The sequence below is a fragment of the Camellia sinensis genome, chromosome 14 (assembly GCF_055761805.1).
Source record: "Camellia sinensis isolate YWXY chromosome 14, ASM5576180v1, whole genome shotgun sequence".
Taxonomy (NCBI): domain Eukaryota; kingdom Viridiplantae; phylum Streptophyta; class Magnoliopsida; order Ericales; family Theaceae; genus Camellia; species Camellia sinensis.
This window is the reverse complement of record NC_138974.1, coordinates 78,999,961-79,072,049: the sequence shown is the minus strand read 5'-3', so window position 1 is coordinate 79,072,049 and position 72,089 is coordinate 78,999,961. Positions and strand designations below refer to the sequence as shown.

The 72,089-nt window shown below is 38.2% G+C and overlaps 2 protein-coding genes across 5 annotated transcripts; both read right to left on the bottom strand.

Annotated features, from left to right (window-relative positions):
* Positions 1-47,248: 47,248 nt before the first annotated feature.
* On the bottom strand, positions 47,249-48,803 carry LOC114307567 (uncharacterized). 2 transcript variants are annotated; one of them, XM_028252964.2, is made up of 2 exons: positions 47,843-48,803; positions 47,249-47,720 (listed from the first exon to the last, which is right to left on the bottom strand). In XM_028252964.2, exons 1-2 carry the CDS (start codon positions 48,558-48,560, stop codon positions 47,617-47,619), a joined length of 822 nt encoding a protein of 273 aa, XP_028108765.2. In that variant the 5' UTR covers positions 48,561-48,803; the 3' UTR covers positions 47,249-47,616. The 2 variants fall into 2 exon arrangements, with proteins under 2 accessions (XP_028108765.2, XP_082761520.1); XM_082905394.1 differs by having other exon boundaries at positions 47,249-47,742; positions 47,843-48,701.
* Positions 48,804-60,826: 12,023 nt separating this feature from the next.
* LOC114307566 (Stress responsive A/B Barrel Domain-containing protein) lies at positions 60,827-62,771 on the bottom strand. 3 transcript variants are annotated; one of them, XM_028252962.2, is made up of 3 exons: positions 62,653-62,771; positions 62,275-62,435; positions 60,827-61,247 (listed from the first exon to the last, which is right to left on the bottom strand). In XM_028252962.2, the coding sequence occupies exons 2-3, from the start codon at positions 62,391-62,393 to the stop codon at positions 61,046-61,048; spliced, it is 321 nt and encodes a 106-aa protein (XP_028108763.1). In that variant the 5' UTR covers positions 62,394-62,435; positions 62,653-62,771; the 3' UTR covers positions 60,827-61,045. The 3 variants fall into 3 exon arrangements, with proteins under 3 accessions (XP_028108763.1, XP_028108764.1, XP_028108762.1); XM_028252963.2 differs by having other exon boundaries at positions 62,512-62,750; XM_028252961.2 differs by lacking the exon at positions 62,653-62,771 and adding an exon at positions 62,562-62,650.
* Positions 62,772-72,089: the final 9,318 nt, after the last annotated feature.

The following is a 72,089-nucleotide window of genomic DNA, read 5'->3' as shown; positions in this document are numbered from 1 at the left end:
TTGTATTGTCTTTTGCGTTGGGTTTGAAGATGAGCAGAGGTCCAAGGCAAGTCTTGCTGCGATGGTTTTTGGTCCAAGCGAGTTTGCTGGAGTGAGGTCATCTCTTTGTGTGGTCTTGTCAGTGGCTATCGGAGGATCTTCAGTCACGCCTGCCATGGATGTATTTGAGTATTCCCACAGACGGCGCCAATTGTGGAGAAGTGGTTTGGAAATACTCTTCAGATCCTAGGAGACGCTAGTGATCCTCAGCTAGTCACCTGAAAAGATACAAACACTCCGGTCCTGGGTGCCAAAATTAGCACTCCGACGGACAAGTCAGTTCAGACACTCAGGATAGCTTGTTTACTAAGTTAAATGAAGTGATTCTTATATACCTTTCTAAATCTGTAGTTCTTGTATTTATACTTGCTTTTTGGGCCTTGGGGCCTGAGCCTGCTTTTATCCCATTCCCCTTTTATTTATTTGGAGCTACTGATCTCCGGTTATTCGGCCTTCCTAACGTATTCGGCATCCTAGTCACACAATATGGAGCTGAATAATATCTGATTTCTAGGGTACTCACCTTCCGACTCTTCTATTTATTCGGCTCCCACAATTAGAAATGCATGTTGAGATGTATATTAAGACTTGTTCATCCTATGATGGAATTGAGTGACCAATAGATAAGTCATGGTGTTGGAAATTAATTGGTAAGCATCGTGGAAATTTGTTTAACACATGATTTAGAAATGTGATTTGTAATTTTGGGGATGAAATTCTTTAAAGGGAGGAGGTTATAGTGACTCCGGTTTTGACCAGACATTTTATTATATTCCGAACTTGGGTTTCATGATTCAATGTTGTTGTTTATCTTTTTCCCCTTGTTGTTCCTTGGTTTGGTCATTTGGATGGTAATTGTGCGTTTAGAACAAGTTGGTTGCTTGTTTTTCCAAACCTGTGTTGTCCAGGTCTTTGCTCCTCCGCTCGAGCGACCATTCTTGTGCTCTAGCGGGATTTGTAAATTTTGGCCCTCCACTCGAACGTCACTTTTTACGCTCGAGCGGGCTTTGCAAACACTCAGTACTTTTACAGGTCTGCAAAATTACTAGGAGAGTGATTTCTACGCTCGAGCGGGTGGGTGCTCGAGCGGCCTTTCTTGTGCTCGAGCGTTGGCCTGTTGTCTGCAAAACTACTGGTTATGTGTTTTCCATGCTCGAGCGTCACTTTTTGCGCTCGAGCGGTGAGCATCTTGTCATTTGTGTCTTGGGGCTCGAGCGGCCTTTTCTTACGCTCGAGCGGAACAACTTATTGTGTCTGACGCTCGAGCATTAACTCTTTCTCTCGAGCGGACTGTGCATATATCAGATTGCGAAAATGACTTTTTACATCACTTTTTCAGATCTCTTCTCCCCAAAACCTAAAGTTGAGACTCTCTCTCTCTAAAAGACTCTCTCTCTCTACATTTTCACCTAGTTCTAGTGGTTTCTCCACCCATTCGCCTTTGTTAAAATGATAGAGCACCTCAAGATCTTCACTTTGATCCGAATAGAGTTGAGTTTGGACATCTTTGAAGTTTCACCCTTGCTTAGCTCATCTTCTCTCTTTGAGGTAGGAACTTTCTACACTTTGTTATGGTTTTTAACTTAGTTATTTGTGGTTATGTAACAATGGTGGATTTTGGGAGTATTATGAACAAACCTAGGGTTTGGGATATAAAATCAAAATAGGGGTTTTGAGTAAATGTGAAATAGATGGTCATGGGGTTTAATGTAAGGTTGTATTGTGACCAAATGCTTGATTTGGGCCACTTGGGTTGCTATTTAAAAAGTGAGAAAGTTTTGCCCTAAATGGTTCGAATATTTATTTTGCATAACTAAATGAAATTGGTGTTGCAAATATGAAATTAGATGGATATTGGTAGAAATTGTGGAATTGGATATGTATTATCTCATATCTATAGAAATTTGAATATATTATCTGTTTAGCGATTGAATATCTGTTTAGAAAAATCTGTATTGGACTATCGATGGAGGATAGTCATGATTGTTGTAGAAATTGCATGAGGATTAGATGAATTGAAACTAATCTCTTGTTGACTGTCATTGAATATGACTATGTTTAAATACATTGTATATGTATCATTGATTAAGAGGAGAAATGGGATGTACTCTATTATTTGGGAGGAAATAGGGGATGGACTCCATTGAAATTAAGTTGGTCAGAGTGTCCAAGGTAAAAGTCCCGAAATCTTGTATATATATGGGTGCCAGTTCCCGCAGACAAATTTTTCATAAAATGTTTATGTGTTGGTTGCATTGATTGGAGAACAATTGAGTTGTAATCTTTGTTGGGTTATTGAAATATAAATGAAATTAGCTCTTGAATTGAGATGATACAAATCGACTGTAAATAAATTTGAAGGAAAATGGATTGAAATATAAATTTGGGTACCTTATGGTCATATAAATGAGGATGTTTTGTTTCAAGCAATGCATGTGCACATCGTACTTATACCTTTTTTAAGTCTCATATATTGTGTTAAATTGTTTCTACTGAGTTTTGGCTCACCCTAGTTGGGAAAACCATTTTCAGGCGTTGGTGGCATGCCTCCGCTAAGGCAATAGCTTGAAGGAGTTTTTGGGAGCAAGAGCTTCTTTTTTTTTTTTTTGTTGTATAGTTTTGTATAGCCAAGGGCTTTAAACTAGAATGATCTAGGCTCACTTTTGTGTAACCAAGTAATGACTTGGAAAGATGTAAGCCTATAGGGCATATGACTATTTGTTCAGTTTCAATTCTCTTGTCATTGCAACACATGTTGTAGATTCAAGATAAGCGTTTGTGAATGTATATCGCATGTGTTAACTTTTGTAAACGAACTCTGATGAATGAAAGTGTTTTACTTCTATTATTCTTCCGCTTATGAGTTGGTTGTATTGTATTATTTTGGGGGCGTTACACTGGCAAATTGAGTCAACAACACCAAGTCTTGAGATAAAGTTTCACAACCATAAAGCATGATTTGTAGCCTCAAAGCATGCCACAAATTCAGCTTCCATTGTAGATAAAGCAATAGTGGACGATTTCACTCTCTTTCATGAAATTATTCCACTAGCTAATAGAAGAAAAAAAAAAAAAACTGATGTAGAATTTCTACTATCAAGGCAACCAGCAAAATATGAGTATGAGTTTCTGGTTACTTCCAACTGTTTTGATCTCCTATAGGTAAGCATGTAGTCCTCTGTTCCCCGAAGATATCTCATAACCTTCTTCACTGCTTTCCAATGTTCCATTCCAGGATTATTTTGGAATCTTCACAACATTCCAACTATAAAACTAATATCTGGTCTGGTACATGTATGGGCATACATCAAGCTTCCTACTATTGATGTATATGGAATGCCCTTCATTTGTTTTCTTTCCAAGTCATTCCTTGGACACTGTTTTTCACTTAATTTATCATCCTTCATGATGGGTGCATCACCGGCTAAACAAAACTGCATATTGAATCTCTCCAAAACACGATCAATATATCCTTTCTGAGATAGTCCTAGCAATCCTCGAGATCGATTTCTAAAGATCTCTATGCCAATGACATAGTTTGCCTCACCCATATCGACCGTTTTAAAATTCTTGGAGAGATATTCCTTGGTTTCATGCAATAAGCCAAGGTCATTACTAGCTAACAAAATGTCATCCACATATAGCACCAAAATAATGAACTTACTCCCACTAACCTTCAAATATATGCACTAATCAACTGCATTTTCCTTAAATCTGAAAGAGGTAATGGTATCATTAAATCTGAAATACCATTGGCTGGAAGCTTGTTTAAGGCCATAAATGGATTTCTTTAATTTGCAAGCTAAATGTTTTTTAACTTTCTTTGCAAATCTTTCTGGCTGCTCCATATAAATTTCTTCATCCAAATTCCTATTTACAAAAGCAGTTTTCATATCCATTTGATGCAAGTCTAAGTCATAATGAGCTACTAATGCTAGGATGATTCTAAGCGAGTCCTTCTTAGATACCAAAGAGATGGTCTCTTTATAATCTATGCCTTCTTTTTGAGTAAAACCCTTGGCAACAAGTCTGGCTTTAAATCGTTTAATCTTGCCTTTTGCGTTGCGCTTGGTCTTGAAGACCCATTTACACTCGACCTTTTTACAATTATTAGGTAATTCGACGAGATCCCAAACGCCATTCTGTTCCATGGATTTTAACTCTTCATTTATAGCATTAACCCATTTAGTAGAATCATCACTATTCATGGCTTATGAAAATAAGACTGGATATTCGTTAATCCCAATATCAAAATTAGATTCCTGTAGATACACCATGTAATCATCTGGAATGGCAGGCTTTCTTTCCATCTAAGATCTTCTTGGAACTGTCGGTTGTGGTGGTTCTACAATATTTTCAATGGTGGTATCTTCATGAAATGGTGAAACATGAGGTGGTGCAGGATTTTCATTATGTTGTTTGTTTCCCTCAGCCTGTGGAATAGTCCGAGGAACAACAATTTTTCGTTAAGGGTCAAATGTTGACACATCCACCCTAATTTCCTCAAAATTCACCATTCGTGTTTTCTCACTCCCACTAATTTCACCATTCTCTAGGAATCTAGCATTACCAGTCTCCATTATCCTCGTACTATGATTATCACAATAAAATTTGTACCCTTTAGACTTGTCAGGATAACTAATGAAATATCCAGATATTGTTCTTGACTCCAACTTTTTCTCTTGTGGGTTGAAGATTCTTGCCTCTGCTGGACAATCTCAAATATGTAAGTGTCTCAAACTAGGTTTCCTACTAGTCCACAACTCAAAAGGAGTTGTTGGGACTGCCTTACTAGGAACCCTATTTAAGATATACATTGCAGTCTTTAAAGCTTCACCCCACAGTGAAATGGGTACAATTGAGTAACTTAACATATTTCTAACCATATCTTTAAGTGTACGATTACGCTTTTCAGCAACTCTATTCTGCTGTGGCGTACCAGGCATTGTATATTGAGCATGAATGCCTTTCTTTCTAAGAATTTGGCAAATGGGCTAGGATTTTCACCTAACTCATCATATTTATCATAATACTCACCACCCCTATCTGATCTCACTATTTTAACCTTTCTATCTAATTGTCTCTCGACTTTAGTTATGTACACCTCAAAGATGTCAACAGCTTGAAATTTTTCATAAATAAGATACATATATCCATAACGTAAGAAATCATCTATAAATGTGACGAAATATTTTTCACCACTAAGACATGGGATGTTGAATGGCTTGCAAATATCTGTATGAATTATCTCAAGAAGCTCATTACTTCTTGTGGCACATTTCTTGGTGTCTTTGGTTTGCTTTCGTTTAATGTAATCAACTGTGGATAAGTGGTTCGGAAATACTCTTCAAGTCCCGGAGGGCGCTTGTGTTCCACAGCTAGTCACCTGAAAAAGAATGAACACTCCGGTCGGGGTGCCGGAATTAGCACTCCGACGGTTAAGTTAGTCCCTGCTCTCTTGGTTGCTTCTTTCTTAAGTTAAGTTTTTTAGTTCTCACATACCTTTCTTTGGTTGATGTTTTTTTATTTATATCTTTTCTTAGACCTCAGGGTTGTGCCCACCTTTAATCCATCATGTAATTATTTACTCAGCCCTATTTGTTGCAAACTTCTCTTCATTCGGCTCCTTGCTCAACTGGCTATACGGCCGATTAGGATACTTCTGGGTTTGTATAAGACGAGGTCGAACAAAAATGTATATATCTCAACTCCCCAAGTTCACTTATTCGGCCTTTTTGCATCCCCTGATACTCGACCCCCACAATTGCCCCCCAAACACTCCACTAACAACAGTTAGCTGGTGTGTTTGGTTTCGAACTCGAAAAGTCCGAGCCGAAATTCGGCGGCTAACCTCATTCCAATGCAAATGTCAGAGCTCACACGTCTTTCGGTCATCATTATAACTTCCCGCCCCTTTGTACGCTTCTTCCATTTATTGTGATTTAAAATTTTGTTGTCTTTTTGAATGCACACTCATTTCTGAATACTTGAAGCTCTTGGTGTGCCTTCTGATTCGCCTCTGCAACCTCCATTTATCTCTCATTGTTTCCTTCACTTTTTGTAGGTTCTCTTCCTCTCTATTTTGAATCCCTTTTCTTGGTTTGTTTTTAATTTAACGTACTCCGTAAACTGAGGAAAATGGCGAAGCATTTGAAAGACCTCCTTTCTGCAGATCGAGTCTCTGGGTTTCAACGTCATTTTTCCATCACCGATGACGTCCGTCTGTCACTTGTGACATACAACACCCTTGATATGGAGAGGGCTGATGAAAGCACAGTCGCCTTCCCTCTCTTATCAATTACAGAAGGTGGAGTCCGTTTCCCCCTTCACCCATTCCTTAGAGTCGTCCTTCGCTATTGGGGTCTAATCCCTTCCCAACCTAATGTAAGCTTTTTCCAAATCATAATGGGAATTATGGAGTTAAACCGTCACCTTAGGATTAATCTCGGCATACCTGCTATTCGGCACTGTTATGCCTTGGCCAAGTCCTCTGGCCGGCATGGGCGCTATTTCCTTAGGGCCAAGGACACCGACCATCAATTAGTGACTATGCTTTCCAGCTCTGGCAAGTGAGTCGATGACGTCATGGTCGTTGTCCGAGGTAACTGGGAATTTGGCAAATACGAAAGCTGCCTAGATCCTATACCTACACGGAGAGGTGAACCAGGTGGCCACAGCCCCTTGCGTTTATTTTTCTTATATTTACTCGGCTTTATCTTTGCGGTCTCATGGTTTTACTTGTGCAGGAAGCGACTTGAAAAAAGTTTTGGTTTCAACCAACGACACCGTTCTTGCAGAAATTAAAGTCGTGCTCAAATACTTTGGCCGCTCGAGCCTTTAGAAACAGAGGAGGGTGGCCCACATTCTTCTTTGATACGAGCCGACGTACACGACGTTTTCGACAGCAGAAAACATCCCAGTTCTGAGGGGTGAGGAGTTTCTTACGGCCCTCATCTCAACTAACTTCAAAAACTTGAGGCAAGTTGGTTTGGACGGATTCGACTTGGAGCAGGTGGAGGTAACTGAGGTCGCTGAGTCGCCAAACCCGTCGGAAGCCGAAGTAGACGAGGCTTTGAAGTTGGCCTTTGAGGAAGCCGGCCTCAATTCATCTAACCCGCCGTCCACCTCAGGTCGAGGGGACGTTTCCTTTGGCGACATCTTTACAGGTTTAGAAGACCTTCCCGGCTCGTACCCTGAGGACATGGCTGGATTGTCACTCACACAACTTGCCAAGAAGAAAAACGCCGAAAGAATGGCCGCCCGGCGGAGAGCGGAGGCAATTCGATCTGAAATTCTACCCACTACCGATGCCGAGCCCTCCCAGCCTATTGTCGAGGGGGAGACGACTGAAACCCAAACGGCCGAGTTGGAGCAGGTAGAGCAGGCGAATCAGGAGCAAAAGGGGGAGAAACGCCCCGCCAAGGATGAAGCCAAGTTCACAGAAGAGCAAGTCAACAAACGGCCGCGCGTTGAGGAATCGGATTTGGTTGTTCCATTCACTGTTCAACCAAAGATAAGGAACATGCTAATTTCTTGTGACGCGTCGGCTTTAAAAGACTTGGCTGTGGCCTTGAGCATGGCCTCTTCGATCTCCTTGCCAGCTGACAGAGCCGTATTTCGGGCCGAGCCAGACTTGCTGTCGATCGCGTTAGCAGCTCAGTCAACTTTATTGGTACGTGCTTTTTTATGCAGTCTTCCGCCTAAATACATATATATTTTTAATATTATTTAACTCCATTCCCTTATTTTGCAGACGGTGGGTAGGATAGCTGAAATAGGTCGCCGTCAACATGACGCTATAGAACAAATCGCCTTGCTCAAAACCGAAGCTGAAAATGAAAAGAGCAAGGCTTTGGAAGCCTCTCAGAGAGCCAATTCCGAAGCCGCGAAAATGGTGGAGGAACGTGCGAGGGCAGATTCTGAGGTCGAGAGCATAAGGAACTCCAACTAGTTAAGGCTGGTCGCCAAGGATAGGGCAAAAGCGAGTGAGGACGCGCTCCAGCTAGCCAAGGAGGTGATTGCCAAGTTGGAAGCCACCTTGGAAGAATTGAAGAAGGCGAAGGAAAAAGCTGACTTTGAGGTTTCCAAAGCGTTCCAGGCTGGACAAGAAGCTGCCTTGGAGAGCTATGCGAACGAAGTGCCCAAATTCGAGAACCGGTGCTTCAAACCCGGCAAGCTCAAAGCCCTTACTGCCGCGAATGTGACATTGGCCCAGCCGATTCCACAAGCAAGTGGACGTTGAGCCGCTGGCGTCTGACCCTGAGGACTGACTAGGGTGACCTTTTTAATTTTTGTTAGGCATCTTCCATGCAAGGTTGTAGGCTTTTTGTTTAATAGATTTATGTTAGTTTAAGGTAGTTTTCATGTGTAAAATGGCTACTGTCTGTACTCAATTTACTTAATGAAAACCCCCTCTACTTGAGAACTTACTTTGTTTTTTGCTATTGTTTGTGCTTAATTTTTTTTGATAGTTTAAATAAGATAACCATTGTCTGTTGTGCTTGCTAGTTATCGATCCAATTGGATGTAGAATTACGAAGTGAGTGAATTAAACATCCGCAACCACTTGCCGATTAGATAACTATCTTGGCAATTTAGTAATTTATCTAAACAAGTGAAAGGGCTCAGGGCCTCGTCGTATGGCTGATTAGCTTCATAAATCTGCACTTGCATCAGCCAATGAACTAGAAAGGCCGAATACTATTAGTTCATGGAGTGGCTGAGGCACGCGTGGATCGGCACCGGGCTTAGATATTTGGCGGATCAGATTAATAAATCTGCTCTTGCCCCAGCCAATGTATGAACTGGAAAGGCCGAATACTATTAGTTCATGAAGTGGCTGAGGCACGCGTAGATCGGCACCGGGCTTAGATATTTGGCCGATTAGATAAATAAATCTGCCCTTGCCCCAACCAATGTATGAACTGGAAAAGCCGAATACTATTAGTTCATGGAGTGGCTGAGGCACGCGTAGATCGGCACTGGGCTTAGATATTTGGCCGATTAGATTAATAAATCTGCCCTTGCCCCAGCCAATATATGAACTGAAAGGGCCGAATACTATTAGTTCATGGAGTGGTTGAGGCACGCGTAAAGCGGCACCGGGCTTTTGAAGTTTAGCATTAATGAAATCGCCTCGGGAGCGCTGTACCCGTTAGGAATAAATGGGGTGAATTTTTTGCACCCGTAAATCCCATTATTGTGTTCAGACTCGATTTAAACCAGTCTATTGAGGAAGGTTATATATTGCGAATGTTAAGAAGACTATTCTTCAACAGCAGAGGAGTGTGGACGCGCCCTGAACGTCCCGGGAAAATCCCGTTTCGTTCATTTGGGCTTACCACAGTTCGAACTCAAATGTCACGGTTCTGAATCTAATCTCACAATGTGCGATGTGAGACCGATAAATCACCAAAGAGTCCAAATCCAGCAAATCGTTTTGGAAAACTGATTTTTAATAAAGAAGTGCCAAACATGGACTGCTTTGCCAGATATAGAGTCGCCACCTAAATATTTTTTTTTGGGGAATTTAGGAAACCCTGACTCGTGCCTAAGGCCACGTGTCCGTCATCACCAAAGTTGCCTCGGCTCGGGAACTTGGGTACGATTGGGAAAGGTCATTTAACGAGCACCCCCGCTTGCCCGATTAAAGATCGACCTGTACTAAACATGATATCTTGTTTTTGAAAACACATGTGCTCTTATTCTGATTAATTAGCTAGTCTTACTACATGATGCGCACAACAATCAAGTATAGACTAGATTGCCTAATTTGGAACGAAGCATCGCATATCCGTTTGTTTGGAAAATGGTTTGAAGTTTGCTACTCGCAAGTAGGCTAAAATGCGGATTTCAATGAATTGTTCCAATTCAGGTAATCCAACCTTCACCCATAGGCATTCAGGCAGTTAATCACATAAGCAATTAGCCTCATGGCAAACATGCTAACATGGCAACATTAACACACATGCAGTATGCTAAAGCGTAAACACTCACAGTGTACTCCGAGCCAAAACAAAGAACTAGCTAGAAATCATGCATGATCCTAGTTCATGTTAAGATGGCTAATGTAACACATGCGAAGATGCAGCTAAGATAGGCTCGGCTATTCTAGTCATGTCATATGAAATGTAACATGATACATGTATTCAAATAAATGTATTAAAATACAATGCAGTTAGTATGATGCGTCGAGCCCGGTGCATGCAATACAGATGAATGATGCAAACATGCGAGCATAAGGTATGCTAAATGAAATATGCCCTAAAACAAACCATCGTAAACGGTTAAGTAAAAGGGAGAAAGAAATAGGGGTTGGAAGACATGCATCACACACACGCACGCTTATTACAACACTTGGCTCTCTTGAGGGAGAGACCGAATAAAAAGCTAACTAGCTAATTTAAGCTAATTAAACTAATTATTACAAAACGAATTGAATAGCTAACACATTAACTATTAAGAGTACAAACCAAAGCGTAAACTAGCTATCTAAGCATGGCAGCTAAGGAAAGCAATAAAACAAGAGGTTCTCGGAAGGAGAAGACTGGATGCATGCTCGGTCGCCTTGTTCGGAAATCCAATGCGATACCCCTATTTGCCTCTGTTTTCATCTGTCCTCAGAAACTTACACCAAGCTCCAGAAAGCTAAAACTCCACCTAGGGAAACCTGTGGGAGGGTGGCCGACCACTTTTGGTTGTTGAAAAACCAGAAAAGTGGTCGGCCAACTAGTTTTTCTAGCTGGCCGGCCAGTTGTTGCTGCTGAACTGCAATTTGCTGCAACAGAGAGCAAAAAAGGGCATGGCAATGTATTTGCAAGATATGTGTGCACAACCACCCTCCCTATCATGTCATGAACTCAAGGGGGTATGGTTCTCGACCCTCGGGCCACCAATCGTGCATTTCAATGCATGATAGCCAAGAGGCGAAGTTGCACAATTCAATGTAAAATGAATGCACAAGTAAACACATAAGACCTAGAACTTTATCATGTATGATCAAGTGCGTCGACGACCGGGAATTAAGGCACGATTCATCACTTTAAGTATGAAACGTCCCTCTTTTCCCGTATTTGGACTAACACCTATTCCAAACACGATGCAAGCAAGAAACATGGCATGCACAATGCTATGTAATGCAGCCTTAGCATGCGAACATGCAACTACATGGCACACTCAATGCAACTAGCAACCTAGCATACACAATGCAAGGCATAACATGGCATACACAATGCTAAATGCTAAGAACTAGATGGCATACTCAATGCAAGGCAATCATGAGGGTTCTTAACACAATGTAATGCATGCATGCACGATGCAATGTAACAAGGGCAACAATGTGCAATGCACCAAACATGCAACAACATGCAAACCATATACTCAATGGACTTAAACCAAAATGGACAGACCTCAGTCATGCCAAAACAGTGGCCATAATGCTAAAATGAAGGCACAGAAAACACATACAAACATGCATGCCAATTGGCTCACCAACTAAGGCACTAAGGTGCAACTCTCAAGAACACTTAAAGAGTGAAAAGCATGGAAGTGTAGCAACACTAAGTGCACTGAAATTAGACAAGAAATGATGCCAAAACACTTAATCAACACAAGCATGGCATGCAATGGTCCTTAAAGCTTAAGACAAGCAAAGAGGACTACACATGAGGCATGCAATACATGGCACAAATGCATGAACTAAGCATGGATAGAGCTCAAGTAGGTCAGAATAAGGACCTAAACATGCTGAGATGAGGGCTCAAAGGCCTAAGCATGCAAGCATACGAGCCAAGGCATAAACTAGGCAACAATGCATAACACTCAAAGGCACTTAAAGCATGATTGAGGTAGGAACATGGCAATGCTAAATGCTCTGAAATGTCATGTTAAGTGATGCCAAATCATGTACGCAACACAAGTGAAGCATGCAATGGTGCTCAAAGCTTGAGGCAATCAAGAGCATTTGTACTACAAGTATACAAAACATGAAGCATGTGACCAAGGCAACCCAAAATAGTCCTAGAACATGTTAAAATGAGTCTAAAACATGCATGGAAAGAAGCCCAAATAGGCTAGTATGGAGGGTATAAGACATGATGCATACAAGGCAAATAAGGCCGATTACACTACACCTATTGAGACCAAGCATGGAATGACTTAACCAATAAAAATTAGAGTTATATCATGGCAATAATAACCCCAAATAAGCACTAAAATGATGGCTCGCAAGCTATGGCATGAAAGCATACGCAATGGTTCATGTTAAGGCATAAAGGGGCCATCCCTCCAACGCATTGAATGAGTGATAAATGTGGATGCATGGCCATGAAACATGGACTGAAATCACATAATAAATGGTGCCAAATCATTAAAATAGTCCAAGTAATGCATGCTAGTGGACTTAATACACAAAGCTAACATGCTAGATTGAACCAAGGCTATACAAAACAAGTCATGAATGACCGAAACAACACAAATCAGACCTTAAACATGCTAAAATATGAACAAAGTCTTCTCAGAGCTAAGCCAAAAGCATGCTAAAATGACATGTTACCACATGATGCATGTTAGGCTATTTCATGGAACTACGCTACAAGTGTATGGAGCATGCAAGGAGTGACCAAACCAAGAAAAAATAGTGGTATGCCTCAGCAAAATAACCACAAATACAAGCTAAGATATGGCCAACAAAAGCTTAACAAAGATGCTCAAACATGAGGCATATGAAGCAAGTAAACACACTACAAGGAGAGGGGATGACCCTCTCCTATTTAGGACACCAAAACCACCTTTCCACCACTGAAAATCCTTTGGATTTCAGTGGTAGAAAGGTCATGCAAAGGCTTCAACAAGAGCCTAAAGGGATGGCTCAAAATAAGGCCTAACAAGGCCTAAGATGGGGGAAATCACCCCAAACGAAAAAGTGACCTGAAACAACTATTTTAAGCATGCAAAAACAGAACTTTTTCTAGTTAAGAGTTAAGCTTAAAAACGTATGAAAGAAGTGCTAAAAGCTCAAGAAAAAATGGGGGTTTTAAAGGTCAAAGACTCACCCTTGAAGACCTTCTTTAAAGCTGTAACTCCAGCAACTTTTTCAAGCTCAAAGCAACCCAAGAACACCAAAACTAGCTCTTAAGCACCTCAGTAGCAAAAGGATGGTGTTTGAGTGTGTGTTTGTGTGACGAAGCAAGACAAAACTACACTTTTGAACACAAAACAAGAGCAAAATGAAGAAGTATAGATATAGGCTATATGTATAACTCAAGGGAGTTTTTCTGAACCTAGAGGAGGGAGGAGGAGCCTCCCTTTTATAGAAGAGGAAAGGCAAAGCTTCTAGGAGAAGCTAACCACCAAGGCAATCCCTCCATACACGTGTATGGAGAATAGCCCTAATATCTCCAAAAAGGTGTCAAAAAGCAGCCGACCACTTGAAATGGTCGGCCTGCTACTTCAAGTGGTCGGTCGACCACTTCAAGTGGCCTCTGAGAGTAAAAACTGGTCGGCCATGGTGGGAGAGAGTCCAGGGCATGAAAACAATGCAGTGGTGTGGTGGCCGACTAGAAAAGATGCCCTAAAGACGAAGAAAGCCAGTTGTCCGACCAGAAAACTGGCTGGTAGAGGAAGAAGTGGTCGGCCAGGAGAAATACTGGTCTCCCACCCTTGTACCACCTTCCAAACAAGGTTTGTACCAAAAACAAGCCAAAACGGATGCAAGACGAGAGATCAGGAGGCAAAGCACATGGCCGAAAGCCCCGAAAACTACCTGACGAGCACCAAAAGTGGTATGCAACCACAAAAGTGATCTCCCAGACCACAGTGTTCCTCTAGGCAAAGGCAACAAGGTGTGGCTCAAAAACCACGCCAAATGGAGAACGTTAAGCGGTCCCAAGACAAAGCGCGCGGCCAAAGGCTCCAAAAATCGAAAACTAGTATCCAAACGGGAAAAGTGGTCTATGACCACAAAGAGATGGTCTACAAGACCTCTCCCTCCCTCCGAGAAGAGAAAACAAGATTCGGTCCACAAACCAAGCCGAAGCATAAAAAATTTTAGAGGCCCGGAGGCAAGGCCCTCAGCCAAAACTCCGAAACCTCTAAATGAGCACAACATACACCATCACCGAGCGCTCAATCGATGACGTCTGAGTGTTAAGGTCGATCAAAAATGGGTTGTCTATAGTTGTCCCTCTTTGACAGAACTCAAAAGTCATAAGTGACGGGAGTGAATGTCAAAGCCCAGAGACGACCCATTTTTGACAAGGCCGAAGACTTAGACCGACAGGCAATATAATAAAGAGATGTGTCCGCAGGCTGGGGCAAGATGCAAATGACATGCACAAAGCCGAACATAACTTATGATCATGCAAAGAAAGCTGTAATAAAGCAATTATACACAATAAATGCAACAGTTTAAGCAAGCAAAAATGAACCAAACTACATTATATGCAGAAAGGATGTAAGAGAATTATACAATTCGCGCTATGTCTCATGCGGAGAATATAATACCGTGGGGTTCGTCTGGTCATGCCAGCTTCGAATGAACCGTACATACAATATCGTACCTGCAAAAGAAAGAAACTCAACAGGTACAATATCGTTAGAAACATGCATAGCAATGCAACTGAAAAGTGTGTAACAACGCAAGTGGAGGGGTGCATGACAATGCAACCTAAGTGTGACACATAAGAATGCGAAAGGGATGAAAAACAATGCAACCTAAGTGTGATGCATAACAATGTGGGAGCGATGCAAAACAATGCAACCTAAGTGTGACGCATAACAATGCGGAAGGGATGCAAAACAATGCAACCTAGATATAACGCATAACAATGCGGAAGGGATACAAAACAATGCAACCTAAGTGTGATGCATAACAATGCGGAAGGGATGCAAAATGATGCAACCTAAGTGTAACGCATAACAATGCGGAAGGGATGCAAAACAATGCAACCTAAGTGTGACGCATAACAATGCGGAAGAGATGCAAAACAATACAGCCTAAGTGTGACGCATAACAATGCGGAAGGGATGCAAAACAATGCAACCTAGGTATAATGCATAACAATGCGGAAGGGATGCAAAATAATGCAACCTAAGTGTGACGCATAACAATGCGGAAGGGATGCAAAACAATGCAACCTAAGTGTGACGCATAACAATGCGGATAAAACAAGCATAACAATGTGAGTGAAGTGCGGGACAATGCAAGCGAAGTGTATAGAAATTCAACAAAAGTGCGCGTAATAAAGCGCCTAGTAGCATGCATAACAATGCAACAAGTGGTGGGCATAACAATGCAGGATGCAAAAGTGTGACGAAATAGCATGTTTGAATGAAAAATAAGCACAAGCCTTAAAGAGAGTAATTCAATCGTAACCTCCGATTTACCTCTCGGAGGGGTCATATGTACTTAAAAAGGATACACCTCGCTCTTGACGAGTAACGATGAGCTACGCATCGAAGACTTGAATTGAAATTCCCGTAGGGACATTCTTGAACCAAATGGTGTACTTTTCTTGTACTTTCCCGAGGGCCGAGGACTCCAATCATCACCAAAATGCGTAGGGAGAACAATGGAGCCTTGAGGATCATCCAGGAGGGTGGCCGACCAGTTATATCAGTGGCCAACCAGTTGTTGCCCATAAAAGTGGTTGGCTGACCAGTTTACAGAATTTCGGGGCAGTTTGGTCTTTTAGCTTCGGTTCTTTAAGTACACAACTCCAAATCAGTTTGTATTACACCTCTAAGGCTGAAATACATTCTCCTTTGCTTCTAGACCCTTTTTCTCTCAGATCTGCACTTTATACGCGTTTTCCAACACCCCACGCGAAGTTGTTTCGTGAAAACTTTCGATTCGCTTTGTTTTGAACCGATTAGAATTTGTTTTCGGAGCTTCTTTCTCCATTTTCACCACTTGAGGTATGTTTGTCTCAAAGTTTAGCACCTTTTCTCGGGCATTGACTTTTGTTGAGTTTTTCTCTTCCCGAGAGTTGACTTTTGTTGACTTTTTGCAATTTTGGCTCATTTCGCTCGTTTTTGTATCTTTTGCAGATTTCTTCAGATGGCTGGCGATATCCCATATGGCAGAGATCCTCCGTATACGGAGGACGCACCCGACATCATGCCGCTGCCTCCGAGGATACGGCTATTCGACCCAGAGGAGTACGACCTGGAGGAGCACATCCTTCCTCCTAGCACCTTCTACCACTTCACGGACTTCGCGCGGCGGGCACCTGCAGACCTGCTGCTACGAGAGCCGGAGTCCCATCTATCTCATCATGCGCATGAGGTACATACTTCACTTTTGCATTTCCTACGATGTACTTTGCACTTTTTGCACATTTATATACACAACACTTCACTCGTTCCAAACGCACAGTTCACACACAGCACTCTGCTAACTTGGCACGCGGCTCATTTTGGGCACACAGCACACCTCAGGCACACAACTCATAACACTGCTCAATCTGAACTCGGGCAAACAACTCATAACACTGCTCAATCAGAACACGCAGTCCATAACACAGTATTCGATTAGTTGGCACACGACTCATAACACTGTTCAATTTGAAACGCAGTCCATAACACAACATTCGATTAGTTTGAACACAAAGCTCATAACACTGCTCAATCTAAACACACAGTCCATAACACAGCATTCGATTAGTTGTCACACGGCTCATAACACTGCTCAATCTGAACACGCAGTCCATAACACAGCATTTGATTAGTTTGAACACACAACTCATAACACTGCTCAATCTGAACACGGAGTCCATAACACAGTATTCGATTAGTTGGCACACGGCTCATAACACTGCTCAATCTGAACACGCAGTCCATAACACAGCATTCGATTAGTTTGAACACACAACTCATAACACTGCTCAATCTGAACACGCAGTCCATAACACAGTATTCGATTAGTTGGCACACAGTTCATAACACTGCACAATCTGAACACGCAGTCCATAACACATCATTTGATTAGTTTGAACACACAGCTCATAACACTGCTCAATCTGAACACGCAGTCCATAACACAGCATTCGATTTTTTTAGCACACTGCTCAATCTGAGCACACAATCCATAACGCAATACACTTTTTCACAACATAGCACACTGCTCAATCTGAACACTCAGTCCATAACACGATATTCGGTTTTTTAGCACACTGCTCAATTTGAACACTCAGTCGATAACACGATATTCGATTTTTTAGCACACTGCTCAATCTGAACACACAGTCCATAACGCAGTACACTTTTTTCATAACATAGCACACCGCTCAATCTGAACACGCAGTCCATAACACAGTATTCGTTTTTTTAGCAGACTGCTCAATCTGAACACACAGTCCATAACGCAGTACACTTTTTTCATAACATAACACACCGCTTAATCTGAACACGCAGTCCATAACACGGTGTTCGTTTTTTTTAGCACACTACTCAATCTGAACACACAATCCATAACGCAGTACACTTTTTCATAACATAGCACACCGCTTAATCTGAACACGCAGTCCATAACACGGTATTCGGTTTTTTAGCACACTGCTCAATCTAAACACACAGTCCATAACGCAATACACTTTTTTCATAACATAGGACACCACTCAATCTGAACACGCAGTCCATAACACGATATTCGATTTTTTAACACTACTCAATCTGAACACACAGTCCATAACACAATACATTTTTTCATAACATAGGACACCGCTCAATCTGAACACGTAGTCCATAACACGGTATTTGTTTTTTCAGCACACTGCTCAATCTGAACACACAGTCCATAACGCAATACACTTTTTCATAACATAGCACACCGCTCAATCTGAACACGCAGTCCATAACACGGTACTCATTTTTTTAGCACACTGCTTAATCTAAACACACAGTCCATAACGCAGTACACTTTTTTCATAACATAGAACACCGCTCAATCTGAACACGCCATCCATAATACGGTATTCGGTTTTTTAGCACACTGCTCAATCTGAACACACAGTCCATAACGCAGTACATTTTTTTCATAACATAGCGCACCGCTCAATCTGAACACGCAGTCCATAACACGGTATTCGTTTTTTTTTTTAGCACACTGCTCAATCTGAACACATAGTCCATAACACAGTACACTTTTTCATAACATAGCACACCACTCAATCTAAACACGCAGTCCATAACACAGTATTCGATTTTTTAGCACACTGCTCAATCTGAACACACTGTCCATAATGAAGTAAACTTTTTCAAAACATAGCACACCGCTCAATCTGAACATGCAGTCCATAACACGGTATTCGATTTTTTAGCACACTGCTCAATCTAAACACACAGTCCATAACGCAGTACACTTTTTCATAACATAGCACACCGCTCAATCTGAACACGCAGTCCATAACACGGTATTCAGTTTTTTAGCACACTGCTCAATCTGAACACACATTCCATAACGCAGTACACTTTTTCATTCTGAACACGCAGCTCATACTTTTTACTTTGAACACGCAGCTCATACTTTTCATTCTGAACACACAGCCCATACTTTTTACTTTGAACACGCAGCTCATACTTTTCTGAACACACAGCTCATACTTTTTACTTTGAACACGCAGCTCATACTTTTCATTATGAAACTGAATACATCTGTTCATTATGAATCCAGGTATCTTCCCGTTTCACATGGGGTTGTGGGTCCATCCTCGCGAGGGAGTGGTACATGGAGCTCCCGGACGTTGTCCGACATATAGTGGACGAGGTAGGGTTTGGCCTATTCTGTGCAGGATTGTCACGTCATCCAGCGAGTAGGACCCTCCTGGGGGCACTTGTGGAGAGATGGTGGGACACCACCAACTCCTTCCATTTCTCGGCCACTGGGGATATAATGATGACCCCATACGACTTCTCCATGCTGACAGGCCTTGAGGTGGGAGGTTGGCCGATCCCATACGATGAAGATATGGGTGAGTGGGAGGCCACTTGGGTTTATGTGCTCAAAGCCCGTCCGCCGATCGACAGATCATCAGGCAAGGTCAGGTACACCTGGTTCTCCGAGCGGTACAGGGGGACTTCGCCCCAGACCATTAAGACCGTACAGCAGTACGCCCGGGGATTTTTAATGTTCCTCTTTGGGACCACATTGTTCTCCGACAGGGGAAGCACAATTGGGCTTTATCTGATCAGTGCTCTGGTGGACCTATCACGGGTCCAGCTCTTTGATTGGGGTGGTGCTGCCCTCGCTACTCTTTACTGCTACATGAGCGCGACCTCCCGTGAACGGGAGACCATAGTTTGAGGCTACTGGCGAGCCTGGGAGGTACATTCTGCCCTCTTGATTTACAGTTCTATTTTTCTTTATCTGTACAAAGTACACTGCACACATTACATTCTGTATTCTACATTCTACACTCAACATTCTGCATTTCCTGTATTTTCTGTATATTGTACACTGCACACTGCATTCTGCACTCAGCATTCTGCATACTGTACACTGCATTCTACACTTAGCATTCTGTACTTTGACAGTAGTTGTCTTGCCTTTCACAACTGTGGGTTTATGTGTACTTCCCGACGCTGGCCCCTGAACTAGAGGTTGAGGCACCCCTTGAGATCCCATACTCGCGTAGATTTGAGGGTCGGTGTCGTTCCAGGCCCCGGGAGACTTTGCCCTTTCTTCGGAAGTTCTTCGTGCTTTCAGCTTTGATTTATCTTGCATATTTATGACATCTAATCAGTTTATGCACTTGCTACCCGCAGGTATCCTGGCAGCCTTGGATAGCCATGCCAGGGAATCCTTGTTTTCTGTTCGCTGGGACATGGGGCACTTTGCGATACAGGGTTCTGTTTGAGGGACCGGTCGGCAGAGCCTGGTTCCTTGGAGAGCGCTTCATGCGCCAGACGATGGGCAACTCCGATCAGGACGTTCCCTCATTGCCTCCACCAGAGATACGGTTCGTAGGGGATCTTACGACCCGAAAGACGGAGGACCTCATGCTAGGTATTAATGCAGTCCTTTTTCTGGAGGAGGGGGATTACGCGACATATCGCCATACATACCTGATGCCTCCGATGTCAGGTGTCCGTATCCCCAGGAGGAGAGCTGCTGACATGCCTTCCTCAAGTCGCGCCCGAGCTGGAGGCATTCCTTCAACTAGCGAGGCAGGCTCATCGAGGGGCGGGACCGGATGGATGCCCTCGACTTGGCAGTATGTTGGATGGCCAGATCTTCCAACCGAGCTGATGGGCTGGCAGTATGGGATTTCTTATCCGATTCCATTGGAGCCTCCGATGCCTGACCATCGATATGTCAGTGACCCTGACTCACCATCGGTATGTTTTACAGTTTTCATTTATCGCTCAGATATTTAGACATTCATTCACTCACTGATGACTTGAACTGGTGTGTGCAGCCTCCCAGAGAGTATACTGAGGGGTTACTCGGTGTGATGGCTTCACTCGAGGGCATGGTTTTGCAGAGGGAGACGATCCTCTGTGCCTCCAGCGTTCAGGTACTTTTCAATTTCCTCGCATTTATCATGCTTCTGATGACATATGGAAACTAAACATTTCACTGTATTGATTCATTACATGTGTAGAGCACATCTAACACATCGCATTCACACACTATATCTGCATGCACCCACTCTATGTAATTCTCGCATCTGCATCTGATATACATACTAACTGATGCATTCAAACTGTCCTTTTCAAGTCCCGCCTTTGCGGACTGGGCCATCCAGGCCTTCTCGAGCAACTAGGAGAGGAGTCTCAGCACGTGGCTGAAGCAGACACAGAGCACCTGTCAGACAGGATGACGAGTCTAGCGAGGAGGAGGAGTCGGCACATCCACAGTCAGAGACATCTGCAGGCAGGGATGACGACTCTGGTTCCAGTGCTGAGGACAGAAGCGACGTCGAGGAGGATTCCGATGACAGTGACTCCGATTCAGATGATGGTGCCGGTGCCAGTGGCGCGGAGGCTGCTCAGCCGAAGAGGGTGAAGAGGGCCTCTTAGTCTTGAGCTTGATGGCGCTGATGCAGTTGTTCCTGCTTTATTTTTCTTTTTTACATGTAGTTGTAGCACATTGTACAGCTTAGGCAGTTTTATTTTTCTTCCAAAACTTGTACCCTTTTGTAAAATGTTGTAAAAAAAGAAGCTATGATGGAATGAAAATGGCTTTTCGTTCAAAGAGTGTTGTATTTGTATTATGAGCATCGTAGCGCACCATTTTGCACAAAAATGAAATTTGGATGAAAATAGAACAACTAAGATAGGCTCATGCATGATCCTAGTTCATGTTAAGATGGCTAATGTAACACATACGAAGATGCAACTAAGATAGGCTCGGCTATTCTAGTCATGTCATGTGAAATGCAACTTGATACATGTATTCAAATAAATGTATTGAAATACAATGCTGTTAGTATGATGCGCCGAGCCCGGTGGATGCAATACAGATGAATGATGCAAACATGCGAGCATAAGGTATGCTAAATGAAATATGCCCTAAAACTAACCATCGTAAATGGTTAAGTAAAAGAGAGAAAGAAATGGGGGTTGGAAGACATGCATCACACACACGCACGCTTATTACAACACTTGGCTCTCTCGAGGGAGAGACCGAATAAGAAGCTAACTAGCTAATCTAAGCTAATTAAACTAATTATTACACAACAAATTAATTAACTAATCCTAGTTAACTAATTATTACAAAACGAATTGAATAGCTAACGCATTAACTATTAAGAATACAAACCAAAGCGTAAACTAGCTATCTAAGCATGGCAGCTAAGGAAAGCAGTAAAACAGGAGGTTCTCGGAGGGAGAAGACTGGATGCATGCTTGGTCGCCTTGTTCGGAAATCTAATGCGATGCCCCGATTTGCCTTTGTTTTCATCTGTCCTCAGAAACTTGCACCAAGCTCCAGAAAGCTGAAACTCCACCTAGAGAAACCTGTGGGAGGGTGGCCGACCACTTTTGGTCTCTCCAGACACTTGCCGACCACTTTTGGTTATTGAAAAATCAGAAAAGAGGTCGGCCAACTAGTTTTTCTGGCTGGCCGGCCAGTTGTTGCTGCTGCACTACATTTTGCTGCAACAGAGAGCAAAAAAGGGCATGGCAATGTATTTGCAAGATATGTGTGCACAACCACCCTCCCTATCATGTCATGAACTTAAGGGGGTGTGGTTCTCGACCCTCGGGCCACCAATCGTGCATTTCAATGCATGATGGCCAAGAGGCAAAGTTGCACAATTCAATGTAAAATGAATGCACAAGTAAACACATAAGGCCTAGAACTCTATCATGTATGATCAAGAGTGTCGGCGATCGGGAATTAAGGCACGATTCATCACTTTAAGTATAAAGCATCCCTCTTTTCCCGTGTTTGGACTAACACCTATTCCAAACACGATGCAAGTAAGAAACATGGCATGCACAATGCTATGTAATGCAACCTTAACATGCGAACATGCAACTACATGGCATACTCAATGAAACTAGCAACCTAGCATACACAATGCAAGGCATAACATGGCATACACAATGCTAAATGCTAAGAACTAGATGGCATACTCAATGCCAGGCAATCATGAGGGTTCTTACCACAATGTAATGCATACATGCACAATGCAATGTAACAAGGGCAACAATGTGCAATGCACCAAACATGCAACAACATGCAAACCATATACTCAATGGACTTAAACCGAAATGGACAGACCTCAGTCATGCCAAAACAGTGGCCATAATGTTAAAATGAAGGCACCGAAAACACATACAAACATGCATGCCAATTGGCTCACCAACTAAGGCACTAAGGTGCAACTCTCAAGAACACTTAAAGAGTGAAAAAGCATGGAAGTGCAGCAACACTAAGTGCACTGAAATTAGACAAGAAATGATGCCAAAACACTTAATCAACACAAGCATGGCATGCAATGGTCCTTAAAGCTTAAGACAAGCAAAGAGGACTACACATGAGGCATGCAATACATGGCACAAATGCATAAACTAAGCATGGATAGAGCTCAACAAGGTCAAAATAAGGACCTAAACATGCTGAGATGAGGGCTCAAAGGCCTAAGCATGCAAGCATACGAGCTAAGGCATAAACTAGGCAACAATGCATAACACTCAAAGGCACTTAAAACATGATTGAGGTAGGAACATGGCAATGCTAAATGCTCTGAAATGTCATGTTAAGTGATGCCAAATCATGTACGCAACACAAGTGAAGCATGCAATGGTGCTCAAAGCTTGAGGCAAGCAAGAGCATTTGCACTACAAGTATACAAAACATGAAGCATGTGACCAAGGCAACCCAAAATAGTCCTAGAACATGTTAAAATGAGTCTAAAACATGCATGGAAAGAAGCCCAAATAGGCTAGCATGGAGGGTATAAGACATGATGCATACAAGGCAAATAAAGCAGATTACACTACACCTATTAAGACCAAGCATGGAATGACTTAACCAATAAAAATTAGAGTTATATCATTGTATAATAACTCCAAATAAGCACTGAAATGATGGCTCGCAAGCTATGGCATGAAGCATACGCAATGGTTCATGTTAAGGCATAAGGGGCCATCCCTCCAACGCATTGAATGAGTGATAAATGTGGATGCATGGCCATGAAACATGGACTGAAATCACATAATAAATGATTCCAAATCATTAAAATAGTCCAAGTAATGCATGCTGTGGACTCAATACACAAAGTTAACAAGCTAGATTGAACCAAGGCTATACAAAGCAAGTCATGAATGACCAAAACAACACAAATCAGACCTTAAACATGCTAAAACATGAACAAAGTCTTCTCAGAGCTAAGCCAAAAGCATGCTAAAATGACATGTTACCACATGATGCATGTTAGGCTATTTCATGGAACTACACTACAAGTGTATGGAGCATGCAAGGAGTGACCAAACCAAGCAAAAATAGTGGTATGCCTCAGCAAAATAACCACAAATACAAGCTAAGATATGGCCAACAAAAGCTTAACAAAGATGCTCAAACATGAGGCATATGAAGCAAGTAAACACAATACAAGGAGAGGTGATGACCCTCTCCTATTTTGGACACCAAAACCACCTTTCCACCACTAAAAATCCTCTGGATTTCAGTGGTAGAAAGGTCATGCAAAGGCTTCAACAAGAGCCTAAAAGGATGGCTCAAAATAAGGCCTAACAAGGCCTAAGAGGGGGGGAAATCACCCCAAACGAAAAAGGGGCCTTAAAAAACTATTTTAAGCATACAAAAATAGAACTTTTTCTAGTTAAGAGTTAAGCTTAAAAATATATGCAAGAAGGGCTAAAAGCTCAAGCAAAAATGGGGGTTTTAAAGGTCAAAGACTCACCCTTGAAAACCTTCTTTGAAGCTGCAACTCCAGCAACTTTTTCAAGCTCAAAGCAACCCAAGAAAACCAAAACCAGCTCCTATGCACCTCAGTAGCAAAATGATGGTGTTTGAATGTGTGTTTGTGTGAAGAAGCAAGACAAAACTGCATTTTTGAACACAAAACAAGAGCAAAATGAAGAAGTATAGATATAGGCTATATGTATAACTCAAGGGAGTTTTTTTGAACCTAGAGGAGGGAGGAGGAGCCTCCCTCTTATAGAAGAGGAAAGGCAAAGCTTCTAGGAGAAGCTAAGAACCAAGGCAATCCCTCCATACACTATGGAGGATGGCCCTAATGTCCTCCAGTTGTGCCAGCTAGAGGAAAATATCTCCAAAAATGTGTCAAAAAGCAGCCGACCACTTGAAATGGTCAGCTTGCTACTTAAAGTGGTCGGCCAACCACTTCAAGTGGCCTCTGAGAGCAAAAACTAGTCGGCCATGGTGGGAGAGTCCAGGGCATGAAAACAATGCAGTGGTGTGGTGGCCAACCAGAAAAGCTGCCCCAAAGACCAAAAAAGCCAGTTGTCCGACCAGAAAACTTGCTGGCAGAGGAAGAAGTGGTCAGCCAGGAGAAATACTGGTCTCCCACCCTTGTACCACCTTCCAAACAAGGAAAACAAGGTTTGTACCAAAAACAAACCAAAACGGATGCAAGACGAGAGATCGAGAGGCAAAGCGCACGGCCGAAAGCCCTGAAAACTAGCTGACGAGCACCAAAAGTGGTATGCAACCACAAAAGTGGTCTCCTGGACCACAATGTTCCTCTAGGCAGAGGCAACAAGGTGTGGTTCAAAAATCACGCCAAACGGAGAACGTTAAGCGATCCCGAGACAAGGCGCGCGGCCAATGGCTCCAAAAATTAGAAACTAGTCTCCAAATGGGAAAAGTGGTTTACGACCACAAAGAGATGGTCTACAAGACCTCTCCCTCCCTCCAGGAAGAGAAAACAAGATTCGGTCCACAAACCGAGCCGGAGCATAAAAGAATTCAGAGGCCCGGAGGCAAGGCCCTCAGCCAAAATTCCAAAACCTCTAAATGAGCACAACATGCACCATCACTGAGTGCTCAATCGATGACGTCTGAGTCTTAAGGTCAGTCAAAAATAGGGTGTCTACAAGGAGAGGGGAGGACATTGGCTGAGTTGGATACAGAGATGAATCGCAATGGCGAGCCTATGCGCATGGGAAGTAGGACGTCGAGGGAACGGGAAAAATGTCAGTCCCCACGTCGAAGTAGATCACCCAGAAGGGAAAGACAGCAACAAGGCAGCTCCCCTCGACCGCGACCAAGAGGTGAATCTGACGTGACACCGCGACCGTTGAGTTTTGCGATTTTTGTGGGGAATAAACCGATGACGGAAGCGGATTCAATTGTTCACGACCCAGGTGTGGCAGTCAAGTTCGCTCGGCAGATTTTTCCACCAGAAGTCTAGTAGTCGATGGTCAGTTGACAGGATTTCGAAGTGTTTCGAGAGGGTATCCATGGAGCAGTGAAAGGGATGTATACCGCCTATGAAATCAGCATACGTTTACGTGCCGCACGGCGGGAGATAGAGCAGAAGAACAAACGAATTCGAAACTTGGAGGCTCGCCCGGAGAAAGCCGAGCGTGAGCTAAGAAAGGCCAAAACTGCCAAGCCGCGTGCTGCCGGCCAATCTAACCCAGCCGTGGAGGAAAGGGTGACCCAACGGCTGATAAGTCATACGATTGCCGATCGAGATACGGCAAGCATGTTTGCAGTAGAGACCGCGAGGTCCAGGGGTTATGAGAAAGGCTTCCACGATGACCAGAAGGTCGGGATAGCCAAAACCAAGAAGAAACTCGCCGAGAAAGTATACCGATGTGAGAACTGGGGTTTTAGGCACAGGTGGATTAAGGCTCTACAAGCTGCAGAGGCTCTCCATGAAACAGGTGTTAAATCGGCGTCGCCGTTATACCAATGTCAGCACTTTCCCTTTGGCGCTTTGAAATCGAGAAAAGCGACGATGAGGGTGATGCCGAATAAAATTGAACATATTGTAAATGCTCCAACCCAGATTGGATGCAAATTATGTATTTATTGGTTAATTTAATAAAACACCTTGTTTTAAATGTTTGCATGTTTCAGCTTAAGCTTATACATTCTGAGCCAATCAGTCAATCTAATAAAACATTTCATTTTAGCTTCATTTTTTATGCTTGCATGTTTTAACTTTTGTCAACACGCGTGCTTTTTAATCATAATATTCATGAGAAGTACACCGAATCCAGATTATTATTCGGCCCAAGCGTGTCATGAGCCGATGGGCATTCCGAATTCGGAGACCTAATCGGCCCAAAAGTCTTGCACTGATGGGGCTCCGAATTTGGAGACTTAAATCTTGGCCAATCATGATATCCACGAAAGGCGTTCCAAATCCGGAGGCTTAATCGGCCAAAAAGTCTTACACTGATGGGGCTCCGAATTCGGAGACTTAAATCTTGGCTAATCGTGAAATCCACAAAGGGCGCTCTGAATCTAAAGGCTTAATCAGCCCAAAAGTCTTGCACTGATGGGGCTCTGAATTCAAAGACTTGGATCTTGGCCAATTGTGATATCCATGAAGGGCACTCCGAATCCAGAGGCTTAATCAGCCCAAAACTGTTGCACTGATGGGGCTCCGGATTCAGAGACTTAAATCTTGGCCAATCATGGTATCCACGAAGGGCGCTTCGAATCCGGAGGCTTAATTGGCCCAAAAGTCTTGCACTGATGGGGCTCCGAATTCGGGGACTTAAATCTTGGCCAATCGTGGTATCCACGAAGGGCGCTCCGAATCCAGAAGCTTAATTGGCCCAAAAGTGTTGCACTGATGGGGCTCCAAATTCGGAGACTTAAATCTTGGCCAATCGTGGTATCCACGAAGGGCACTCCAAATCCAGAGGCTTAATCGGCCCAAAAGTCTTCACTGATGGGGCTCCGAATTTGAAGACTTGGATCTTGGCCAATCGTATATCCACGAAGAGCACTCCAAATCCAGAGGCCTAATCGGCCCAAAAGTGTTGCACTGATGAGGCTCCGAATTCGGAGACTTAAATCTTGGCCGATCGTGGTATCCACGAAGGGCACTCCGAATCCGGAGGCTTAATTGGCCCAAAAGTCTTGCACTAATGGGGCTCTGAATTCGGAGACTTAAATGTTCGCCAATCGTGATATCCACAAAACCGAATCTGGAGACTTAATCGGCCCAAAAGTGTTGAACTGATGGGGCTCCGAATTTGGAGACTTAAATCTTGGCCAATCGTGATATCCACGAAGGCGCTCCGAATCCAGAGGCTTAATCGGGAAGACTTGTTTTAACGAGCTGAATTTCAGTGAGGAAATAAGAGACAGTATTGCAAAAGTGAAAATCGTACACGATGAATATTCAAAACAAGTATCTTGCCTTACAAGTTGGGTTAATGATAGAATTTACGCAAGTGCGTGGAATTCCAAGAGCGTGGCAAACTCCTCCCAGACATGTCTTTGACCCGATATGCCCCTGTGTCAGCAATTGATTCAATCTGATAGGGGCTGTCCCAGTTAGGACCTAGCTTTCTGTTGGCGGGATTCTTAGTAGCGGGAAGTCCTTTCTTCAAAACCAGTTCTCTGGGCATATAACGTCGCTGATGCACACGTTGATTGTATGATTTAGCAAGCTGCTGCTGATACCGAGCCATAGGTGTGAGGGCTCGTTCTCGCCATTCTTCAATCAGAGTTAGGTTCAAAGCTAGCATCATGTCGTTACGGCCCAAGTCAAAGACCTTTGTTTTCAGAGTGGGTAGGCCGATCTCTAGTGGGATAATTGCCTGAGTCCCAAAGCACAGGGCGAACGGCGTTTCTCCAGTTGATTGCCTTAGTGTAGTGCGATGAGCCCATAGTACACTGGAGAGCTTTTCAACCCACCTTCCTTTAGCTTTCTCTAGCCGTTTCTTGATGCCGTCCAAAATGGCTTTATTGGAGGCTTCAGCTTGACCATTGCTCTGTGGATACACTGGGGTGGAGAAGTAAGGCCGAATACCATACTTGCTGCACAATTCTCAGTAAACGCCGCGATCAAATTGGGTGTCGTTGTCTGAAATAAGTGCTCTTGGGATGCTGAATCATGTTATGATATTCCTCCCTACAAAATGCTTCACATCGGTATCTTGAATGTGCATTAGTGCCTCCGCTTCGACCCATTTTGTGAAATAATTTGTTGCAACAATCAAAAATCGCTTGTTGCAGGGGGCGCGAGGCAATGGTCCGACGATGTCAAGTCCCTATTGGGCGAACGACCAAGGACTGGTTATAGAGCTCAACTCTTCGACAGGCAGATGGGTTAAAGGAGAAAACTTCTGGCACTGTTCACATTTCTTCACGTAACATTCGAAATCGGCTCTCATCGTCGGCCAATAATACCCCTATGTCACAATTCAATGAGCCAAAGAGTGCCCACCAGAATGGGCGCGGCAGCTACCTTCATGTATTTCAGTCAGGAGTTCGCGATAATCAAAAATCACTTGTTGCCCGAGGCGCGAGGCAATGGTCCGACGATGCAAGTCCCCATTGGACGAATGACCAAGGACTGGTTATAGAACTCAACTCTTCGGCAAGTAGATGGGTTAAAGGAGAAAACTTCTGGCACTGTTCACATTTCTTTACGTAACATTCGAAATCGGCTCTCATTGTCAGCCAATAATACCCATGTGTCACAGCTCGATGAGCCAAAGAGTGCCCGCCAAAATGGGCGCCGCAGCTACCTTCATGTATTTCAGTCAAGAGTTCCTCGACTTGGTCCGGATGAACGCATTCTAGGTATGGACCAGAAAGGGATTTTTTGTAAAGCTTTCCTTGCGGATCCAAGTAGTATCGCAGGGCTTTGTTTCGCAACTTGTGCGCGTCTTTCTTGTCCGATGGGAGTTGTTTGGAAGATAAGAATGCAGCAATCTAGTCCATCCAACTCGGTCCTGACTCTATGACATTGACTTAGACTTCCTCTGAAGGGCTAATGCTTGGCTTAGGGATGAAACCCACTTCAATTGTCCGTTTAATCTCTGAGTTAATGGCAGAGGCTAGGCAGACCAAGGCGTCTGCATGTGTGTTCTGATAATGGGTTATTTGGTTCAATTCATGATGGTCAAATTGTGCCAACAAGGAGTTTGCCGTTTTCATATAGGCTGTCATATGATCGTTTTTGGCTGCGTACTCCCCCTTTAGATGATTGATCACCAGTTTTGAATCGCAAAATATAAGCAAACGCCAAGCGCCCAGAAGATGTGCGTTCCGTGAGCCGGTTAGCAAGGCTTCGTATTTGGCCTCATTGTTCGATGCTTTGAAGCCGAGTTTAACGGCCTGCTCGATTATTGCTCCGTCGGGAGCCATGATCACTACTCCGGCCCCACTGCCCCATTGGTTGGATGATCCATCACAATACAACTGCCAAATGTCCCCAACATAAATTCTCCAGTTCAGCTTAGGTTGAGTCTAATCGAACTTATAGTCGGTAAGGCCTCCAGTGAATTCGGCCACAAAGTCGGCAAGGACTTGCCCCTTGATTGAGGTTCTAGGCAGAAACTGAATATCGTACTGGCCAAGTTCGAAAGCCCACTTTGAAATACGGCCCGATGCTTCTGTGCTACGGAGTACTGTCCAGAGGGAGTAGTCCGTTAGTACCCCGATGGTATGCCCCTGAAAGTAATGCATCAGTTTTCTTGCTGCCATGATGAGGGCTAGGATGAGTTTTTCCAATGGGAGGTAGCGTGTTTCGGCGTCAACCATTGCCTTGCTCACATAATAAACAGGCCGCTACTCCCCAAGCTCATCCTTTAATAGTACGGCGCTGACGGCCCAGTCGGAAACTGCCAGATATAAAAGGAGCGGATCGCCGGCCGAGGGTGTTGTCAAGAGTAGGACTGATCGGAGGTAGGTCTTCAGACCTTTAAAAATGGCTTCGCACTCAGAGGTCCATTCAAAAGCTTTACCCTGTCGTAGGGTATACAAGAACTGTCAACAGCAATCAGTGGAACGGCTAATGAACCTATTGAGTGCGGCAGCCATCCCCATCAACTTTTGGACCTCCTTGACTGATTAAGGAGAGCCGAGTTCCAGGATTGCTGTGATTTGCCTCAAGTTGGCTTCGATTTTGTGGTGATTGACAATGTAGCCCAGGAATTTGTTGGAACCAATCCCAAATGCACATTTGGAAGCATTCAGCTTCATTTTGTATTTGTGTAAAATGCCGAATGTCTCTTGCAGATCGGCTAGGTGAGTCTGCTCTTCTTTAGACTTGACCACCATATCGTCAATGTATACTTCCATCGTTCGGCCGAGTTGCTCCTTAAACATGGTAGTGACCAATCTTTGGTAAGTTACCCTGACATTCTTCAGCCCAAAAGGCATAACCTTATAGCAGTAGGTTCCTCTTGGGGTGAGGAATACAATTTTGTCTTGGTCTTCCGGGTGCATTACAATTTGATGCTAGCCTCTGTAGGCATCGAGAAAGCTCATACACTAATGACGCACCGTGGCATCCACGAGTTGGTCTATTCTGGGGAAGGGAAAACAATCCTTGGGACAAGCTTTATTTAAGTCCGTGAAATCCACATAAACACGCCAAGTCCCATTTTTCTTCTTTACAACCACTGTATTTGACAGCCATGTTGGGTAGGTGACTTCCCGGATTGCCCCGGCATTAAGCAGCCGGTCAACTTCTTCAACAACGGCGGCAATGTGTTCTGCGGCTGAACACTGGCTTTTCTGAATAATCGGCTTGCGTTTGGGGTCAACATTTAAACGATGCTGAGAAAAAGATGGATCTACCCCCGCCATCTCATACGACGACCATGCAAATACATCAAGGTTGCTGAAGTAAGAAGGTAATTAGCTGTTGTCTGTCGGCTTTATTCAGGGAGGTGCTGACTATGAAGAACCTATCAGGATTCCCATTGATTTCAACTCGATCCAGGGCTTCCGTGGTCTTTTCACTTGGGAGCCGCCCAACATCGTCGAGGCTCTCAAGATCCGGCACCTCAATAGAATTCACTTCCAGCTCTCTTGGAGTCTCCGCGGCAAGGAGATAACATACTTGTGCCGATTTCTGGGAACCACGGATTTGTTCAATGCCGCGCTCAGTCGAGAAGGAAGCAGTTGATGATAGGTGCTTGGAACGGCCTGTATTGTATGCAGCCAAGTTCATCCCATGATGAGATTATACAGCGAAGGGAGCTTGACAACCAAAAACTCTACATCTACTGATCGGGAGCCCGCTCGAACAGGTAGTGTGATTTTGCCCAACGGGTATTCTGGATTTGTGTTGAAGCCGAATAATGGATAATGGGCCGGAGACAAGTCCGACTCAATGAAGCCGAGTTTAATGAAGGTCTTGTAGTACATAACCTCCGAAGTACTCCCCAGGTCAATGAGAACCCGTTCGACGGTGAATCTGTTAACGCGTAGTTCGATTACCAGGAGATCAATGTGGGGGAGTGTTACGCCGACCAAATCGGAGTCATCGAAAGAAATACCCGTAGCTTCGTGGGGGCATTTTGCCGGTGTGATTTGCTCTTGGCGGTTAGGATGTGACTGAATTGTATGCACCGCAGAAGCCGTTGGCAGGCTATATATCATATGAATTACGCCAAGCAGTGGTGACTTCGGCCGCAAAGCAACTATTTTGGTTGAGTTCTCCTTTTGGGCGTATTGCTTAAGCCGACCGTCCTGTACCAACTCGTCAAGGTGATCCTTCAACGTGTAACAACTGTTGGTATCATGACCGTGGTCCTTGTGATATTTGCATCGCTTATCCCGTCTCCTCGTGTCGGGAGGTCCCACTATTTTGGACGGCCACTTAAAGAACGGCAAGTGTTGAACCTTAGCTATGACCATACTGATTGGCTCTAATAACTCTGTATATTTCTTGTCGGCACGTCTAGCACGCCTGCTATCCACTTGAAGCTGCTCACTAGCTCGGTATAGACATTGGTCATTTGATTGGCGTGAATCCCGTCTTTTATCTCGTTTAGCCCGGTTCCGTGATTCAGGGCTCCGTGGTGGCACAACGTTCATAGGCCACACGATTTCAAGCGAGGCCGACTTAGTGGCGTTGTGCCCGGCTTTGACCCGTAGGGCATCATCTTCTACTTTGCAGTATTCCTTAACTTTTTTCATCAACGACCAGACCGTTTTTGGGGGCCGTCTGGTCAAAGAGCTGCAGAGGGCGCTGTCTGGATGTAACCCCATTTTGAAGGTGGTGATGGCCATGGAGTCATTGTAGACATCATCTACTAGGTTAAAACATTCCTAATGCCGTGCCGAATATGCCCAAAGAGTTTTCCCTTGTTGAATCTGCATTGCCCAGAGAGAATCGGCTTGCTTCGATTGGACCTCGTTAGTGATAAACCTTGCCTTTAAGGATTTTTGGAGTTGGTGGAAGCTCTTGATCGATGTTGGCTTTAGTTTATAATACCACCTAACAGCTAATGGTCCCAAATTGCTCGGAAATATTCGACACATAAGGGCCTCGTCGTCTGCATGAAGCATCATGGCTTACTTGTAATGGCGAATGTGATCGGTGGGGTCTGATTTACCATCATACAAGGTGAATGACGGTGCTTTGAACTTTTTGGGTAGCATTGCTCTTGCAATCCGTCGTACAAAAGGGTTATGTTGATTCTCTTCATCTGAATCATTTCTTCTTCGCTTTTTCCGTGCACGCGGACTTCCCTTAGAAGAACTGGAAATGTCGACTCGTCCCTTCTTTGTAGATTCTGGGATGATGGGTCAGAGCCACTGCTACTATCATTTCTTCGAATTCAAGATCGTCAACCATCATTTCTCAGAGGTCGTCCTGGGTCTTAGCGCGCGACTTGTTGAGATTTTTTCACCTCCAAGGCCAAATCTTGTCAAAGGCGCTTGTTCTCAGCCATCATGTTTTCCAACCTTTGTTCGTTTTGCTTTTCTTGCTCCATAATCGCTTGCATTGTCTCATGTGCTGATGTTGAGGGTGAATCAAAGTTTAAGGCCCTTCTCACGGTAATATTCGCTGGCCAAAGCATATTGCTTGGAGTGGTTTCATCTTGTGGCGTAGGGTCACCAGCAACTGCCGGAGGATATTCCGTCACGCCTGCCATGGATATGCTTGAGTATTCCCACAGACGGCGCCAGTTGTGTAGAAGTATTTCGGAAATACTCTTTAAGTCCTGGAGGGCGCTTGTGATCCACAACTAGTCACCTGAAAAAGAATGAACACTCCGATCGGGGGTGCCGAAATTAGCACTCCGACGGTTAAGTCAGTCTCTGCTCTCTTGTTTGCTTCTTTCTTAAGTTAAGTTTTTTAGTTCTCACATACCTTTCTTTGGTTGATGTTCTTCTATTTATGTCTTTTCTTGGACCTCAGGGTTGGGCCCACCTTTAATCCATCATGTAATTATTTACTCGGCCACATTTGTTGCAAACTACTCTTCATTCGGCTCCTTGCTCAACTGGCTATACGGCCGATTAGGATACTTCTGGGTTTGTATAAGACGAGGCCGAACAAAAATGTATATATCTCGACTCCCCAAGTTCACTTATTCGTCCTCTTTGCATCCCCTGATACTCGGCTCCCACATCCACACATATCTCAAAATCAGTGAAGTCTAGGTTTTTCAAAATCTCATTCCTCTAATAATATATTTATGAATATTATTATTATAATTATTCATAAAACGGTACATTTGTTTTTATTATCAAAAAGAAGATTAATGATAGTTTCTTGAAAATTATAATGATGAACTATTAATATCACATAAGTCTTTCATTTGGGCAAAACTTAGGTATATCTATTGTCCACTCGTCAAGAATCACTTATGTCGGTCTAAATTAATTTATGCAACTTTTCAGTTAGTCACATTACCTTTGGGTATTCAATTCTAATCTGTCAAATTACATAAGCTACATTACCCTACCCAGTTCATAATTATTTGAAAGTGACTCTCCTTTGGGTTAGTCTCAATCTCCTAATTACAACTGTAATTAAGAATATTATCGACATTAATGTTACCCTTTTAACAGTTCTTTTATGTAGTTCTATATTCATAAGTTTTAAAAATCTAGGCCGCTTTTGCAGCTACTAAATTAGTAAACCCTATGACTACGGAACTAACTAACAATATTCTATATTCATTATTTTGAGTTATTTAATTATCATTAATTCAATCACTATTTTAATGAAATTAACTCTCGATGAACATGAATATATATATATCAAATTATGCAATATGACAATCATAAATATCTCATATAATGGTCAACAAGAATTACACCTTAATATGAATTAACTATTTCAATATTTAATATTCAATGTTATAAAATTATGAGTCTGAATCCTCTGTCATACTTTCCTACAGGGTTTCCTGCAGTGCCCCAAAATGACGTCCTTTTGGGAAAAAATTTCCAAAAAAAAAAAAAAAGAAAAACAGCAAAACAGAACGCACCACTGTCATCGTCTATCTATCTCTCTCTCCCTCTCTCTCTCTCTCTCTCTAAGCAAAACCCACATTAGTTAGAACACAAAACCCACATCAGTTAGAACACATTCATGGACTCTACAGCCACAAGAAGGCCTTGTTTCCATTGAAGAAGATGAACAACAGAACACACCACCATTGAAGAAGATGATGGTCTTGCCTCTGTAGCAGACATGGAAGCTGGGTTCTCTGGAAACAACAAGAAGAAGCCTATATGCAAACAATATAAGGAAATGTGTAGGTTCCATTGCTACAACTTCCAACAATGGTAGTAAGATGAACAACAATGGCGAAAAAAAATTCCTAACCATGATATGGTATTTGCGTCCTTGAGTGATAAATTAGAACGTGACATTGAGTTCTCAGTGAAACAAATTAAACATAAAAAATACAGGAAACAAAAAAGAATTCAAATTAGAACATGAAAATTCAATAGCAAACACAAGTAATCCAAAAAACAAATCTAAAATTTGAATCAAGAGATCATAATTGATGTTATCAAGCAAGCTTACTAAGACCCAATTGACAGGCCCAAGGAGAGAGATATACACAAAACCCATAGCCGAGAGCCCCCTTTTCTCTTGATTCAAATTTCAGATCTAAGGAGAGAGAAAGATAAACAAAACCCAACCTAATTGACAAACCCAGGGTTTCATCTAATTTCCGTAGGCAAATAAGAAAAATAGGAAAAAAAATAATAAAGAAATAAATGTGTTTGGAAGCCGAGAAAAATAAGGGAAATTCTACTATTTGAAGTTAAAAGAAGTAGCCATACAATGCAATACAAAAGCTAAAACAGAAAAACAAAGAAATCGATCAACCGATATATATATATATATATATATATTACATATCTGTTCTTCTTGATTGATAAAAATGGGAAAATCACTATAAGGAATTCTGGGTTTGACTAGAGCCATAGAAATCGACGAGTCTCTGCAAAATCGAGATCTAGGTTTTGAGAAGAACAATGTGGTCGGCGGTTTCTTGGAACAACTGCGCGGCCTTTCTCTCTCGGTCGTGGATGGGTATAAGGCTTTTTAGAGCTTTTAATTTCTCAGAAACCGAAGATTCGACATTGATTAGTGTTGTTGAGTTCTTATGATGATTATAAGGTTTGTGAAGGCATGTCTCTTTCTCGTCCTTCTCATGTGTAACGACCCCAAAATCTGTATCCGAAATTACTTTTAAGTCCTTGTGGGCTTAAAGTATTTTAATTTAATGATATCTGTTCAAATTGAGGAATTATCTGTTGAGCCACGGCTTTAAAATTGACATTACCAACCTTTATGGGTTCAGAAATCAAAATTGAGTACTTGGGTATGTTAATGGCAATTTTTAGAACTATTTGGGAAAATTAATTGGAATTCTAATTTGTCTGATTCATTAATGCATGTTTAGGTGGTTAATTTTGTACTGCAAATTGGAGACCTTAGAGGCTTCAGAAACCGGAACAGAGGACATATTTATGATCAGCATAATTTTTAGAGTCATCTGGGAAGTTTAATTGAAATTTAATTTTGCGCGATTCGTAAGGGCGTGTTTGGCCCTATAATGGCATTGATATGGACCTAAGGTCGTTCTGTCCCTAGTAATAAACGTGGGACCGAGGCCATTATGATATGAATTGTTATGTCCCTATTAATGCAGTGATACATTTTCCTACTGTTAATAGTTAATACTGACGTTCTGTTATCTGCAAGTTAACTATCCGAATTCATGATGAACAAATGGAACATATGTGTATTATGGAACAATGATATCTTTGTGTATCTGGAATCATTCTGTTTTGTTAATAATGGGCCCAAGGCCAATCTGTTGATATCTGGGCCTGAGGCCGCTCTGCATAATATATCTGGGCTTATAGCCGTTCTATATTATCTGTGGGCTTACAGTCGATCTGTATTATATCTGGGCTTACAGCCGTTCTGTATTATATCTGGGCTTATAGCCGTTCTGTATTATATCTGGGCTTATAGCCGATCTGTATTATTTCTGGGCTTATAGCCGTTCTGCATTATCTGTGGGCTTACAGCTGATCTATATTATATCTGGGCTTACAGCCGTTCTATATTATGTATGGGCTTATAGCCGATCTGTATTATATCTGGGCTTATAGCCGTTCTGTATTATCTGTGGGCTTACAGCCGATCTGTATTATATCTGGGCTTACAGCCGTTCTGTATTATATCTGGGCTTATAGCCATTCTGTATTATCTCTAGGCTTACAGCCGTCCTGTATCATATCTGGGCTTATAGCCGCTCTGAATTATATATGGGCCTGAGGCCGTTCTATGTTATATGTGGGTCTGAGGCCATTTTAAAAGATGATTATGTATAAGATCTGTGTACAGTTTGATATGCATATTTACATTCTCTAAGTCTATGCTCAATTAATTAACCTCCTTACATTGCTATTATTCACTAAGCCTTGCTCACTCCGTTTTTATGAATATTTCTGTAGGTGAGTCGTTGGAGATTGACACTAGAATGGTTTTGAGGTCTACCTGTCTGTCAAGTCGCCTGGGGTACGCCTCCGTGTTGAGGCCTTAATTTGTGTTGGGAGTCATATAAATTATTAAGTCTTATGTAAGTGTGTGTGAGGTCTATATAAATTCTGTGATTGTATGTGTAACTCTGGGAATGTATTTAAATGCTCGAATCTAATTAAACCATCGTGTATGCACAAGCTCAATGGATGTTGTCTTTTATTGATATTGCTTCCGCTTAAGGCCCCGTATGTGTTTAAATATTATTCTAAATTCTATTTGAGACCTATGTACGGGCCGGTCATGAACCAAACTTTTAGGGGCGGGTTTGGGTCGTGACATCATGGGCCTGGACATGGTGTTCTTTTGCCTTGAGCTCGTGGAGACAGAGAAGACAGAGACAGATAGAGAAGAGAGAATGAGACTGAAAAGCAAAATAAGAAAATAAAAAAATGTCCGAAACGACGTCGTTTTGGACCACCGCAGAGACAACCGTAGGGAAGTACAGCAGATGATCCGGACTCTAAAATTATATCATGATATCAAATTTAAATCATGAAAATATATAAATATTAATAATAATGTGTACATAATCAGACAAGGTAAAACATAATTCTCTACCGTAATACAATCAAATAAATATATTTATTTAAGAAACCGAATGATTCAACAAAATTCTGAAATTACTTTTAATTCTAGAATTACTTTTAAAAAGGACAAGTGGTGAAGTCCATTAAAAATATTAAAACATCACAATACTCTTCTTTGTTCCACCAATCTAAATATAAATATTAGATTTGAGTCTAGCAAATTGCATTCTTTAATGACTAGTTTTATGGAGAAAGTACAAGTTCGCAAATGCTTTGAGTTTAAAATTTCAGTTGGTTTTGGTTCATCGAGAAAGAAAGTACAGATTGATTCATAAATAAATGATTATTCTAATGTGTATTGATTCACAAAACTTTAGGTTCCGATACCACATGTAAAAAATTAATGTATATGTAACCATAATAATAATGCGGAATTGAACTTTGTAGGATCTTGAATTCAATACAATTCAAGAATAAAACGAACATACCTTTGTCAGTCATTGAATTAAAGAAGTTAAAAAAATATCCCTAATAGTTGAACCTCGAATTCTTGGTTCACCTTCTTCTCTCTGTCTCTCTTAATTAAGATGACTATAGAACTTAGAGTAATAGAAAAAATACTTATATCATGAAAGGAGAGTCACCCATCTTAATATAGAGAAGAGAAAATGGTCAGATAAACTCTATCACAAAAATTTTTGTCCATCAAAGTTTCCTTCTTAATTACTAAACTTTATCTCAAATTAATTGTGGAGTCTAAATAAAATAAAACATGTAAAAATATGTAAGCTATTGAGCCACACCAGAAAATAAATCCAACGGCACCATTTTTTCTGAGTTAAAAACAAAAAAAACAAACAAACAAAAAAACATGTGGATGCACTGGATGCCTTGTTGATTTGGAGAACTCGCATTGTTAAAATGTCTTTTTCTTTGTCTAATTAATAGGTGATACGATAAGATTTGAATGTTTTATAAGCTACAAATGCAAAATTCGTATGGATCTTTATTCATTCAAATTGTGAGTTCCACCATATAAGAATTGAATTTGAATATGACATTATTTTTCTGTATGTGCATGAATTATGTGTAGTTATTTTGACTATTGCACATGCTTCATTCTAGTTCTAACCACCATTGTAAAACATAATTCTGGCCAACAACTTCAACACTAGCGGTCATATACAATGGATAAAACTCTTGCTTACATAAAAAGGTCTAAGAGAGACAGTAGATAGAAAATCTAATAAGATTTTTGCATTTACAAACAAGACATATTTTCATCAATAATATTAAGTTTTTCTCTAGTGAGAATTTTCTTGTTTTTTGAATATTGATGTTGGTTGTATCCAATCCTCTCATAGAACTCGGAAAATTGGCATAGAACCAAAGAGGCCCATTAATTTGAGGAACTGAATGCATGCCAAAAATTAGTTTCTATTAATTAATCGAATCCAAAATGAATTTGGTTGTAGTTAATTCATTTTGATAGCTATGAGTTCTATTTCTACGGTTGCATTTGGTTCATATATTTAGGAAGAGATTTAGAAAAGAAAAAAAAAATATATAGATAAAATTTGAGTAAAATATAATTAAATTTCACACATATTTTTCCTTTTCCTCTCAAAATTCCTCTCAAAATCCATGAACCAAACATAGGTAGTTCAATTTCCATTCTTTGAGTTTTCTCTCTCAAAACCTCTTTATGACTCAGAGATTTGTTTTTTTAACTGGAAAAGAAAATTAATTGCATTGTACTCACAAATGAATGAGTGTCTTGTTAACATGTTCCCACATGTTAAGAAAGTAATAATTGACATTAACCACCTTCTTTCATATATGTGATATTGAACAAAACTAGAAATAAATTTAGTGTTTTTCCATAAATTAATAAATGTAATATATTTCTTTTACGTGGACAAAAATATCCCATTCTTGGGATAGGAAGTTGACAATTAATAAGTTTTAAAGCTGTGGTTGTGAACTATGTCTCCAAACAATGAATAACAAATCATGGTTTCACTAATATTTACTCTTGTTATAACAAGTTTGATGAAAATCATACTTTTCATCGTTGTGCAATTTCGTGTAATTGAAAAGCAAGATGGAGACATAGAGAAAGGACAACTCAAGCTCTTTATGTTGTGTTTAGTTGAGAGATTTGAGAAAGGATTTGAAAAGGAAAAGAAAAAAAATGTGTGAAACTATGTGAAATATAGGCATGTTTTATTCACATTTCACCTACATTTTCTATTTCCCTTTCCAAATACAGCATTAATAAACTTCACAATGAGAGCATTTAGAATGAAGAATACCGTGTGATGGATAGGAATTGTATAATCCTCATGAAACCAAGTCTACTTCATGAACATGTCTTAGAAATAAATTTGCAAATGTTGTACACCTATTTTTTTTTTTTTTTTAGGGAAATCATCTCACCCTTCCGCAGGTCCAAGGCAGCGCCCCATGAGGAGATCACCAGGGTGTCCTGTTGTCCGTTCCGAGTAAGAGACTATAACCTGGAAGCTTGTCCCGACCTCCCAAGACAAGCTTCAATTAAGTCAGGACTCGCACAGCGAGGAGATCACCAGGGTGCCCTGTTGTCCGTTCCGAGTTAGAGACTATAACCTGGAAGGTTGTCCCGACCTCCCAAGGCAAGCTTCAATTAAGTCAGGACTCGCACAGCGGGGGAGCATTAAACCCACACCAAGTAGCTAATTAGGCATCCTTGAGGTCCAACCTCCTAACCAACAGTGCTTCACCCAGCAGATTGGCCCAAGGGGAGAATTGAACTTGTGACCTTGAGGCTTAAACCCCAAGGCCTTACACTTTGGTTGTTCGACAACAAGATTTAATTATTATGAAGATAATGCCCAATACACCTTGTTTGGAAGACTATAGGCTCACATCAAAATATTCGATCGTGGTTTAATGTTAGTTAAAATCAACAAAGATGTTTTTGTCTCGTTTCAAAGGGCTAATGAGTGGATTAGTTCACGAAACATAAGTGCTTTATCAATTCAATGAAACTGCAATGTTGACGCAAATGGGCGAAAAAAATCAGCTCAATACCAAACAAATTGGATGCAGAGTTAACAGAAAATCACGGTGCAGCGACAGTCATGATCAGCTATTTTTATTTTGGTATGCAAATGATTGTCACAGAACAAATTGCTACAATTTACTTCGCAGTTTTGTATTTAAGGATCCTAAAACAGGACATTGCTGGCTAACCTTACCTAAGTAAGGATGAAAACCAAAGACAAAGCACACTCAGGCAGTGTCCACAACTTTGTGATGTAGTTGTAGTGTTTTTTTTTTTTTATCTTTTCTAATTTATATAAAAGATTCTGATTGTTATTGGTAAAAAGTTTGAGTGAAGTTTTTAATCTTTTCCTAATTCATTCGTCTTTCAAGATTTAAAAGCCACAGTACTTGGACTACAATTGTCAATTGGTGTCATGGTCTAAAACTTTAGGCCCAATTTGAAAGACCCCCAAATTTACCCTGTTCAAAAGCCCAATTATGTTTTATCTAAAAAAAAAAATCGTATTAGTGATAAAAAAAATCTCCCTTTTGATAGGCCCAACCATAAATTATTTTAATCGTCTCCCCCCCCCCCCCCAAAAAAAAAAAAAAAAAAAAAAAAAAAAAAAAAAAAAAAAAAAAACTCTTTGTAGAAAGTAAAGATTGAAAAAAAAAATTAATTTATCCAATGACCCATTAAAAAACAAAAACCTCTCTGTTTAAAAAACAAAAAGCTCTCTAAAAAAATTCTTAGGCAAAGGCCCAAATAAAAAAATAGATAATATTAGGAATATTAAATTTTCTATCAAATAAATGATCAAATGTCTCATATGGATGTTGAATTCATATTTTTATAGACTTCACACCCATATGAGATATTTGATCATTTATTTGGAAGAAAATTTAAGACCTATAGCATTTTTCTAAAAAAATTCATTATCTAAGGCCTCTAATAATATAACCTCTAAATAAACCCCCTAATTGAGTTAAAAATTATTAACTATAAAAATCAAAGAGTAAAATGAATTTTACAAAAAATAATTTACAATGTAAAAAATTAATAAATATTATTATTCAAATATAAAAAGTCTCTATTGAAGTTCTTTTACGCTGTGTTTGATTAGAAGATTTAGAAAACGATTTGGAATAGGAAAATGAAAGGAAAATGAAAAATATAGGTGAAATGTAAATAAAATATACTTACGCTGTGTTTGGTTAGGAGATTTAAGAAGGAATTTAGAAAGAAAAAAAGAAAAAAATAGATAAAATATGAATAAAATATACTTATATTTTATCTAGTTTCATACATATTTTCTCTTTACTTTTCCAAATTTCTTTCTAAACCTTTTAATTAAACACAACGTTATGTTTCACTCAGTTTTATATATATATATATTTTTATTATTAAATTATTTTTTAAATCTTTCCACCAAACACGGGCTCAGCAATGGTTGAGCAAGGCCAGCCGGACCCGTAGCTTATGGAGCTCGATTATGATTTTCATTTTTTATTTTTATAATTTTTTATATTTATTAGTAAAAAATTGGAGTTTGGAAAAAAGTGAGGTGCAATTCCATTTATCAGAAATGATTTGATTGAAGATATCATGTCGGCATGTTATTTGCCCATCGTGATGATTTATCTTAAATTGATTAAATATTAATAATCACATAATTATAATTATATATATATATATATATATTTTATAAATAACAAATGATAAATATAATTTTAAAAGGTGATTTGTGATTATCTAAATAAGTGTATTTTTTGACTTTTTATGAAATATGAATTAGGTATGAGTTGAGTTTAAAGTGATATGTTAGCGAGATTATGTGACTTAAATAAGATGATGTGATTCAAATAAGATAGTGACTTTTTGACTTTTTAACTTTTTTAGATCATGTAAAACAAGGCCTAGAATGTTTATCTCTTAAGGTAAATATGATTTCATAATATGATTATTGATATTTGATTAATTTAATTTTTTTTGCATGAATAATCTACTTGATGGGACACATAAGATACATAGTTTGAAGGGTAAATTACACTTACATCCCATGAGATTTGGGTTTAACACATATTATCACTTGACGTTTAGGAAATTACACTAACCCCCTATCATTATAATTATTTAGACGGAATGAAAATATTGAACTCATGTGCTCTCTCTTTTCTTGTTTTGCTTTACTTCTTTCTTTTTTTTCCCTTCCCTTTGCTTTGCCTTTATTTATTTACCTTTATTTATTTTATTTTTTTTGTTCAAATGTAATTTCATCTATTTTTCTAGTTGTTATTTTTTATATATGCATGGGGTTTGTGAAATGAGACTATTAATTACATGGGTGAGAATCTAATTTTTAGAACGTCAAGAGATAGACTGTAATTAGATCAAATCTTATAAGCGTCCATGTAATTTATCCTAGTTCGAATCACTGTCAAGGGAGAATCCACTATGAAAAAAAAAAAAAAAAACTTTAGGGCATGTTTAATTTGTCTCTCAAAACATATTTTTGAAAAAAAAAATTTCTAAAAACATGTTTGGTTGAAAATTAATTTAAAAAAAAAAAATCCAAAACCACTTTTCTTTTCACTACACATCAATCAATTACCTTTCTCTCTCATCTCTCATTCTTAATCACTTTTTTTTTCATACTCATCTATTCAATAACAAAAAATCAAAATCAAAAAATCAAATTATTCCAAACTCCAAAACTATTTTCAAAATATACAACTAAACATATTCTCAAATCTTCTAAACTCTCTCTAGAAAATTATTTTTTAAATAATATCTCAAAACACGAACCAAACAATACCTTAAATACAATTTGAAAAAAAATATTATTGAAAAGTATAGAAGAGATACATTCGAATTAAGTGTTTGAATAATTGCAATGTCAAGAACATATAAATCGCTTATAGAACATAACGCACATAGATTAGATTTTACGGGGAGTACATTTTCTAAAAATCTTATTCATGCGTTTACTTTTGGAAATTATATCATGTCATTTCAAAATTTTTTTTTTTTTTTTTTTGAAAATTATATCACACTCTTTTAAATTTTTAATTATATAATAAATGACTCATTTTATTAATAAATTATTAAGTCAATTAATAATTTTTGATGATATCAAAAATATTTTTTAATTAACAATTCTAATAATTTTATTATTACAAAAAATAATAGTTAAGAATTTTTTTTTTGTGTTAATTTTGTTAAATAAAAAATTATAACATTTCTAAGATCATAAGAAACAATTTATATTTTAAACAAATCTCATTAAATATATTGCAATTTGCTTTTTATTTTTCGTCCTACGAGTTAATGAACTTATTTGAGATGATTGCCTTTACGCTCCATTTGGATTGTAGGATAAGAAAATTAAAGCAAAAGAAAAAAAGAAAAAAAAAAAAAGGTTAGGAGAAAAATATAACAAAAAGTCCTTTTTCTTCTTTTATATTTTAAAAATTATTTTTTTGGTCATTTTTCACTAAATCACTCAATTAAAAAAAAAAAAAAAATAGAACATGGGGGGCTTGGTGTAGGTTATTTTATGCTAAAAATTGATAATTAGAAAATAGAAATTTTTGTCTAATAAGTCATAACTAAATATTGCACTAAATAATTTATCACAAATTTTTAAATTAAAATAAGTTTATAAGTTACTTGTATAATCCAATTTGTCTTATGCTTAATGAAAATGCCCAGCTTTGTTTGGCATTAGTTTTTTGGTTAAAAAAAAACACACACACACACACACATACAAGTTAATAAAACAAAATATCATATCTAAATCATAATTATTTTACTCTCTCTCTTATAAAAAAAAATTTCAAAAACATTAAACCAAGCAAACATTTAATACCAAACTAAAATAACTAAAAAAAAATCAAAAAATCAACTAAAAAATTAATGAGACATTCACACACAAGTCCTAGTTTATGAACTTATACTCTATTAAGTCCTAACTAAAACTAGATTTTCAAGTTCTATTAAATTTTTAATAGTCGGAATTGCTCTTCAAATAATGATTGTTCATCATTTATGATCATCTATAAAGGAACATGATGATTTAATATTTATTTTGATTTACAAAACTTTCAAACATTTTCTGATTGAAAAAACTATAAAAAAAAATTATGTGCAAAAAAAATAAATAAATAAATGTTTTTTTTTTGAAAAAATAGAAAAAATTAAGTTGTTTTTTTGTACAAAACTAAAAATTTTGTGTCTATAGAGGAGTATGATGATGGAACATTGATGTACAAAACTGAAAAAAAAATGAAAACAAAAATAAATATTTATAAAAAAAATTGATAATGTTATCAGTTTTAAAACTAAAAAAATTAATAATGTTCATGGTTTTATTGGATAGTTAAATCAAATCAATAAGTAGAAGAATAAAAATATTTAATCTCATACTCTATTTTTTTATCAATTAGTAAAACAATTATCTGAAATATTACTATACAAAATTAATAATATTATTAATTTTAAAAATTAAAAAAAAATTAATAATATTCTCAATTTTATTAAATAGAACTTATTTATTCAAAAAATTTTACATACATAGAAGCTCAACTATCATAACAGTTATAAACCAGCCTTTTAACTAATTAATTCAAAATTAATTGCGAAACCGCAAGTTGTCCCTACCACATGTATCCCTGATCTTTGATCTGATCGAATCAGAAAGCATATATTCCAATAGAGATACGTGGTGTGTACGAGATAGATGTCTTTGCTTGCTTGACCTTTATGCCCTGCGCTAAACCCTAAACCCTGCCAGAGAGCGTGAAGCAAAGCAGTAGCAGTGTACCCACCATCACCCAAAAACAACAAACCAGAAACTTGTCTCTGTTTCTTGCCCACCCACATGTGGTGTATCCTAGGGTTTTGGAATCTACTGCCTCTCTCTGCCCAACAACACCCAAATCACCAATATTCACCGTGTACCCAAAAGGTTGTTTAATTTGTTTTACACATTGAGTAGTCTTTTGAAATTTATGTCCTGTGTATTTTTTTCTTTTCTTTTCATTTTTTTCCCCCTATGAAACATCATGAACAGTAAGTAAGCAAAATTATTTACTGATTCTGTGTTTGTAAAATTGCTATTGTAAGATGATAAACAGAGAGGGAATCAGAAAATTAATCGAGAAAGGCAAAAAAGAGAGAGAGGGTAGACAACGTAGATGGGTGTTTGATGCGCTCATTTGGGTTAGACGTTTTTAGCTTGATTTTTTTTAGTTATTTGACTATTTTAACCTGTCTGAACAAATTATTTTTGAATGATGATTGAATTTATTTATTGTTTTTAGTTAACTTCATGATTGTAAAAGAAAAAATAAAATAATTATGATTTAAATGTGACATTTTGAAGTGATTTGGAAAATTAACTTTTAGTTTTTAACTTATTTTGAGTTACATCACCTCTCATATTTTTTATACAAAAAGACAAAAACCAAAAAAATAAAAAAATTAACTCTTCACCAACTTTCTAAATCACCCTTTTATCTTGTTAAGTAAAATAGTTTGTTTTATCTTTGGCTAATTTAGTGCCAAACTTGCATCCCAAACTACCTCCTCAAATCATAAATAATCATTTCCATATTGGACTTTCATTTGTTGGTGTGTTTTAACTCAAATTATCTCATTAATATTTGAATCTTGAATTTGGGGAAGACCAAAAAATAAAAAATAAAAAGAAGTGAATATTTTTAACTAAGAGCATCTCTAATTCTGAACCAAAGTTTTCATCAAATCTGAGTAAAAAAATGATTTTTTTTCTCAATCTGATACCGAGTGCTCCAACGGTTGATTTTCATCAAATTTTTATCAAATCTGTGCTGGGATAATCGGTTGGTCGACCGGCCGGTCGACCTAAGCCAAAACAATTTTTTTTTTTATTTTTTTTGAACTTTTTGAACCTTTTAGTGGTCGACCGGTAAGGCAAAAAAATTTTTTTTTTTCAACTGTTTGACCTTTTTTTTGGAACTGTTTGAACCTTTTGGTGGTCAACCGGTTGGTCTCCCCCAACGGTCATGCACAGTGTTTTGATGAAATGTGGAGCCTGTCCTTAGTTTGGTGAAACGTTTGGTGAAATCTCGATTTGATATCAATTTGGTGAAATTGTTGGAGCATGAAAAAGTACTTTTTTCACCAAATTTTAAATTTAATGCCAGATTTAGTTCAGGATTAGAGATGGTCTAACATCATAAATACAATTCAAAAATCGAAAAACAACAGAAACGTTAAAGTCACAAAATTATGTGCCATACAATTTATAGTATCCTTGAAAATACAACCACAAAGAAAATACAAAGGATCACCCATGCTAAAAGTTAAAAGCTTGTGTTCCTCCATAAATAGGAATTAGGAAGATGAGTGATGTTAGGGATCATGAAAAAAATATTATAAAAATGATTATGAAAGATTTTTCATTGTTAGATACAATAAAATACTACACACTGATCAAAGGATGAAAAATCTTCATGATGCATTTCATAATATTTTCTTCATAATTCCTAATATTAAAGTGACATTTTTTTCATATGAAAGTTCAAAGCCAATTGCTTCAAGAACCTTTGAAGAGAACTATCACAACAATGGAGGAAAGCAAAGAGAAGAGAATATTACCAAAAGGGTCCACTGTAACACTCTTGGATATGACTTTATCTTCTGCAATAACACCATTTGAAACCTTCACATATACCAAATATTGCACAAGAAAATAGCCCAAAAAAATAAAATCAAATCAAATAAAATCAAACTTTAAGTTTGCAAGAAAAGGGGGCACTTACTACAGTCTTTTGGGTGGCAAATGCACTTCAATCCAATCCCACAATTGCCGTGGGGCTTGTTACACTCGTCGCAGATATTGGGTACATGGTTAGGAATATCGAAAGAAATCCTGGTTCCCAACTCATATCCTTCCAAGTTGTCATCAACCGATGAATTTCTTCTATAAACTCTACTATACCGCGAGCAATTCAAATCATATGGATGAAAACCCTTGTCCAGTTTTTCAGTATCATTCACAAATAAGCACGAATATGATTTATCATTTTTTTGTTCGCAAAGATTCAAGGCTGCTTTGCCTCCATGTAGGCCAGTACAGTTAAATTTAGCTTTGAACAAGTGATTTTTTGATGAGCAATCGAAGAGAGCAAGTGAATTTGGATTTGGAGGAGAAGGAAAGCCCGCGGAGAGAAGCGCAGGAGAGACATAATTGGATGAAGAAGAACATGAAGAGTGAGAGATGGTTAGTAGTTTAGTGGTATAATCAATGGAGGAGATTTGGAATAGGCCAAGGGAGGTCCTAAAGTATAGTTTTTGAGACTTGCAAACTACCATGTGGCTTAGTAGGGATGATTCTGTTGAATTTTGAAGAAAAAATGGTTTTTGAATTGTAATTTTGCCACAAAAGCTTGTTGGGTTTTGTTTGGCTAAAGATTTTGGGAAGAAGTTGAGTGTGAGTAGGACAAGATGAAGAAGATGGACTTTCTTCAAGGCTTGCATTTTTTTTGGTTTGGTTTTCCTTTTTCTTCGGTGGTTTGATCTTTTAAATCCGAAGAATTTTCTGGGTGAAGAGTTGTATGATAAGAAGAGCGTAAATGGGAAATGTTTGGGGCATCGAATTGTGAGACTCGAATGCCTCGACTTTGTTTTTTCTATGTTGGTTTGGTTTTTTTTTTTTTTTTTTTTTTTAGAAGGGTGGTTATGTGTAGAGAATATCTCGCCCCAATTCAGTTTGTGTGGTTGGCTGGGTTGTTTTTTTTTTTTTTTTTTTTTTTTGGGAATGGTGGTTATATGTAAGGGTGTGCCAAAAAAATATCCCGCACCAACTCAATCTGTGTGGTTGGCTGGTTTTTTTTTTTTTTTTCTTGAAAGGGTGGTTATGTGCAGGGGTGTGCCAAAAAATTAGATATCTTGCACCAACTCAGCCAATCTTTTAGATTCTCATGCCAAAAAATTGTCGAGGTATTCGAGCTCTACAATTCGAGGCCCCTGGCATCACGGAGAATAAAAGGATAAAAAATAGTAAAACAGAGAATCCACTTTATATCTGTTACAAATTTAACTTGCTGCGTTGTTCTTCATATCTTTTAGAAGATGCTTTGAGTTAACTTGCTGTGTTGTTTCATATCTTTTAGAAGATGCTTTGGGGACCCATATAAAAGAAATTTACTTTCCATCTCAAATAGATCTCTTTTCTCCAAATTCCCATCCCTGATCCATCAATTCCTCTGCAACAACTTTTTCTGCAGAGAAATTTCTCTTTCTTTTAAGACCTTTTTTTCACTCATCATGGTTCTTCCTCTGTGTCTGATTCTTTTTTCTTTGCCATTTTTTTTGTATTAAAAACAAAAAATCACGAGAACTACACATTTAAATATAAAAGAAAGCCCAACAAATAGCCATAATCATACAATAAATTCAAACAAACATGAGAAATACAATCAAACAAATAAAAGGGAAATAACAGCAAGTCGGTGTAGAAAGTTAAACTCCTAACTTAAGAGGTGCGAAGACTCTTGGCCAACGAGTTAGTCTTGTTAGTTTTTCATTATCATCAATTTATTTGTGTTTTTAACCTTTTTGCCTAATGATCATCATGAGGAAGGCTTTAACCATAGACAGCCCAAATTTCTCATACAAAGTATCCCTCTCTTAAATTGCTCACTTCAAATTGAAAGCATGGCAATGTAGTAGATATTGCTACCTTTGAGATCCCCTGCTGTCATTTAAGAAAGAAATCTAGTGGCAGACAAAGTTGTTGGCATGGGCCTCCATGATTGACAATAATTTAGTTTTTTCATTAATCATCCGAAGTGTTTAGATTAGATGAAGCAGAAAAGTCAAAAGTAATTTTATCTTCTTTAGAGTTCACAAAGACAGGATGCTACATTTAACTTAAGAGGATTTGAGTATATACCAACTGCACAGGGCCTTCTGTTTAACACAATTTGAATTCAATTCAATTTATTTATCTTTTTAATAATTAAGAAACTCCAAAAAGTTAATTTTGAATTGAAAATTTGATAACATGGCGACAAACCCTTATGTCTAATGGATTAATACATTTATAGATGCGATCGTGTTTAAGATTCTTGTCACATTGTCTAGCTGGAGTGGGAAAAATCTAAAAAAAATCTTGAGATGTTGATTTTTTATTATGATTCAATTTTAAATAATGAATAGTAATTCTAAATAAATAATCAATAACAAATTGACATAACGATTTAACGTGAAAAAAATCACAATTAGACTACTTCAATTGTGATAAAAAATAACAGGCCAAAACCACAAAACAATCTACTAAGAAGACTAAAAAAAATTACATGCGACAATCATCAATTATCTAGTGAATCCATGCCCAAATTGAACCAAACCCAATTCCACCACCGTTTTCACCTCGGAATTGCTTGCCTAACGTTGAATCCATAGTGTCAATGTTGAATCCACGACGATAAGTCACTCTGAAGTCCACCGAAGAACACTTCTCTCTTTTTGTGAATGAAAGAACAAAAATAACCCTTGATGTTTGTTAATATGAAACTCGTTGATTAATCGATCACCCTCAAATCATCAATGAAAATACCCTCAAATATATGTGTTTGGTTTGTGTTTTGAAACATGTTTTTGGAAGAAAATTTTCAAAAACATGTTTGGTTACAAATGTTCTCAAAAAAATTCCAAAATTATTTCTCTCTATTACACATCAATCCATCATTTTTTCTCTCATTTCTGAAAGATGTTCTATCAATGGCAATCAATCGGAATACCCGTGAGGGTGTTTATCACGCAAGAATGTTGAATATCCGGAAGATAGAAAATAGTTAACTTTGCAGTTCTTTTTCTATCTCTTATTCACAACCTGTTGTCACTATTTATATATCAATAGGAGACTCTTGGCAATAGGTATAATCTAAGAACAGTTTCCATGTTTCACAGAGTTGTGTCTGTTGATAATTTGAATTCAAATTATCAACCAACTAACGGATTCTTAATGGAAGGTTTATAACACTGCTAGGGAGAAGAATTCTAACGAAGTGAGTCACACCAATTTTATGGTGTGGTCATTCTTTATTCCATCATCTCCCACTTGAACACACCATAATAAGACGATAAACCTGAGTTGAGCATTTTTAACCTTGGTACCAAAATTTTGCCTCATGCCAACTTTCATCTATGAAATTACCTCATAGATCGACGTCTGATTGTGACTTGGCCTTACGTGCGCACGTTTTTGTCACTAATCTGACCGCACCCTTACGAATGTGTTCTCCCACTGATAACACATTCCAGATGACTTCAATTCACTATATTACAAGTGAACGGCATCAATTTTCAGTAATGGGTTCATAATCCATACCCAATCACCATTGATGACTTCAGCCGTACACATTTTTCATGTGTCGACCTGCACTGAAATTATTGTTAAGTACTTCCTTTAAGACCCATTCCTGAAGGTTTTCCTTAACACACCTTATCAATGACTTTTTGTTGATCAAGCAGACAATATCATCTAGTTAGCACGTTGCATATTATGGACTTTACATCTCATGCTAACTTATAATATCCGTACCTTGTCAGTTCCTCTATCTTGTTACCTGACCAAACACATGTTTCTATGTAAGATAGAGTCGCAAAACATCGGTTATCTAGGCGTCCCCAGAGTCATCCGACTATGCTCTTATATAAGTAGCTAAACCACCTAACTAGGTATTTTTCAATCCCATATTAGCTATATGTTCTCTGAATTTTTCCAGAGATAACCCTTTGGTCATAGGGTCAGCTACCATCTCTTCTGAGGGTATATAGTTGACTTTGATTTCACCTTTCTCCACTATGTCCTGAATATAGTGGTAACTAACATCAATATGTTTTCCCTTAGAGCTATTTGCTCCACTTTTTATTAATGAGATGGCAGACTGATTGTCACAAAACATACTGACTGGTCTGACAGGTATACCTAATTGTAAACTGTCAACAAATCGTTTTATCCAGACCACATTACTAACGGCTGTGCTGCAAGCTATATATTCAGCTTCCATAGTATATTTTGCAACACAACTCTGTTTCTTACTTAACCAAGAAACTGCTGTTCCACCAAACAAGAACACATGACCACTAGTAGATTTTCTATTACTACATCTCCTACAAAATCCGCATCAGTGTATCCTTTTATGTCTAAATCACACAAACCAAAACATAACTTAAAGTTTTTAGTGCCTTTTAAATACCTGAATATTCTTTTGACTGCTTGCCAATGTTCCTTACCTGGATTAGATTGAAACCGACTTACCAATCCGACTGCATGACAGATGTCAGGTCTAGTGCTTGTCATGGCATACATTAGGCTGCCTACTGCTTGAGCATACGGAACATTTTTCATTTCCTCAATGTCAGACTTAGTTTGAGGACTCATACTTTTACTAAGACTTTGTCCCTTGCAAACAGGCGTACTTAAAGAATTACAGTTATCCATATTAAATCTTTTGAGCACTTTGTCTAGATATTTCTCTTGATCTAGATATAATAATTTTGAATTTCTATCTCTTGAAATTCTAATTCCTAGAACATAGGTTGCAAGACCCATGTCTTTCATTTCAAATCTAGACGCTAAGAAAATTTTGGTTTTTATAATCATATCTGGACAGTTTCCTGCTAACAATATATCATCCACGTATAAAGATAATATTGCTAACTTGTCAACATTTTTCCAGATATAAACACAGTGATCTAATGGACTTACAACATAGCCCATTTCTAAAATGGCTTGGTGGAATTTCAAGTACCATTGTCTTGAAGATTGTTTAAGTCCATATAGAGATTTCTTCAACTTGTAGACTTTATCCTCGTTGCCTTGGTTATGGAAACCATCAGGTTGCATCATATAAATTTCTTCTTTTAATTCTCCATTGAGAAAAGCAGTTTTAACATCTAATTGATGCAATTCTAAATCCATCCTGGCTACTACCGCCATTAGAATCCTTATAGAGGCAAATTTTGCAATAGGAGAATACGTATCTACAAAGTCTATGCCAGGTTGTTGAGTGAATCCCTTGGCAACTAACCTGGCCTTGTATTTCTCCAAACTTCCATCTACTTTGAATTTCTTTCTAAGAACCCATTTGCAACCAATGGTTTTTCTTCCATTCGGAAGATCGGTTAATTCCCAAACATCATTTTTCTTGATCGAGTCAAGTTCTTCATTCATTGACTCAAGCCATTGTGGAGCATCACTATTACTCATTGCTTCATTATAACTAGTAGGATCATCTACTAAGTTATTAAGTTCTTCAACTTGAAAAACATAATGATCTTTCAAAACCGTAGATGGACGTCGTGCTCTCTTACTCCCACTTATCTCAGAATTCGAAGCAGGTAAAACAACGTCATGTAATGTGCGTTTGCGCCCACTATTAGATGGTTCGAGAAGAACATGTGGACTGTGTGACAAAGAAGGAAGAGAAGAATCCTGAGATACTTCAGAGAGCAATTCAATTTGTTCAATAGGAGTAACAAGATCAATGGATTCAATAAAAATAGCATCTCTACTTTCTATTAATCCACGTTCGGGATGGTAAAAACGATAACCACTTCCATTTTCGACATAACCAATAAACTTGCATTCCCAAGTTTTGCTTCCTAATTTATCCCTTAAAGGTTTGGGAATAAGTACATGTGCCTTACATCCCCAAACTTTGAGAGTTTGAACATTAGGTTTAGTTCCATGCCAGCATTCATAAGGAGTTAGAGGTTTGGCTTTTGTTTCAACTCTATTTAAGATATACGCAGCGGTGGACAAGGCTTCCCCCCAAAAATGAATAAGAAGATCAGCATGAGCCATCATAGACCTTGTCATTTCCATGAGAGTACGATTTCGTCTTTCTGCAACCCCATTTTGTTGTGGTGTATATGGCATTGTAAACAAATGTTTTATGCCATACTCTTTGCAGAAAGAATCCATAGCTTCATATTCGCCACCTCTATCATTATTCAAGTGTTTAATGGACCGACCAAGTTGTTTTTCTACCTCTAATTTATATTCCTTAAACTTTTCAAGTGCTTCTGATTTGTGTTTAAGAAGGTAGATGTGTCCATATCTTGAATAATCATCAGTGAAAGTAATAAAGTATTCCATACTTCGATGGGTTTTAGTTCTTAAAGGCCCACAAATGTCCGAATGAATTATTTCAAGTAATTCCGATGATTTCCAATGTTTAAAAAATGGCTTGCTAGTCATTTTACCTTTGATACATGGTTCACATATGTCAAAATCATCAGAACATACTTTAGGCAATAAACCACTTTTAAACATTCGAGACATTTTATTTTTATTAATGTGACCTAACCTTAAATGCCATAAATAAGAACTATTACTAGTAGAAACATGCAAATAATCAGAAATACATACTTTATTATCAATAGGAAGAGAGTACATGTCATTCACTCTTACACCTTTCACTAATACACTCCCTTTCTTAATCAATACTGTGTTAAACCTAAAATTAACCTCAAAACCTTTTTGAGTTAACACCGGAACTGTCATGACCCAAACCCGCCCCTATGGGTTAAGGACATAACCGGCCAGTAATCCTGAGATTACCTACGGCCTCAGACCAAAATAGACGAAACTCGTCAGAGTAAAGGGGCCAAACGGAAGCAATAATTAAAACTTTGTCCATAGAGCCGTGCTTATATGCACTTTAAACAAACCATACTCGGATACGTTAATAACCCACATCGAAAGTACAGTTTCACAAAATTCATTACAGACAGGATCATCCAAAATGAGTCAACCTATATCAGACTATGTACAGACATACACTAGGCCCTTGCCAACATAACAAAACATAAGTACATACTAAAAGGGCAAGGATGGCCTCATGTGTGAGGCACAAGGCTGACTCTCCCAAAACTCGTGTTGTTCCTAGCAGGCTTCACTGGGGCTGGGTTTGTGCTTCTCTTGGCTCACCTACAAACACATGAATGAGCGTGGGCGATAGCCCAGTGAATAATATCAAACATGACAGTTACATAACAATATATAGAACAACCTGCTCCAAACGGCCTTGGGCCCAATTCATACTTCTATTTAACGAATATATATATATATATATCTATACAAAATTCAAATCAAGTAACTGTAATTCTAAACATTCTGGCCTTTGGCCCATTCGGGTTTCCATTCATGGCAAAACGGCCTTCGGCCCATTCACTTATGTCTAAACGGCCTTCGGCCCATTCATTTCTGTCCAAATGGCCATCGGCCCGTTCATTCATGTCAAAACGGCTTTTAGCCTACTCATTCATGTCAAAACGGCTTTTAGCCTACTCATTCATATCAAAACGGCTTTTAGCCTACTCATTCATATCAAAACGGCTTTTAGCCTATTCATTCATATCAAAACGGCTTTTAGCCTATTCATTCATATCAAAACGGCTTTCAGCCTATTCATTCATATCAAAACGACCTTCGGTCCATTCATTCACACCTGTCAGACTTTTGTCCACAATCCAAATTAACAACTCATAAGGTTTATAAGGGAATAAACAATTAGACATTGACAAGCCTTCGAATATTGATATTACTCACAGTGATCGGCTTGTTGATTTGCCCTGGAGCTTGACCCTACACGTTTCATGAACACAAAAGGGTCATTAACAGTCCAATTCGTTCCTTAATTCACATATTCCTCTTTAGGCTTTATTCTTATCTTATCAACTCATTTACAATGCTTAACATATGCCTAAGAGTGCTTATAAGTGAAAGAGAATGGAAAACGAAACACAGAACGCATGAACAAAATTTCAGAAAACAGGGTCCCCGCTCGAGCGTGGACTTCCCCGCTCGAGCGGACACTATAGGCCTGCAAAAGTACTGGTTGCATGAAAATTACGCTCGAGCGTTAAATAGAACGCTCGAGCGGAAGGCCTGTCAATATTGCTCCCACGCTCGAGCGTCAACTTTCCCGCTCGAGCGGAAACCATGTCTGTAGAAAATGCTGGGAGCTCGATTTCTCCGCTCGAGCGTAACTTCACCCGCTCGAGCGGACATCGAAAATCTGGGTTTTCCAGATTGAGTTCTTGAGCTTCAAATCGGTTTTCCAGCTACATTACTTGCATGCAACGGCTCAAATTACACATTTACACATGCTAACATGGTACTAATACAAGATTACAACATCAGGAAGCTCAATTTCATGATTTATCTACATGCATGTCCCGAAATATCTCAAACCCATCATCAACATGCTCAAATTCAAACATTCAAGACTTATACTCCCATGATTTGTACATGCATGTGGGAGATGCTCATCATTCTCAACTTAGATGGTACAAATGGTGATTACAACATGAGCTTTACCCAAAACTCTACATGAATCATGTGTTTCAAGCTCAAACATGCAGATTCAAGGTAATTTCTTACATGCATGAGTTCCAAGACTTCAAACTCAACAAAAATCAACTTATAACATGCTCTTTAACATTCTTTCAACTTTGAACTTACAAATTACAAACAAGAGTCCATGAATTCACTTACCTAAAAGCTTCAACCCTCAAACTCTAGCCAAATATTGAGCTAGATCTTCAAATTCCCAAGTCTTGAGCCCAAATTACACAAGTCTCTCCCTTTCTCTCTCTACAACCGGCCCTCTCTTCTCTTCCTTGAGTTTAATATCAGTCAAAATGAGGCTAGGGAGGGAGAGATTGAGTGTTTAAAGCTTGACAACAAAATCCACTAAAGCCAAGATTATAATAATAAAGTAGTTGGGCTCTAATTCATCAATTTAATCGGTTTAATCTAACCCGAATCAATTTTCAATTAAATTTCACCGTAGGCTCTAAAAATTATGCCAATCACAACGGCGTAGTCGATTTCAGGTTCTGTGGCCGATAAGGCCTCCAATTTAATTTTCGAAGTGGTAAAATCAAACAGATATTCCTACGGTGAACAGATAAAAATTCAAAACCACATATTTTCACATAATGGCATACAAAACCATGCTAAACACATAACCATAAACAACTTAAGGGCCAATTAGCATAATACAGAACAGGGATGGCACAGGAACTGAAATCAAATTTCGCCGAATATTAGGTACATAAAGCACATCATGAAGCACAATAGAAGTCCCTTTAATAGAGAATTGACAATTGCCGATACCCAAAACATCACTATAGGAGTTGTTGCCCATGTAGATTCTGTGTTCACCAACCTTCTTTTCAGTAAACTTCATGAACATGTCTTTATTTTGCACAATATGTCTAGTTGCAGCAGAATCAATCCACCATGAATTTGATGAAGGCTCAAGTACCAATGCTTCAGAAATTGTCATGGCAACAGGGTTATTATCCTTGTTCTGCTTCTTCTGAGGACAATTGGCTTTGATATGACCTTTTTGACCGCACTTATAACATGGACCAATTTGATGCTTGTGATGTTGTTGTTTGTGCCATTCTTGTGGTTTCTTCCATCCTTTCTGAAATCCCTTCTTCCATTTTTTCTTGAAAAAAGTCATCTTTTTCTTGTTGAATGGAGTGTGGGAATTATTCTGTGGTTGTGGTGAAGATTGTGCCATCAACAAGTTAGAAGACAATCCTTCTTTACGCCTGCGCTTCATCCTTTCTTCTTCCAAAACTAAGAGTACAGACAATGTGACCATTGAAATCTCTCGTCCACTATGAGTTAAAGATGTGATAACATGATCCCAAGATAAGGGAAGACTATTAAGTATAGTAGTTACTTGCATCTTGTCCAACAAAGAGTGATCAGCATTGGATAATTCTTTAGCAATTAATTCCATTTGATTAACATGATCACCAACACTATCATTTTCACTCATACGAGTATTATTATATTTGTCCAAGAGCAATTGAATTTGAGTATCCGATCGGACTCCATACTTACTTTCTAGTGCTTCCATTAGTTGTCTTGCAGTTTCATGTTCTTCAAAGAGCGGAATTATGTTATCTTTCATATTATGTAACATAGTTGCCTTTGCCATTGCATCATCTTCTATCCATTTATTTTGGAACCAATTTGAATCATCATCTGGTTTAGAAGTGGATAAAGTATGCAATGTTTTCTCATGTGTAAGAAGATAAGATATGTGACGTTTCCATGCTCGGAAATTATTTCCATTTAGCATCTCGATTCTCGAAGAATCCATTGTATTTTTAATAGCCATATTAAAAATAAAATGTGATACTATGAAAATTCAAATGTGAATATGAAAATTCAAATGTGAATATTACAATACTAAACTAAAAATAAAAATAAGCAAAATTAAAAACAACAAAAAAATAAGAAAAAGCCTTGTAGTTGTTGAATCAACTCCTGTGATGAAAATGATGTGAAGGAAGAGAACGATACTGATGCCTTGGGTAAGTAGAATGATGAAAACCCAAAGGCCTAGTAAACCCAATACTTTGCTTATAAGTATTGTAATAATAATTACGAGCCCAAGGAACACAATGGTGCCTTTTAAACAATGGTCCTTTGAATGTTTTCCTTGGTAACACCCTTGGATACGCACCTCCGTGAATTTTGTTTTCAGAAAATTTAGTACAACGATCCACAGAAAAATTCTTAGAAGAATTCTGAAAATTTTGGCTTTTGAATGACTGTAAACGGCCTTGAAATGAGCGAGAACGAGCCAAAAAACCAAGTGGACCAGGCTGCTGCCGGTCCGGGCACTGTGCTGAACCGGTTTGAACCGGCTGAGACCGAACCGGCGTGAACCGCTGGTCAACGCGCGAGTCAACGCGCGGGTCAGGCGAGGCAGACGGACGCGGGTCCGGGCGCGGGGCGCTGGACGCTGGGTCGACGCGCGGATCTGGGCGCGGACCTAGGCTGGCACGCGGGTTGGCTCGCTGGGCTGGCTGGGATGGCACACTGGGCTGGTCCGTGTGTTTTGCAGGCTGTGTCTGTGGATTGGGCTGCGCCTGTCTGTGGGCTGCGCCTGAATAAATGGGCTGATCAAAATTCTTTTTAATTTTCAGGCCCAAAGGAATTGATTTCCTTGTTGTGGTCCTGATTTTTGGGCCTTTTCTTTTAATTATTGAATTCAACCCAACCAAATTTAAATGCAAAACAGAATCTTCTTCTTCTTTTTCTGGGCACTGTAGATCGTCTTCTCCGGTGGGGGTAGGAGTCCAAACACTGTAAGTTGAATTTTGTGGATCAATTTTTTTCCGTTTTTCACAACGAATTACACCGTTGTGATCAAAATTCTGTGAAGAACAAGAGAGAGCAAATTTGGAGACCCAATTGGAACCGAAAAATATTTTGTAAAATTTCTTCCAACGGTGCAATTCGGCTTCACTTTCGGCAAGGTTCGGAACAACAGCGCCACCAACAGTTATTTTCTTCGGATAATATTCTGGGAATACGACACGTTGGTGATAATTATATAAACAAACAGAATTCACCAATGCCGAAGATTGTTGATCAATTATTTTCTGAATTTTCGGCAAAAAGATTTCAGAAACTTGTCTTTCTTCCGGACTAAAATTCGACATCTGCGATAATGGGTAACCTGGCTCTGATACCACTGAAAGATGTTCTATCAATGGCAATCAATCGGAATACCCGTGAGGGTGTTTATCACGCAAGAATGTTGAATATCCGGAAGATAGAAAATAGTTAACTTTGTAGTTCTTTTTCTATCTCTTATTCACAACCTGTTGTCACTATTTATATATCAATAGGAGACTCTTGGCAATAGGTATAATCTAAGAACTGTTGCCATGTTTCACAGAGTTGTGTCTGTTGATAATTTGAATTCAAATTATCAACCAACTAACAGATTCTTACGGGAAGGTTTATAACACTGCTAGGGAGAAGAATTCTAATGAAGTGAGTCACACCAATTTTATGGTGTGGTCATTCTTTATTCCATCAATTTCTGCTTCTCAATTACTTTATCTCTCACACACATCTATTTAACTACAACAAAATATCAAATCATCTCAAACTCCCAAACTCCAAAACTATTTTATACAACCAAACAAACCAAAAAATTTCTAAACTCTCTCCCCAATTTTTTTTTAAAAATTTATCCCAAAACACAAACCAAATACACCCTTTGTTTCTCTTCCTCTCTAAGAATATGGACCGGTTCAACCCTAAAAATAGTAAACAACGCACTTTATATTAAATAGAGCCGTGAAAATTGCTCAAGCACTCATTTCGCTGCTCGAGCAGTGTGACAAAAAGCGGTACTCACATATAGGCCAACTGCTCCAGCAGTAAAACAAGTTTCTCAAAAGTTCAGAATGCATGCAGAAATACTATATGAACCACTTCACCGTACTTGGTTAGCGAAATGGCAAACAAAGAGTGCTCAAAAACAAGATATGGAATGTCATCACAAATTTCTCTACTCAGGCACAATTCAGGTTAAATTCACATCTAAAACACTCATAACTCATAGATACAATAGAGTGAAAACTGAATGGAATTTTGTCTAACGGAATTGTCAATTACAAAAACCTAACAGAGTACACTAACTACAGGAAAAACATATATTTTTTATACAAAGAATACTTGGCCAATCATTTGGTCTCAATCAATGTTACGTGTGCACAGATAGAAAACATATCAGTGGTACATCAACTTCTCACATATCGGTAGAATCCACATTCTATGGGAGCCACCGGCCAGTACATTTTTGGTGTGGTTTTTTCAATACACACGAACTTTTCTTTTGCTCTCAATGATGTTCCAAGGTTAAATTAGTAAATCAACAATAGACATTTGCTCAAGGATCTCATCAAATCCATATTTATCACAACCATCCATTCATCAACAAGGGAATAAAAGGTTTTGATACATAGGTAATTTATATCCACAAAGCTTCATAACAACAGTCATAGCAACCCATAATTATTCAAACAAACACATAAAAATAATACACATAGGCGCACACATACACACACTCATAATTAGCTTATTATTATTGTCCAATAATGTTTTTGTAGTAGTAGACTCAAGCTGGTGGTGGCTTGGCAAGAACAGCTGGGAAATCAAGCAGCACAATCTTGTCAATGACTGTTGAAAATGTAGCAGAAAATTCCACATGTTTGGGATGGCCAAGGAAAGCAGTGAAGTCTTCCTTGGTCTTGAATGTCATCAAGAATGCGTGTGTGAAGCCTTGTGTAAGCATCTCCTGGCTTTCTATGTCCTGTCCCCTGTTCGTTAACAAAGCCCTAGTCACTTACAATCAATTGGCTCAACTACTTCATTGCTATATCACCATAAATTGATGTTTGGACTTACAGTAAAGACGTGTGCACCGACAGATTCATTTCTGGTATGGGAAAGCCTATATTTTGAATAAATTTCAACCATACATTAAATATTAAATTTTTTGAGTATATTTCTTCTTTGTCCGTGGTCATGGATTAGGGAGCTCTATCTAAGCAATTTTTGTTCCTATGTGAATCTCAGAACACAAAAATTTTGAAAATGATTGTACAAGAGTATGTTGAATTTAAGGTTCATGTTGAACTTTTTCTAGTCCTAATAAATATAAAAATTCTAAAATGCTAAAAACATTATAAAAAAAATAAAAATAAAACACTAAAGACAGTCCTTAAAATTTTAATTTATGGACTTGATTTGGTATGGACTACATGTAAAATAAATTGTTTCATCATGGCATTTTGAATGTTGCACTCGAATCATCGTCACCTATTTCCTTGAATTGTTTCTTCCTATATATTTTAGTTTATGGGGTTGTCCACATCAACAAAAGTGATTTTAAGAACCAATAAGATTAAAAAGAGAGAAACAAAGGTTCGTACAAGAAGACATATGATCTGGATTCTCTTTTGAGGCATGAGATCTTTTGAACCTAAATCTTTTTATCCCTTCGTTTCAAATCATTTATAATTATTGAATCATTGAAAATTTCAAACTGTAATATTCTCAAGATATAGGGCTTGTTTGGTGCAACATATTTTAGGTTAAAAGTTGATAATCATAAAACAGCAGTTCTCATTTTCAACTTTTGAATAATCAACTAAAAGTAAAAGTTACGCTAAACAATCTTATACAAACTTTTAAAATAAAATAAATTATAAATAGATCAAATAAGTTGCACCAAATAATCACATAATTGATGTGCATGTTTTCAAGATTGAATGGAGAGTAATTAAGTTTAAATTAAAGAAGAAGAGGAAGAGGGTGGAGTGAGAGACATAAAATTAGAATTACCACTCAAAGGACTTGACAGCATCAATCTCAGAAACAAGTTTCTCCATCCCTTTCACAATCTCATCCACGAACACTTCTTCCTTGAACTTAACCACCACCAAGTGCTTGAACTCTGCCATCACGCTCAAATCCCCAAAACTCCCTCCAAAGAGAAAGCAAACCTAGCAATAGCAAAATAGCAAATGAAAACGGGTTACTAAATCTATGAATATATACACACACGCACACATTATTTGCCTGTCAAGTTCTCCAGAGTGTCTTCAAGTGTCACACTCTTAAATCTGTACCATGAACTCAGTCTCTTCTTTACTAGACAATATCTCCCCCCAATATACTTATAAAAAAAGAAAAAAAAAAAGAAAAGGTATGGAGCCCAACCAAACTCAGACCCACTACTCAGCGTCTTCACCGCTCACCCATTGTCGCGAACTGTGCTTGCCTTTCACACGAATGAGGTCCCTTGGTACTATTCTTCTTGGAATTTGAGCCCTCATTTTACATTATACGATTTGGGATACGACTGATGTATGAGTATTGGAGGTGTTTTGAAAAAATAGTTAAAAATTAATTTTTTGATTTTTATTGAAAAAATAGTTAAAAATTAATTTTTTGATTTTTATTGAAAAAATGTGAGAGTTAATGTGACTCAAAATGAGTTAAAAGTTAGGAAATGACTTTTAACCCACTTCTCAAAAGATGCCTTAATCATGCAATCACATTTCTTTAGGCTGCATTTAGTTGGAGGAATTGGTGTGAGGGGAAAAAAAAAATCAATCTCATTTTTTATTTGGTTATAATGGAAAACATCAGAAAAAAAGTTGTCTTTTACACTGTGTTTGGTTCAGGAATTTGAGAATGAATTTGGAAAGAGAAAAGAAAAATGCAGGTGAAATATGAATACAATATGTCTATATTTCACTTAATTTTACACACATTTTCCCTTTCCATTTCTAAATTCCTTCTCAAATCCCCTAACCAAACACAAGCTTAGGTTCGCTTAGCTCATTTCTTTCTCTATTTTCTAACCCAACCAAAATAAATTGGAATTCAAATCCTATCAATTCTTTCTTATTTTCTTTCTATTTTTCTTTCTCTTTCCATTTCTTTCATCAAAATCTCTTACCAAACACAGCTTTAAAGGTAGGGATGACAATTTGAACCCGACCCAACGAGTACCCGCCCTCTCGACCCCAATTAGAACGGTTTTTTCCCTAAAAATACCCCCGATGGGCTGAGGATGATATTCGAAAATGAATCCCCAACAAATTTTAAGCCGGGGACAGTGATACGTATCACAACCCCAACCCTGACCCGTCCCCAGCCCCGTCTCCCCGATGTGAACTATTATACCCCTCTATATATATATATATATATATAAACCAAATCCTAAAACACAGCTACACTTACACAACCTCACACTCACACACAAGCAGACTGCGATGATGATAAATGTTAATCTGAGCTTCATACCTTTTTTTTTTTCTTCTTATTATCTTATTTTATTTTTGATTTTTAGTTTATTACTATAACTTTTGTGATTAGAAAAACAAGGGTTTGATTTTTTTTATGTTCCCTGTGATGTTTGTAAGTCTGATGACCATGCTAATTCTGATCAATCTGTGAAAGGGTCGGGGATTTTTCGGGGTCAGGGAAACCCGATCCCTGCTAAGGGGCGGGGGTGGGGGCGAGGTGATGGGTTCCTCGCTGGGAATCGGTGGCGGGACGGGAATTTTTTTACCTTTAGGGATTGGGGACGATGAATGTAATACCTAGCCCCATCTTGGCCTGCTGTCATTCCTACTTAGAGGTGACTCAATCATTAACTCTTAAGTTGTGTTTGATTGGAAGATTTGATGAGGGAAATGAAAAGGGAAAGAGATATGAAAATGGAAAGAAAAGGAAAAAGAATTGATAGGATTGAAATTCCAAACTATGTTTGGTTGAGTTGGAAAATGAAAAAGAAAAAGAATTTAAGTGAACTTAAAAAACAAAATGTGAGATTGTATTTCTTTCTTACTTTCTTTTTGCATGTGTTTTCCATTATAATTAAATAAAAAGTGAGATTGCATATCCTTTTTCATTTTTCATTTTTCTCATCAAATCTTCCAACCAAACACAGTTTTAGGTGAGCTCGCCCAAAAAGTTTAAAATCTTTTTATTGTTGAATGTTTTAACTTTATGAAAACTTAATTAGATAAGGTTCTATTTTAATATTTAGCAAACCTCACCTTGAGTCTATATATCAACGGATATTGAACAATATCTAAAACTTGATTTGAGCACCACATTTCAAAAACAAGAACGAATCTGGTATGTGATTGAAGCATGAAATTGATGTTGAATTGGTTTGGGACTTGAAACGGGATGAATTGTTCACCTTGGGCCATAGCTAGTTGTTTAGAATGCTTGAAAGAGCTTGATGAACGTGTGTAGGTCTTTTACTCGCTCTTAATTGGTTGGTGATACACGCGTGCTTGAGGATGTAGTATCATCGTTGCATTCAAATTTTATTCGTATTATAGTCATATACTTCATATTAAAGGTGATTCAACTATTAAGTCACTTAACTTATTACTTAAGACTCACCTAACAAATATTAAAAAATTCTTGTTATTAATTATTTGAAGGTCTAATTTGACCATTTAGGCTATGGTCTAAAAAAAAATTTGGGCTGCTACTGTCTTAGATTGGGTTGGAAGTGTGTTATATGAGTGGCTACAAGTAATTAATCAATTTGTTTCTCATTAAAATGTGCTTTTATTACAATCAAATTGATTTTTTTCACAAAACAAAAACTGACATATTGAACCCGTAAGGGTAGTTTAATGGGTTGAGGGTAAGGGATCGGGGACTAAGGAGTAAGCTCCTCTCTAGGTCTCAGGTTTGAATTCTACCCGCAACTGGCTACTGGCGGGCCACTGTGTTTTTGCCTGATGGATCAACTCAGGGTCTCGAGGTTAGTCGAGATGCGACATTTTGAAAGGGGCGCTAACCTGGATATTCGGTTATAAATAAATAAAAAATAATAAAAATATAAAAACAAATTGACATATTGACCCACATAAAAAAAAATACTAACATTACTATCATTCTGATTTGAGCCCGACATTTCAAAGGTTTACTATCATTGCATGACTGACCCTTTTTAATTTTCTATGTGTGGAATGAAATGGATTGAACTTTTCCTTCTGTCAGTGGCTTTTATTTCTTTCTTTGAATTTTTCAGTGTATTAGTGCTTGTTGCAGGACTTTTCTCCGTGTCCTTACCCATGTGCTGTTGAGGTACATTATTGAAGGTTGGTGCATGGATGGGATATCACTTATCTTTAAGGAATCTTATTAGTTGTTGAAGCTTTTCTTTCAAAGGATTTGCGTAGGAAATTTGTAGGGAGCAATAAAAGGATTTTTTCGTATAAACAATTATTGGATAATTTTTACTATATTATGAATAAATTATATTTGTATACTTAGGTCTCGTTTGACAAGTGAATTTTTTAATTAAAAAATTAAAAAGTTACTAAAATAATCAAAAAGCCAACAGCGTATACCAAAAAATCAAAGATTTATTTTTCTCTCTACTTTTTGCACATCTTTTCGTAAAAAGTCAAAAAGTCATCCCAAACATACTAATTTTTTTTTACATCATATTTTAACCAAAAAGTCAAAAAGTTACTAAAAAAACATGTTCCCAAACGAGGCCAATAACAAACAGAAGAAATAAAGAAAAAAGAGAAAGATTGTTTGATTATAAAAATCAAACCAGAATATAAAATAAATAAATAAAAACAGATTTTTATTTTGTTACAAAAAATAAAATCAAAATCTGAAAAAAAAAATAAAACAGAAAGTAAATTAATTACTAACCTTATGTATTTATTGGACAAAATTCTAATCAAGTCCAGTGTTTAATACTGTGTCCTTAAGACAGATTCGTCCTCTCCACGGTACTTTCAAATTATGGACGTCTATCTCTCAGGATAAAATGATCAACTACGAATAATTGCAGCACTACAAATTATCGCACAACAAGCACACTTTGTATGTACACTTGTTCTCATAGGAAAATTAAATGCAGCAAAATCCAGAAAGCAAAATCAAATTTTTGGACGAAAATTTAGTATGAAAATCAATTAAGGAACTACCTATTTATAGATTAAAAAGTGGTTGTTCAGTTTGAATTAAACAGGTGCAAATCCTGTTTGAACAATTAAAATACCTATTTGAACAGATAAGAAATTGTTTGGTTTGAATCTGTTTGGGTTTTGAATTTTGAAAAAATTCGGATCTGTTTGGACAGATATGGAGCCTGTATAGAAATTCAGAAGAGGTGCACAAATTGAATTTTCCAACTGAAATTTAAATTCAAACGATCAGAATTTATTTCCCCAAAATAAAAAATAAATTCAAATCAGTGTGTTTGGTTTGAGTTTTCTGGATTAAGTTTTTTGAAAGCTGAGTTTTTTGGTTTTTGTATTCTTTTGTTTTTAGTGAATATTTTTTAAATTTTAAATATTTTTTTTACTTTTTTAGATGCACCTTAGTTAAATATATCTAAAAAGTAAAAAAATTGTGAAAAAATATTTAAAAAAATTAATAAAGTCATAAAAATATTTTAAAAAAAATGTACTGAATTCTTGTATTTTTTGTATTTTTGGTATTTAGTGAATTTTTAAAAGATTTTTTTTACAATTTTTTTACTTTTTAGCTGTATTTATGTTAGGTATGTCTAAAAAGTAAAAAAAAAAAAATTGCTTAAAATATTAAAAAAATTCAGTAAAAACAAAAAAACACGGAAAACAAAAAAGTAGAATTTTCTGAAAAGTGTTTTCTGAAAAATGAAAACAAGCAAGATCAATATTTTTGGCCCAAAAAGAATTAGTATTGGGCCGAACAAGCCCAACCCAACCTCACACCATGCATCCGCACCCAAGCCCAGGCCCAACCCAGCCCGCTCGACCGATGGGACAGACGACGGCGCGCGCGTGTGTTTATTTTTGGATCCAATGCGTCTAGCCCAATTTGTCCATAATCTCTCCCTTCTACAAACTTGGAGCGCCCTTGGAGCCCTCCCCAAGTTACAAATCCATACTTTATAAACCCACAAAAATTTGTCTACCAAACCAATATGGGGCAAGCCTTAAACCAAACCTTAAGAAATTTCTACCAAAAACCCAATTTCCATGGAGCTCACTTTAGCTTCAATTTCCTATTCACCCGATAATGGTTTTGAGCAACTAAATATACTACGTGAATTACAGCGTGGCATAGAACGCGTTACCACTTAAACCAGCTAACTTTGGCGCATGGGTTCCACTCAAAAAATAGGCCAAACTTGAGAAAAAAATTTGTTTTTCCAAAACTTCCAAAACCCAATTCTAACAATCCCCCCACATGAATAGAATTTGATGACAATGAAAATGTAACAATATGCAAAATTTGCCGAAAGATTGTAAATCAAAAATATCTTGCATCAGGATAGGTAACTTTCGGCCTTGAATTTTTCCTAGTGATAACCTATTAGATTGCTAACTAACCAATGGACGTGATGCCTTGAATTGTTCAACCGTTTGTGTAAATAGATTTCACACAAAATATCTTCTGACGCATCGTGGTTCTTACGGTTGTGTTCATTTTGACCTTGAACGCTCCTGGTTGTTCATGAGTGCTTCTAGAGAATTTATCCTCATCATTCTCATAGAACCGGCCTCAGTTCGACACTCATATAGGTGATTCCTATTGTGAGTATCTCTTATACTCATCTTAATTTTTATGCCTAAATCAAGATATAAGTAATCATTAAAAGCAAAGTTTATCCTTAAACCCCTGCATATAACACATGTTGTAGATATCACTCTTACCGTAAGAATTGGTAGGGAATTTTAATCCCTTGGTGATTTCTAGCAAACCACACATAACTTAGTTGTCTTTTAGAACTTAGTTCTTGGGATCTCCAGTCATATAAGTAGGGTTACCATTATGATGACTCTTATGTAATAGGCTTTAATCTCATCCCATTCGATGAACTATACACTTATATTTTTGTAAAACATTTTGTTAACGGATCCACAATATTCTCTTTAGATTTTATATAATCTATTGAGATTATTCCATTTGAAAGCAATTCCCTTACGGTATTATGTCAATGACGAATATGTCATGACTTACCATTATACATATAATTATGTGCCCTGTCTATTACAGATTGACTATCACATTGAATGCAAATAGCTGGCATAAGTTTTGACCACATTGGAATGTTTTCTAAGAAGTGGCGAAGCCATTCTACTTCTTCTCCTACTTTGTGTAAACCAATGAACTCAGATTCCATTGTAGATAGTGCAATGCGTCTTTTTTTCATGGATTTCCAAGAAACAGTAGCACTACCCAAAGTAAAGACATATCTACTAGTAGATTTTGAATCTTTAGTATCCGATATCCAATTTGCATCACAATAGCCTTCCAGTACTGCAGGATATTAAGTAAAGTTCAAACCATGATCACAAGTAAATCTTAGATATCTAAGAACCCGAATGATCATTTTTCAATGGTCTTCTCCAGGGTTACTAGTGTACCTACTCAATTTACTGACAGCATAAGCTACATCAGGACGAGTACAATTCATTAGGTACATTAGGCTTCCAATGATTTGGGAGTTTTTTAGCTGAGACACCACATCACCTTTATTTTTCGATAAATAAAGACTAATGTCTACAGGTGTTCTAGCTATATTCATATCATCCTTGATAAATTTACCAAGAATTTTCTCAATATAATGAGATTGAGATAATGCATACCCATCAAATGTTTTAGTAATTTTTATTCCTAATATAACATCTACGACCCTTATATCTTTCATATCAAATTTTTTGTTCAGCATTTGCTTAGTTGATTTGATCATGTTTTGACTGCTTTCAATGATAAGCATGTCATCCACATAAAGATAAACTATGACATATCCTTGGTCAATGTTTTTAACATAAACGTACTTGTCATATTCGTTTATCTTAAACCCGTTAGTAAGCATAGCATGATCAATTTTTTCATGCCATTTCTTAGGAGCTTGTTTTAATTCGTAAAGAGATTTTACAAGCCGACAAACTTTATTTTCTTGCCATGGTACTACAATCCCTTCGAGTTGCTCCATATAGATCTCTTCATTTAGATCACCATTTAAGAAAGTTGTCTTAACATCCATTTGATGTATCTCTAAATTATACAACGCTGCTATGGCAATAAGCATGCAGATGGATGTTATTCTTAGCACAGGAGAATATGTGTCAAAATAGCCTAAGCCTTCCTTTTGTCTGTAACCTTTTACTACAAGTCTTGCTTTATATTTGTCTGTTGAACCATCTACTTTCATTTTTCTCTTGAATATCCACTTATATCCAAGAGGTTTAGAACCAGGTGGAAGATCCACCAATTTCCAAGTATGATTTTGCATAATGGATTCAATTTCATTATTAACAACTTCTTTCCGTAAAGGTGCTTCAGGACCTGTCATTGCTTCCTTAAAGCTTTGAGGTTCATTTTCTAATAGGTATGTCAGAAAATCTAGACCAAAAGATTTTGATGTTCTTGCTCTCTTACTTCGTCTTGGTTCATCATCAATTAAATCCTGCTAGTTGAGACCATTACTAGTCTTTTGCGTTTGATTGTCATTAATTTCTTGACTTTGTGTACAATCGTAAGTTCTTTTATAGGAACTTAATTCCTATCCTCTCTTGTAAGGAAAATCATGCTAAAAAAAACAGTATTCCTTGACTCTATAAAAGTGTTCACATTTATATCAGGTATTTCTGATTTATAAGTCAAAAATCGATATGCACTACTATTCTAAGCATAACCCATACAATTCACGGTTTTTGGTCCTATCTTAGTCTTTTTAGGAGCATGAACTTCCATATTTGCTAAACACCTCCACACTTTTATGTGTTTGTAAGAAAGTGGTCGACCTTTTTCACAATTCATGAGGAGTGCTATTAGTTTTCTTATGGGGTATTCTGTTAAGAACATAATTAACAGACAATATTGCTTCCCCCCACAAGTTCTGCGGTAAGCCTGAACTTAGTAAAATGACATTCATCATTTCTTTAAGAGTTATATTCTTCTTTTCAACAATTCCATTTTACTGTGGAGAATAGGGTGTTGTAGTTTAGTGAATAATGCCATGTTATGCACAAAATTCATTTAAAGGTGCATTATATTCACCACTCCTATCACTTTTAACCATTTCAATGGGTTTACCAAGTTGATTTTCAACTTCAGTTTTGTAGAGTTTAAACATTTCCAAAACTTTATCTTTACTTCTAAGTAAATATACATAGCAATATCTTGTGCAATCATCATTTATCGATAAATGTTGTGAAATATTTCTTGCCTCTTCTAGTTTGAACAAATTTAAGATCACACATATCAGTATGAATTAATTCTAGAGGTTCAGTTTTTCTTTCAACCGATTTAAATGGAGCCTTAGTTAGTTTCGTTTCTATACAAATCTCACATTTGTGATTTGGATTAATCCCAAACTTTGGTATATAATCTAAACCAATTAATCTACGCAAAGCATCAAAATTTACATGTCCTAATCTACCATATCATAAATTTGACTCAAGAATGTAAGCAAAAGATGTGTTATTCTTATTAATAACAAGTTTTGGTACAACAATCATTACGTTCAACTTGAAGAGACCATCACTCATGTATCCCTTACCAACATACATACCACTCTTTGTTAATACAAATTTATCATACTCAAATAAATTATTTCGGATGTCTGGTACATGCAGTACGTTGTTGAGGGTAAGTTCCTTCCCTGATGTTATCTTCAAGATCACATTTCCTTGTCCAGCCACAGCAAAAGTAGAATAATTTCCCTTGAAAAGTTGTTCACCATTTACAGCCTCATTGTAAGTAGTGAACATCTTCTTATCCGCACAAATGTGACGAATTGCCCCAGTGTCAACCCACCATTCTTTGGGATTTCCAACCAAATTAGCCTCAGACACCACAACAGAGAGATTGATGTCATTTACCCCGTCAGAGATATAATTTAATTCTGTCACATTGGCTTGATTGGTGGTTTTCTTGCTTGTACTTCTGCAATCCTTCTTAGGGCAGTGGCAATTAGAAGCTCGATATCCATTCATGCTACAGTTATAGCATTTTCCTGTGAACCTCTTATTGTCATTATTGTCACCTTGTTTAGGACCATCTCTAGCAAACTTCCTCTTTTTATTATGTGGTTTGTGCACTTGTTCAACCACATTAGCCTTGGACTCAATGGGATTTTTACCATTCCTCTTTTCATCCTTCTGATTATTTTCCTCAATTCTCAATCTTACAATAAGTTCATTCATGGCTATCTATTTGCGTTTATGTTTTAAATAATTTTTGAAATCTTTCCAAGCTGGTAGTATTTTTTCCACTAAAGATGCGACTTGGAAAGATGCACTCAGAGACATACCATTAGCATGAATATCATGCAAAATTAATTGAAAATTTTGAACTTGAGAAATTACTGTTTGGGAATCTATCATAACAAAGTCCAGAAATTTACTGACAACAAATTTCTTTGTGCCGGCATCCTTTGTCTTATATTTTTTCTCCAAAGAATCCCACAATTCTTTTGTTGTTTTCAAAGGGCTGTAAACATTATACAGCATGTTGTCAAGGCCATTGAGGATGTAATTTCTGCACATAAAATCAGAGTGTTTCCAAGCGTCTACAGCTGCAACAACTTGCCAATCATTTTCATCTTCTCTTAGTATTGGAGTCTCTTCACAGAGAAACCAGGCCAGATTTAGAGTTGTAAG

Excerpts from the sequence above, each read along its gene's own strand:
- LOC114307567 (XM_028252964.2), bottom strand. The coding sequence starts at position 48,560 with ATGCAAGCCTTGAAGAAAGTCCATCTTCTTCATCTTGTCCTACTCACA. Across the intron at positions 47,721-47,842 it reads TTGCCACCCAAAAGACTGTA|AAGATAAAGTCATATCCAAG; the intron begins GTAAGTGCCCCC and ends GTGTTATTGCAG.
- LOC114307566 (XM_028252961.2), bottom strand. Across the intron at positions 61,248-62,274 it reads GCTGTCAAGTCCTTTGAGTG|GGGACAGGACATAGAAAGCC; the intron begins GTAATTCTAATT and ends GTTAACGAACAG.